This window comes from Molothrus aeneus, chromosome 3, assembly GCF_037042795.1.
Source record: "Molothrus aeneus isolate 106 chromosome 3, BPBGC_Maene_1.0, whole genome shotgun sequence".
In the NCBI taxonomy this organism is placed as follows: domain Eukaryota; kingdom Metazoa; phylum Chordata; class Aves; order Passeriformes; family Icteridae; genus Molothrus; species Molothrus aeneus.
In genome coordinates this window covers 38,519,213-38,591,301 of record NC_089648.1, presented here as the reverse complement: position 1 = coordinate 38,591,301, position 72,089 = coordinate 38,519,213, and positions in this window count along the sequence as shown.

Sequence of the window (72,089 nt, the reverse complement as noted above, 5' to 3'; positions counted from 1 at the left end):
TTGTGAAGATCGAGCTTGGCCTACCGTACCTGCAAAAGCACAAGGAGGACCCTGCTACTTTGGTAAGCTAACATTATTTGCCCCTACTATCCATCAAGTGCTCAACATAAGTCACAAATTCAAATGCATTAGATCAGTGTAGATCAATTGGGTGCTGAATGTAAAGATGATGTTCAGTTTTGGGAACGGCCATCTGCCATCTTAGCTTCACTTTTTACACCACAAGTTGCTTCTGCCAAAGCCCTCACTCAGTTGAAACGATTGGCTTGTTGGACAGGAAAATGAATCAACATTACCTCCAGAGTGTTAGACGAGCTCACCACCGATGTTGACAGTGTACAACATGCTGTGTTACAAAATTGAGCAGCCATTGATTTTTGTTACTAGCACAAGGACATGGCTGCAAAGATTTTGAAGAAATGTGCAGTATGAATCTTTCTGATCATTCTGAATCCATTCACAAAAAACTTTCCCAGCTGCAAAATAATATGAAGAAACTCACTGTTGTTGAAAATTCTTTTGACAAATAGTTTAAAGAATGGAGAATCACTGGATGGTTGAAAACCTTATTGATAGAAGGAATTAGTTTCCTTGCTGTTATTTTTGTTGTGCTTGTTGTTCTTTGTTGCATTCTTTCTTGTATGAAAAAGAGTTTAGAGTCAATTTTTAAGCAAGCCTGGGTTGTTCAAAAAGAAAATGAAGGAAGTGCAGAAAGATTCTTAGCTGAGCAAGGTCAAGATATTCTCCTGCGGAAATTGGACAACCCTGGCCAACAAATTACAGAGTTACTCTGAAGACCATGCACCATTCTCGAACAAGAACAAGATAGCTCATGTGCCATCCTCAAAGAATGCAACAAGGAAGAAAGAACACTGTATCAAGACAAGGCCTAGATGCCAAGCACACTGTGGGAACTGTTAATTTAGCACACTTTAGCAAAAATGCTTATAGCGGTAAATAAACATAAAAATTAGTAGCGTGAGACAATATTCTGAAAAAAGATAAATAAGCCATATTGATAAGCTATTGCTTGCTAAGATGTGTAAAGAATGGTGTAATTTAACTTCTTACATAAGCTTGAGTTGTGCAAAAAGAAAAAGGGGGAAATGTAGAGAGCATTTTGAGCAGACACTAGGCAGAGGCAAGCTGCACAACCCTGCGTGTGTGCCTGATAGCAGGGACATGCCGCCCTTGGGTAAACAATATAAAGAAGTTTGCCAAGATGTATCCAAGGAAAAGAGATGTGAAGCAGGATGTTCTGAGGATGAGAAGAGAAGATATGGGGCAAGATGTTCTGCTGATACTTTTGCCAAGCTATGCTAGGTGACCAAAGATATGTTAGCTCTTTGTCTTATACATAGTACTTTGTAACCAATCAAATGTGCTGTCATGTCGCTGAACCCTGCATTACCATATAAATGTACCCTCAGATTTGCAATAAACAAGCATTGATCATTAGCTCCATGAGGATTGATCTCTGACTCCAAGGGCTCCTCTCTTTCCCTCTTTCTCCCCCTCATCCCCTCTCCCTCACTCTCTTTATCAAATACCTGAACTTTACTTGAATGTCTTATGCTTTAGGTGGAGTGACAAATACTTACAGTACAACTAACCACATAAGTGCTGGTAATGGGAAGAAACTACCCAGTTAAGCAATCATTAGTGCCAAATCAAGAGGGAGCACGCAACACCGATCAGGAAAATAGTTTATTTAATAGGAGTCAGCAAAACAAGAGATCTCTGATCGTGCCAATATTCACCAAGGATCCGAGACGGTCAAACCAAAATTTAGTCATCATAGAAGAGATTCACTGTTTAGAGCATTCGTCTTAGATGTGGGAAAGCCAAGCTCCAACCTGAGACTGAATCATTTACACAGATGATTTGTGCATGTGCCTCCTGCCTCCCCAATGAGTGCCCCGGCCAGCAGGCTTCTGCCTCATTCCAGGAAGGGAAGATACTTGGAAAGCTTTTCATTTCATCCCAAGCAGAAGCAGGGAAAATTTCTGAACTCTTGCTTTTTTTGACAGAAGAAGGTTGTGCTCCTCTTCTGGTTCTGGTGTGGTGTGAAATGACATTGGGCACAGCCTTGTGCTTGCACACAATCTCACAGAACAGCTTACCACTGCTCTCTTAGCAGACAGGAGAGTGTGACTGCTGCCCACATGCTAAGGTGTCAGCAAGCAGACACAGCAGCAGGGTAGGAGAGAGGCAGAAACACTGCTTTGTTGGAGAAATGTTCACTGACTGCTTAGTGCCCTGAAAGAGGCAGTTGAGCTAACAGTGAGTTGCTAGAGCAGAAGGAGAAAAAGCTTCAGGCAGGAAAAGGTAGTGGAGAAAGACGAAGGAAGAAATATTTAGACCATTCCTGTTACCAATCAGGTAAAGGCAGCAAAACTTACAAGTCATCAAATTAATCTAACCAAGTGCTTTCTCCTTCCCCAACAGTTTGCCACTTGTTCAAGCACGTACTTTTAAACTATAGGCCTTTGTACAAGCTCTGTCCATAGTTTTATGAGATAATCAGAGTTCTCTTCAGGAAAAGATACAGGCAGACTTGGAAGCTGTACAGTGAGGGAGGCTGTAAACACAGTAGTGCAGCCTGCAAGCCTCTTTCTGGTGGCACATGGTGCCAGAAAGGGGATCTGGGATATTCCCATCTTTGTTTCATGGGAATATTACTCACAAAGAGCTTGCAGTGAATGGCACCTTTGCTACCCCCTCTAGAGAAAGGTGAACCCGTGAGTTTCCAGGCCTCCAGGACGTGGGTCCCCAGAGCCCGTGACAGGGCCAGGAACAGACCCAATTCCCATCTTCCTTGCGCGTAACTGTGATGCAGCAGAAAGCTTGCCCATGGATCTGTGCCAGATGAATGAGCAAAGACTCATTTCCCTGCCCTTAGTGTCCTCTGTTTCCTTTCATTTTGCAAGTCAGGAACAAGGCAACATTTGGCCCCAAGTGTGGATGGCAGGAGAACTGCAATAATGACTTCACAAGAAATACTGGACAAACAGCTGAACAACTCCCATTGCCTCACATGCCTCCTGTACATGAAGATGAGTGGCTTTTGGTCAACTGCTTATTTACATAAGCAGTCTCATAAGACTGGTCTGACCTAAAAAAAGATGAAATAAAATGTCACAAACTTACACAGTTGCAGGACTTGTGTTAACTAGGACAAAAGTGCATGACCCTCCTACAATAAATGGTAAGGGTGGAACAGGAAAGCTGATGTTCTGTCAGAAATAGCACAGAGAAACATTTATTTCAAAATAAACAGGTAATTCTTTAGCCTCTAAAGCCAGTATATTGCTTCCCTTCCTGCCAAGGATGACTGAGTAAGGGATTATTCTTAGATGTGTGACTGTGAGTAAAAACAATCATAACCCCTCTTCCAACCTTAAGAAAAAGTGTATCTAATGTTTTATTTATACAGTTCTTTGCAAAATTCATCAAAACTATTCCAAGAATGCATCAACAAATTACTCCACCACCCTTAGCACCAGGGAGAGGCGACATCTGTCATGTTGTCTGTGACCAGTTCTCAAAGTTCAGTAGGTGCTTCTGGCCCTGCCCTGCCTTCCTGTCATCCATGGCAGCTTTGCCTCTAATCTGCACTGCAAGAGCTCAGTTTAATATTTGTACAGCAAAGGAATAATGTTCCTGTGGGAGACCCTTGGGTCTGTGAATATGGTCTGACACAGGCTTTGGTCATATCTCCTGCATGACACCAGGCAAATCCCAGAAGCCCTTCCTAAATTTACCTGCTGCTCAAGGAGGAGCCCTGCGACCATCAGGGAAGGAAAGTTTGGGGCACAGGGACTGGCTCTTGACCTCAGCCACCCCAGCACTTCCACAGTACAATTTGTCATCAGACAGGGAGGTGTCTCTGGATCACTTTGGGGGCACAGGCACTTTAAAAGTACCTATGCAAGGGAAAATATGCTGCAGCAAATGTGAAAGAAATGCTTCTCTCCTAGATTCTTAGGTACTTTAGGTTTGTAAGTTAGGCCTGTAGGTAAGTCACCATTGTGGTATAGTAAATCCTATATAAATCCTTTGCTAAATTGTTTAACTTAAGTTATAAGTGAAGTTAAATGCTGGGAAGTTGAGGTGCTGTTCAGGTTAAGTGCTAAGTGCTGTTGTGCCTTCAGGCCTGTTGCCTTTTATCCTTACCATTTCTGTCATTCGCCCCCCCAGCTCCCCATTTTGATTTTACTTCAGTGTGGTTTGATTGACTCTGGACTTTTGTTTGCTTTTCCTCAGTGTGCCTTAGCCATCTAGTAAGTAGCAGAGTGAACCTTGCCTATGAACTTTGTTGCGCTGTTGCTTTTATATTAAACCTGTTTTTACTGATACCTTTGCCAGTGATTCTTTAAGTGATCTTAAAACACTCATTCATGATACTGGGCATTGAACTCCCCTAATAAAAGACACTGTTTAGGTGCCTGCTTGCTCCTGCACACATGCCCACACAAATTGCCCACAGGGAACACATCTTCTCCATAAGCATCTCAGTTAGAGGTTAGCTTACATTTTTGTTACGCCGGCTCTACATGAGAAAAAGTCTCTTCTCCTGAAAATTGCTGGGTAGATTGCTTGAGCAAGTAGGTTCAGTTGAAGCTCAGATTAGCATCTAGACTAAATTAACAAGCCTTTTTGGTTGGCCTGTTGTTACTTCTTAAGCTGGGAGACCGCATGAATTTCTACACCTGTGACTGAATAAGTAACCTGTAAACATGCACATGTAGGGGTTTGTCAATAAGCATTTACTGGGACTGTCTTGGCCCTGATTTACTGGGAAAACCACTTATTCTTGATTTCTTTTACAGGTCAGATTCTCTGAACATCATTCCAGAGAATGTAATTTACAGACAGTTGTTACCATGTTTACTTTGATCCTAGAGATACTCAGTTGGAAAGAACCACGAGGAATTTAGGGGGCATAATTACTAGAATTCCTTTTACCTGCCAATCTGGCTGCATTGTGAAAACTCCATTAAATGTATTGGAGAAAACCTCAGGAAAGAGACAAAGAATTTAAGTGTTACTTACCTTATTAATTTGTCTAAAAGCATTGCTCCAAAGAGGAGGTTGAGTATAATTTCAATTGTTTTACAGCCACTGCAGTTAAATACCTTCAATTAAATCTCTATGATGTATAGCATCATAATAGTACTTATACCTGAAAGGTCTTTAATCAAAAGGCCTTAATAATTTTATAAATTTCAAAATTAAGAAGCTGGTCTTCAAGCTGTCCGCTGAGACAGGACTTGACTTTAGAATACCTATTTTGCAGAGCACAACCAAAACATTCAACTGCTCCTCCTCCAGCTATGATGTCCAAGTAAAAGCCCTGAAGGACTCCCACTGCAGGAGCTCTTCTCACACAGGTCTGTCTCAGCAGCCTCCACAGCCTGGTGCTTTATATCCTCACTCCTCTTGGCCTGCAGAGAAATACTGGAAATTCTGATGCATACAAAATGGATTTAGGCACTAACTGTCCGGAACAGTGCTATAGTGTAGAAACAAATCTACAGAAACAATATGTTTGCTTGTGATAAATATATTGTAGCTGTATGGCAGCAAACATGTCCTACAAAACACAGAATATGCTAACTGCTTTAATGAGATGTATAATTGTTAAGATTAGTCTTTAAATGCAGCATGTGTCCCATAGCTTACTACCACAAGCCCTGGTGTGTTGTACAAGCCTTGTACAAGATATTTCATTTACAGATAGTTCAACTATAACAGATGAAGGAATGGCTTCTGAGATGACTCAGGCTCCAGCTGGGAGCTGCTGTGCCCTCTCTTCATGGATGCTGAGGATATGCCCCACTCAGCTTGGATAACTGGTCTCTTTGAGGCAGGAGGCAGGTTTCAGAGCTGTCTTTGATCTTTGCCCTTCCCATCATATCGCCTGCTGTCCATCTCCTCACTTCACCTAAGGGTGTATTGGACTACTGATTCAGGTCCCACAGCCAACCAGAGGGAGCTGAAGATCCTATGATCTCAAGGAAACCACCAAAAAATTCTGCTGTGACAGCTGATGCTGCACGCATTTCTGCAGTGGTAAAATGGCAACTCAACCTGCTGCTTCTGTGCAAGCAGTGATGGGATTACCTAGAGGCTGCAAATATAATACCAATGAAGCAGCTTCTGCTCTGTGTCTTCTTTTTAACTACTCTTTGTGTCAGTCTGGAGGACTTTTGCTGGTTTCTCTATCCAGCCCTCGAAGGCAGCAGAGGGCTCAAGAGAGGAAGAAGGGATGTATGAGCCTGACGCTGCAGGCCCAGTTTAACACTATCCCTCTGTTCAGAAAGCTGAGTATCTTCATGCACTGCTCCACTCTGAAATCAGCAGATTACGACTTTGAAAAAATTGTTCAGTTATGTTTCTAAACCTACTCTTCTGGATTTGGTCCTTCCTCTCATGTCCAAACTAAGGCCACTTTGAAGCTTTGTACATCACATAGACTATCCATGTCCTGACCTCTCTACACATGCTACTTTGGTATTTATGACAGAATGGTACAAAACTGCTTCAGCCATGTGATGGTGATTTTCCAAGGGCCCCAAATGCAAGGCTGGCAGCCCTGCCATGTGCTTGTCAGGGTCACAAAAGTCCACCAACAGAGGCCAATTGCACAGTGTATTTGGACCAAACCACGGCTCACCCCTCATGTGGATGCCTGGGGAAAAGGGAGTTTCTGCAGCATCACCCACCCCACGCCCATCCCCCTCACAAATGCCAGGTATGTTATTTTATTTCAATGACTTCAGTATCTACCACTCCCTATCTCCAACACCCCATGAACAAGCAGGATGGCACGTTGTGAGCAGACCTGTTTACTAAGCACACAGGAATTTTCAGGATTTGCTCTCAGACAGGCCAGGAGGTTTCCTCCAGGAGACCCAGAGACTGCTGTTCTGGTGTTATTGTGTGCAGAGTTCTCAGCATTTCATGGGTCACTGTAAATGGCATTTAAGGTTGCTAATCCTTTTAAACTCCTGCACTGGTTCTTTTCATTAGGTTACTATACCCAGCAATTATATATGCAGGGCAATGGAAAGCTCAGCTTTTCTCTCTCCTCTGGCTCAAATTCTCAATATTTTGGGAAAATAGAAGCAACCCACTGTATAGAGGCTGTCACGTTAATTTTGTGGATTTTGTCATTAAAAGGCAGCTTTTTGCATAAAAATGTTAACACAAGGATAGCCAAATGCTCATCCAGCCAGTGTCTTACACAGCAGTTGCAGACACCTAGATAGGAAGAAGACAAGCAGAGATTCTTTCTGCGCACATTCTCTCAAACTCAGCTTGGGGCTCTGCTATTTTCAGAGCCAAAAGTAAATTCTTGGTATTTGGTTTCCCCACATCATCCCTTCCTGCCATGTTTGCCTGTTGGTTTTTTTTTTTTTGGACTCATATCCTAGTTGCTAGAGGTTTACAATGTGTGGTAGTGATATGCAATTTACCAAGGCACCATATGAAACATATCCTCCTCTTGCTTCTTCTGTGCCTCCCAAGACATCTTGTTGGAGGAGACTACCCAGAGACTTTTTTGCCAGCCATGTTTCCACCCCTCTCCAAACACCACAAATACTGCAGTGCAAAGTGTCTGTCACACACCAGCAAGCTAACACAGCAGAGACACTATTTTCTCATGGCTGCAGTGGAAATGACTGTATGACATGTAGGAACAGGTTTTCTGCGTGTGAATGGCAAGAATGAACATGGTTATCAGAGCTGCCAGCCCTTGCATGAGCTGGACTCTGCTTTTTTCCAAATTTTTCCAAGCGGGCAGTGAAGAAAACAGTCTGAAAGAAATAATGCTGCAACAGGCTGGGATCTTGCACACTTGATATGTGCTGGGCCCAGCTGGGCTTTTTGGTCCAGAACTGTCTGGGCTGAGTCAGCAATTTGGAACACCTGAGTTCCTGAGGCCAGGAGTGTGTTTCCCTCTCTGAAAGGACAATATAAATCCCTGTATGTCTGGAAGTTAAGGCCAGAGCTTGGCTGCCATGAAGAAGGTGCATGCTCTCCTGGCAATGCAGCCCTAAGGCATGATGTCTGCAGGAGCCAGAGCCAATACAACTCTTTTACAGAGGCTGCTCAAGTGATTTATGCAAAAGCCACCAGCAGAATATACAGGGTCCTTGGGTTCACCTTCATCTTCTCCTGAATTCTTAGGCAAAGATCACTCATTCAGATCCAATTTCTTCAAATGTAGGTGAGAAAAAAACCCAGTAGAGGCTCAGTCACCACCTATTTTTCTTGTCCTGTGTGAGTTTCCCCCTCTCCAAACTGTTAAGAGGTAGTTTGTGCATCACCAATGCCCTTGTCACAGCATTTGAAGGATTTCCTGGCAGACAGCAAAGAACACACAAGCACTGAAGTAACTGACAGCAAAGGAGATGAACAAAACCCTCTGAGGGTGGTGGAGCAGTGGAACACCTCATTGCAGGGAAAGTATCTTCCCTTTGCCCTTGATAGGCACCCATGGGTAAAGAAAAAAATCCCAAAACCCAGCATTGACTGAAGTGACTCTTCCCTTAAGTACAGCACCCTTTCCATGGATGTCCACTTCAACTCCTTTCTTTCATCTTGGTAGGGCTTGAGTATGGCTTTAAAATTGTCAAGATGGGATAGAGAGAACAAAACATGGTGAGAAGGAGGTGCAGAAGTAAGTAATACTGGGCTGGAAGATCAAGTTTGCTGTGAAAAGCAGCCAAGAATAATCCTGTAGAAGTTTTGCCTCATTTATCCTTTATTAGTAAGAAAAGAAGGTACATTCAAGTGCGCAGCTGCTACTATATTACTTTGAGTTCTCCAGTCGGAGTCAACACCAACACTCAGTATTGCAAGCATCCCAGTGACTTGTTCCCACTACCTGGAATCACCAAGGGACTACTTGGACAAAAAGGCACCCAGCTGCAGCACAGTTACTGCTCTGTCTGCCACATATTGCTAATGCTTCCCTCAGCTGAGCCAGTCAACACTGAGGAGCTGTTGGATTGATGAACAGGCAGAGCCACGTAAATTCTACAAAAACAGTTACCCTAAGATGTCCTACACTTCTTCCCCTCACCTTGCCACCTCCCAGCCTTTCTGCAGCTGCAGGGGCCTGAGCACTGGAGACCAACATTCACATTTGAAGATAACCGACATAGTTTAATATATTGTCTCTATCTGTTGGGAAGCTTCAGCCTAATCACACCCTTAAATTCACTGGGAACTTGTCAGATTGGACAACAGAGCAGAGTTACCATTAACCTGCCCTGTTTGAGATCGTCACCTCCACCCTTCCCACCACCTACACAGATGCTTTTCCTCAGGAAGCAATTACATTGCCATTTGCTTTAACAAAAGTTACTCAGCTCTGAATTGGCCTTCAACGAGGCCAGCATCAGAGAGGCACATTCATTACAGGCTCACCCATGAATACCAACCCCTCCCTCTTCCAGAGGGCTTAGCCCACATGAAAGCCCAGCCTTTGGGGAGCTGGTTGCAGCATTCCCTCCACGGAATTCTCCAAACAATGTGCTCATAGTACAGCTCACATTGATCAAACAGGTTAGCCATTAAGCAACCTCTTCACTGTCAAGCTTCACACAAAGTCCTTTCCTTTAGATGTAAAAGACCTTCCTTTAAGGTATGAAGCCTAAATAAACTCAGCTCCACGTGTTATTAGACACATGATGGGAATTGCTGTCTGACTGAGGGCTGTTCTGGGCCAAGGAATGAAGCAAAAAAGAGTTGGCATGGCTCAGGCCATGGCCAAGATGTCTCAAATCCTATGACCCAACAGGGAAACCAAATAAATACCTTTGTGCTTCATGACTTAAAATTTTCATTTGCACATCCTGAATTTTTTTTAACCTCATTTTCTTTGGAAACAAGGCTTAGTCTGTGCCTTGTTTTATGTGTATGTGTGCATGTCCCTGCAGACTTTTATTGGCCAGTTTCAGCAACACTTAACAGACTAAAATCCAAAATTTTCACAGGTTTTGTGGAAACTGACTTCTGAGAAAAAGACTAGGGACCTGAGTTAGTTGCAGTGTGAGATCACACTGTATTAGTTTTCAGTGACTACACTTTAGAAAGGGCCCTTATAAGTGCTGAAAAATTTCTTTCAAATGTGAAAATACAGTAATTCAGTGACTTGCATATTAGCTACCCAAGGGTATGGCCAGCCTTAAGCTGAACATCTGTAAGAGATCAGTCCTTCATTCTGGCACTCAAAAAGTTCTTGAGTCCTTACAGACCTGGACTCCCATCCCACTCCCTAACTCTGTAGATTCAGCTCTTCCAGTCCTCACTGACTTCCTTCCGTGTTCCAATGCCATTTGTTTTGTCAACTCTCTGATAACTAGGTGCCTGGATGGATCTGAATGTGGCATGAAAATAAACTCCCTAATGAATAATGCATCTCTCTAACTCTTGCCTTTTCTCCCTCAAGAGTGAAAGGTTGTCACATTTGTTTTCACCTCTACATTCAGCCAGCTGAAGAAAACTGCTGGCATCTACACCTTGTGCAGACTCTTGGAGAGGCCAGATTTGCAAATTCATGCTCCTTCTGCCTGCATCATCATTACAAGTTGGTAGTTTTTTCTGTGAACAACACAAACAGTGGATCTCTCTTCTCCTTCTGCTAAAGTCTGGTAAGCAGAGGAATGGTCATTCAATTTTTGCCCTGATTTTCCAGCAAATAAATGTGGATGGATAAGTTAAAAGAAGAGAAGCATTTTTTGCACATCAGCAAAATGAATGAGAGAAGACAAGACACCTTGTCAGTGAAATGTGAAGGCAAATTCCGTTGCAAAGTGTCCAAACTCTTAGGATTTTTGTAAGTCCTTAGCTCTTGCAGAGACACAGTTCCTACTCAGGTCACTGAGAATTTCTACCTGAGCACAGATTGAATGAAATGAATCTGCAGGTTTCAGATACAGCCCCAGGAGGTTCAAACCCTTATTTCAGAATTTGGATTGCTCTAGTATGTGCAGTAGGAGTTGCAAGTGACTCTTTTGGGCACTTTCCTATATTTTTCCTTTTCTATAAATAGGGAGCCTATGGAACAAGATGAAAAGTGACCATCTCTTAATCCAGGACAGGAATAGTCCAAAGGGTTGCCATACAAGTTTTTCCAATCTCCACCCTGCCAGGATAATGTACTGCCCACTGTGAAGCTACCTGTGGGCTAAAAGAGCCGTACAGCCCCCATGCTGATTTGGGAGTTTGGCCTTTCTGCTGTGCTGCCAAAAGTGACATGAGTTAGTGCTAGGTTTGCTTTCTATTAACAGCTGTGCTGAGATCATGAGGTTTCTTAAGCTCTCAGTGTCTGACTGAAAACTTTCAGTCAGCAGTGCTGTTTTCTAATGGAATCACACTGGTGACCTAGAGGTGAAAGATGATTTCATCTGTGTTTCCACTAAAACAACTCCATGGCTCAGAATTCATTCTAATACATAAATACTGTAAAAGCAGTCCTTGAAATGAATATGAACATGTTTGGTTGCATCTATACACAGCAGTGCACCTTTGAGCATCTGCACTTGAATGCAAAGATCTGAACTACTCAGAGTGAGTGATTTAGACATTTGTAATTATGGCACTGCCTGGGTTTATTAAGGCTACTCATTAATGAACTTTGAAGTATACTTAAAATGCATAGAAGTGGAGTTAAGATGAGGTAGGTTCAATTTCAAATTAATGGCTGCCATCCACTAAAAGGGCAGTAAAAGAAATACTGGGGATCCACAAAGTCTGTCATTACACCATATTCTGATGGAAAGCAAAAAATTCTAAAAGTGCACATGGCAGACATACAAGGAGTTCTGACTGAACCTCTGTGCCCACTAAACACAGGTCTCACAGGTCTCCACTAACTCCAGGAAGTAGTTGAGCTGAGCTCAGAACCCAGCTGGTCATACTGAAGGTAACAGGTAACAAGTCTACTAGGCCCACAAATAAGTATAATGGAATCATAGAATATGCTGAATTAGAAGGTATCCATCAGGATCATCAAGTCCAACTCTTGGTCCTGCACAGGATTCACAAGAATCAGGCCATGTGCATGAGAGCATTGCCCAAATGCTTCTTGAAATCTGTCAGGCTGATGCTGTGACAGCTTCTCTGCGGAGCCTGTTCCAGTGCTCACTCACTCCTTGGGTGAAAAGACTTTTTCTTGATATCTAACCTTAACAGACTCTGACACAGTTTCATGCTGTTAGAGTTTTTTGCTAAAATTACTGAAAAAGTTCTGACAATCATTTTTCAGTACATCTCAGAAATTTCATGAGCACTCTAAAAAAACCAGTGTGACAATTTCTGATGCCTTCTTCTTCCTCCTGAATTCTCAACACTAAAATTGGAGATGGGGCCAAGTCTGGGTTTAGATCCAGACCTGGTTTATAGGTTAGCTTTGGCCTAAATCCTTTGGATGAATCCTCCTAAATATTTTAATCCAGGTCAGATATGTGCTTTCGAAGCAAATCTCCTGGTGCTGGCTACTGCCTGTTACTTGGTTTATGTTGCAAAGAGATCTCAGAGTACATGAGACCCCTCTCAGATAGAACTAGGCAGTGGGATGCATTCCCACTGTCAATGACTACAGGACCCTGCCTAATGTGAAGCAGAGGCATCAGGATGTCTAATGTGATCACTGGATCCTCAGCACCAGTGGTTCAGGCCAGCAGATACACTCAGGCCCTGCAATGGAGTCTAATAGAGACATGACATGGATGCCCTAGCATGGAAATGTCTGAGCAGACAGGTACAAAGCATGTTGCTTTGTTTTACACAAAATGTGTAAAACACACACAAAAAAAGTGTGTGTTCATGTTGAAAGAGAAGGAAACAAACATTGCTGCCATGAGTAGAGACCACAGCCATTGCCCAGTGTCATCTCGGTTCAGACTATAAAGGAAGCATTAGAAATGCTGTTTTCATGCGCTGCTACAACAGAGAGCAGGATGTCAGCACAAATGATTCCTGCTGCCTTTCCTGGGCTTGGTTATGACAGCATGTTTGTGTGAAAAATACCACAAGCAGAGGTGGGCTTGGAAGGTGGAAAGTGCTGGGTGTGGTAGCAAATCTCGAAACTGTCAGTACAGGGTGAAAATGTGAGTGTGGTCTGCCAGAGGCCCTTGGGAGCCCAAGAGACCCTTGACAGAGTGCCTGCCTTCAGAGCTAGGCACCCTCAGGCATGTTCCCCTGGGCAGTCAGCCAGCTGCCTACCAGGCCTCCTGTTGTTGGAGGGGCAGAGGGGCAGGGCAGCGGGGCAGGGCAGCTGGAGATTGCCCTCTCTGAGCACAGCCAGCACCTCCCAGCTTGTCTGTACAGTGGTGCTGCTGCCAGGAGCCTGCCTCTGACTCCTCTGCTGCCAGTGGTTTAAACTCCAGCAAGGAAACGTTTTCTGACTCTTTGTAAGAATGTGATTTAATCTTAACAGTTCCAGTAGGCTGTAGTTTGCTAAACACACAAGGCAGATTAAGCTTGTTAAGATACTTGTTTACTAAAGATGATTAACAGTGGCTTTAGAAGTTGTATGTAAACTGTGGTTTAGTAAGACCTGAATAAACACATAGGCAATATTTTCCCACCTTAGATTTAGTTATGATATAGGAAATAAGGGGACCAGAAAAGAGAGTTTACTTAATTTTCCCATTGGAGATGGGAAAACTCTAGGTTTTCTGTGAGCAGTGCTTATCACAAATGGCCAGTAGATTAATTTGTCACCTCATACAGGATAATGCAACCATGTATAGTTCAAAGCTATTTAATATGAACACTAACTCATTACCTTTATATCTGTGGAGTATTTGAAATTAATAGCAGCAGAATTTTCTGGAGACATTAAATGATTTTGTATTAGTATGAGATAAGAAGGAATAAGATTATAGGAGAGATTTTGGCTCACACTGGGGTTTGAGGAATGAGTGTCCATCAATATTGAAACTTATACCTGCACATGCCTTGAGATCCTCTCTGAAACAATCTCTAAAATTCGTTGGGTAGGATTTCTCTCCTAGTAGGCTGCCCACCCACACATACCCTGTATCACAGATCTTCAGTTTTGAAATGGAATGTTTTCCCTCTCTAGCTTGTTTTCCACATAATCACACAATTATTGATTTCTGTGTCATTGTTACCCATGATTTCTGCATGCCACTAGCTCTGTTTCATTGCTCTGTGCTCATTGCATTCCATGTTTACCTGTGTAAGTAAAATTCTTCTCTTCCACTGCCAGTTCCCAGTTTCTTTGCTGCAGGTTTCTCCCAGTGCCACAGTTGCCAGCCCATGGCTAGGGGTCAAGAGGCATCAGAGCTTAACCTTCATCATATGGTAATGAAAGCACCTTCTTTGGCTGAGTGCCCACCTGCTGCAGCTGAGCCTCTGCTGAAACAAATGCAAGACAGTCCTGGTTTAAACAGAGCCCTGGGCACTTCTGCAGTGCACAGCAATACTGTTCTGCTCATGCCCAGGAAGGCAAGGCAGCCCTGCCAGCTCCTTTGAGCCCTTTATACCCTAGTGATCAGTGTAATGAGCAAGCTGAGTCTCCACTTGCTGCACACTACAGAGCAGATGACAAGATGGGCTCATTAGCCCTTTCACATTAAAAATGTCAACAAATATTTGACATGAACCATCCTTTCTCGCAATACATATGAACTTGCAGGAAAAAATAAACCAAAAAAGCCCCACAGCCTGTCTGTATTCCCTAGCCATCTCAATACAGACCTGCTGTCTGATGCCCCATCTGCTCCAGTGTGGCTGCAGTGAATACCAATCAAAGGATTTTTCTTGGGCAAAGATATGGTATCCTCCTCAGCAGTGGAAATGAGGAGAGCAATGACCCCTTTTTCAACTATTCAAGGTGAAAAACAAAAGAGACACAAAAGTGACAGCAGTGACAGAGGTCATAAGGTCCTGAAAATTGCTGCAAACAAAAGGATGAGTGAAAAATTAAGGGCTGATGGATGGTTTGCTGTTTAACATGGGGCACATAATCCTGCAGGAGAGGCATCTTCTATGTTATACTTGGCCAACACACACACATACCAACAAGCCTCAGAGGCACAGCGGGCTTGGCAGATATCTTGGGTGGCTTTGCAGTCCCTGACACTCCTCTCCCTCCCTGCTTGGGATTCCTGCCAGCACCAGACACTATTTGATATGTGCTTGGGGTGGCAGCAAAGGTGTGTGATGGGGGAGGCAGAGTTTGGTCCTTAGTGTGAGGGTGACACTTTGAGAGGTGCATGCTACCCCCCACAAACCATTTCAGGCTCCTCAGGGCAGTGAGGGTGTGCACAGACCAGACGTCCTTGGCTTAACTGGGGCTACTCCTGCACTGCCCTGCAGGGCTGATTTTCCCTGAGATGGAATGTGCCTGCAACCACCTCATGAAAACAGATATCATCTGAATTCTGACCTGCCCCAAAAGGTATTTATGAGACTTGTGTAATTCAACATTCATAACTTCAGCTGAAATATAGAGATGAAAATGCAAGATGTAATTATGAAGCATTGTTATGGTGATACTGTGGCTAATCCAAGAGGGACAGCTCTCCAGCCTTGTACCTTTTTGTCAAGATCTTTGACTCCTTAGGGATTAGGAGCTGAGAAGCTGGGGGCCTAAGCTTGATGTGTGTTGCCTTATTTCTTATGTGGCCAGCAGCACTGCTGTGCATGGCAAGTGGGACCCTCTTCTCTTGTGTTCCAGGACATGAGGACTTTCAGTGACAAGGCATTTACTCAGCAAGAACCATTAAGAGGGAAGGAAATCTCTGGAGAACCTGCCTGCTCACTGCGTGAACCACAGTTTTCATTAGCTTCCTAAGTAACAGCAGAAATACATGATGAAGACCAGAGCAGAACCTTATCAAAGTGTCACCCATGGTTACGAGACATGCAGTGTTCTCATTTGGGCTTCTCTCTCCTCTCTGGCATCCCAAGCTGCTGGCTATAAAAAAGCTTTGAGAGCAAGAGCAGGACTTGCTCAAAGGACCGTTAGCAGTTTGTTGGAGTAGATGGATTAAGACCACTTTTTCTTTGTCTGAGGGTGGATATGCAGCTCAGAGCAGTATGCTCAAAGCACCTCTTGAGTATTTGGGGGTGGAACTGTCTGTACTTCTCCATCACTTCACCTTGGACAGATTTTAAGTTCCAGTTACAAAAGCAAAGAAAAGTGAAGCTGCTCCACAGGAGGAGACACTGCTTCTGCTCCCAGCTCCTTTACATACTCCTCCCTACGGAAGCATCACCACAGCTCCGTGAACACTGAGGATGGTGAAGATGCAGTAGCTGCATCTGCACCAGGAAACAAAGCAGGGTTGGACATGAGCACTGACTCTAAGCTCTGAGTGTCCACAACATCATATTTGGAGCATGCTGACAGATATGATTTTGGCCCATGACAGCTTGTCCCCACCAGGCAGCAGCTGGGGAGAACATAAGATGGGGGGAATCTAATCCTGTTTTGAGGACTGAGAAAATTCAGCAGCACAAGCAATGAACTGTAATACCTCAGTTTGCCTCAGAGTTCAAAACTGGTCTCTGGGGTGGGTAATTTATTTGTATAGAGAGCTGCTGGAAGCCTGAGCACAGAGGCTGTGGCCAGAGCAGGCCTGAAGCACAGACTAGTCTCTTATCTATACAAAATGTCCTGCTAGAGCTGGAACGAGGCTTTAATCTCATTTTTTTTACCCTTCTGTGGGTAAACCCAAGATATGATGCTCAAGGACTGTTACTGTAGCCATTGGTTTCAAATGCCTACCCCATGGCACTGCTCCCATGAGGTCAGCATAAAACACAGGGCTCCTGCAAGAAACTGACCCCCCTTTCTTCACAATAAGTGTCATGGGTGGGCAAAGAGAGTCCTGGCTGAGAGGGCACCAGCCATGGAGCAGGTGGCATGGACAGCTCTCCCCATTCCCTCCCGGCAACCTGCTAGGTGACTCTGAGGTCCTGGGGTATGGCTTTTCTGTCAGGACAAGCTGAAGAGTTAATCTGGCAGGTAGACCCAGCTTGAATTGCATGATCTGAATTCAGATTGAGTAAGTGTAATTAGATGATGAGAACCTCATGGCAGGGCGTGCCCTAGTTTCAGTCAAAGGTGGAACATTATTAAGTACCATTTACATCCAGAGAAACACCCACTTTTGAAATCGCTGATGCCAGTAACACATGCTTTGCATTTAACTCCCTCAGTGAAATGGGAAGTCAGCGGCAGAACACAGAGTTTCTAATTTGATTGCTGCCAGCACAGTGATTAATGAGTTTCAAAACACCCCATCAGCCAATTTTGATGGATACTAACCCTTTAATAGGAATCTCTGGCTGGATCCCTGTTACTCGGATTTAGTGCTCAGACCAGTTAGACCATAAATTATTTTCACTCTGGGAAAAAGAGCAAGCTTCTCCAAGATAAGCAGCTCAGGGTTTTTGTTTCATAGAGACCAGCTGCAGGAGCAGGGACGCAGTACATTTTGTGCTCCTTGCCTATCAACATGCAATTAGGAGTAATCACTCTGCACCATAGGCCACCCTTCTTTGGGTGGGTGGAGGAAAGGCTCGGGGCAAAAAAATCTCAACCTCAATTTTAGAAGCACGCTAAGGCAGCGAGCCCAAAATGTACACCCTCACAAAATGGATGTATTGCAGTATATTATTAATAATAAAAACAATTCTGACCCATCTGCAATATTGCAAGAGTTTGTGGTGATTTAAAATGAGACAGAGATTTGTCTTCCCCTCATGAAATCATTGGGGAAGAGTATGGTGGAGTGGCACTGGCACCTCGCTTGTTAGCTTGCTTATGTTTAATTTAACCCAGACGTTAGATATAAAATGAGCAAAGAGAATTCTGTTCCCCAGAGTGAACAAGAACAGGTAGAAAAAACATTTTGGGTTTTCCTGTATTTGCATATCCTCTGTTTAAAATTTTGGGCATAAATTAACTCCTGTGCACCTTGAAAAAGGAGAGTTTCTCTCCTCTATTACCTGTTGCACAACCACAGCAGTTGCCAGTGCAGGAGCCTCTCCAGTGTCCAGATGAAGAAGAGTGTGAAAAACCAGTCCCAACCACTGCATAGGAAAAAGGTGCAAGAGCTCCTGCAGCTGGCATGCATTGAATAATTATTCTAACAGAAGAATAATGTGCAAAAATATTTGATCAAATTACTTTTTATTACAGTGAAGTGGAGCACAGTGACTGGGGCACAATGAGATTTCCACACAAAATCAGATCATCTGTCCACCCATCCCAGATGTCTGCCTCTGGCCATAACAGGAATAGCTTTAAGCCAAGTGTGCTGCTGCTCACTTAGGGCCCTGTATTGAATTATACTCATTTACATCTCCCCAGAGGAGCTTAGTGTCTGCCTTTGGCAGCAAGAGAGGAAGGAAAGAATGAACCGCTGCTGAGTTTCCACCCCTGGGTAGGAGCAAACCCATCTCCTGCAACAAGGCCCCATTTCCTTAGCCCTCAAATGGTTCCAGCTCCAGGTTTTGCCAGGAGACCCACCACTCCTCAGCAGCAGCACCACCGCAGAAGCAGCAGGACCATTTCTGAAATGTTTCAAACAAATATTCCTGCCCCAGTTTCATGCCCCAGATCCATGTGAGTATGGATCACTTCCAACACCTTCAATGACACATTTATCTAATATAAAATCACTAGCTGCAGAACCATCCTGTGTGACTGTCTTCTTTCCTATAATGTCAGAGCACCCTGAAAACTTGCTCTTGTCCCTTGGATGAGTAGCACAGAAGTGATGGGGACCCTTGCTGCATGTGGCTGGGAAAAACACTTGCCTCAGGCAGTAGAGCTGCTGTCTCCTCCACACCTCACTCATACTGAGGGGTGAACTGCAATAAGTGGGATTCCTCTCTGTCTGTCACAATCTCTTATTCTTCCAGCCTGGCTTAAGGGGGCTGCCTCTCATTAAAGAAATTATGAGAGTGTGGAATGTGAGAATCAAAGCAAGGAAAGAAAAGGTGTACTGTCACAGTGTGGGCCCTGTCCCATCTCTTCCACCCACTTCACTCCATTGCAGGGATTTGGAGGCTTCAGGTTGCCTCCAGGAGCAGGGAGTGGAACAGACAACAAGAGGAGGTGACAGCAGCATAGCTGAGGCCTGCCTAAACTAAAGTGTGGGAAACTTCTGCGTTAGGGAATCATCCTGGTCTCTATTCTAGAGCTTCCAATAAATACTCCCCATCTCTATGTCAGTTTGTGGAGCATGTCTGTGGCTCCTGCTGATTTCATGCACTGCAGAGCTTCTCACAAATCTGTGCTTCCACAGGGCAGCTGGCACCTGGGATTGATGCTGCGCATGGGTCTGTAGCAGCAAACACCTGTGCAGGGACTGTTCATCTGCAGGATCTTTGTCAGAGTTTCTTCAGACCCATTGCAACATGAAGCAATGCAGCAGCTATCATTGCAGCACTATCATTGCAGCAGGTACCACAGACCAGTCCATGGCCTGCACTGAGCTTACCTGCAAGGGCACAAGGTGAAGCCTTTCCCCTCTCAGCTCATCAGTTAAACTTTGCTGCAGTGACTTACAGTGCAACATACTTTTATATTCCAATGGACTTTTTGTCTCTAACAGAAACTGGATATGTTTGTGGTGGGAAAGCACGTGTACAGGTCTTGCTGCTGCAGCCAGGTCCTGCCACTGAGACAGGTGGAGACAGGAACTACAACTGGCAGTAGGGTTCAACCAGCATCTCCCTTATTGGGTACAGGTCCTATTGGCCATTGGTATCTTTTGTCCCCATTGTCCTTGCAAGTTCCCAGGTGTGGGTGGGACTTCATGGAAATTAGAGGGTGGAAGCTTTCCAAGCAATAGACCAAACTGCTGCTTATAGACAAGTAAGGATGAAAAAGGACTCTTCCTTGGTAATGATGTTGTCCAAGCCAATGTACTTCTCTAAACTTCACATAGCAAAGGGAAATGTAATGTGCTCTCCCTAGGAGCTGCTCATCTTTGCTCATCCCTTTTCCAGCTTGGGTGTCATTCTCAAGCAGGTGTTGCAGATACTGAGGAAGGACATAGGCTTTAATTCCTTTATTCCCTGCAGCCATGAGGATACAGGAAAAAGTCACCTGGAGTTGTTTGGTACAATGTTGACTCGCCAGTTCCAGCTTAGGAACTCTGCTGTCCCAGGCAAACAGCACCTTTCAGAGACAGGTGCTGGCAGAGAGCACCTTGCCACAGTGTTGTGACTGGCCTCCCTTTTTCCAAACTCTGTCCCAGCCCACTACTGTCCCAGCCCTGACTCCTGGACATTTTCCTTTGGTAAGCAGGAGGACACTCTCTTAATGGCACACCAATGCTCTTCTTAGCAGGGCAGGCAGTGCTAAGTTAGCTTTTTTCTCAAGCCTCTTCACAGGCCTTCTGCTGTCTCCCAGCTGAAGCTGGATGTCAAAGCCACACAGGTTTGGGCCTGTGCAGTGAATTGGTGTCATACCACATGAGAACAGGCCTTGTCGTGCCTGGCCTCACCCTACAGCTTTCCTCCAGTGCTCCAGCAAGCCAAGCCACTGAGGCAGGTCACCCAAAGCCCAGCGCCTGCAGAGCCTTTGGACATGTCCTGCTGTATGCGTGGAAAAATTCACCCACATACTCCAGCTCAGTAGCACAGCTGCTATGAAATACAGACCATTTAAAAGACCATTTCCTGTAAGGGTCTTCTGCCCATCACCTGTTCACAACTGGACTGCTTCTCACTCCTCTCTTCCTCTCAAGCCTGTAGCACCGTGGTGTGATAAAATTATGAGTGGGTTGAATGGAAGGGATATTAAAACGAATGGAAATGAAGCTAATTTTTCCTGGCAGTATTCAATTCTCAGCTTTGGCAGAGAGCAAGGAACAATAATAATTTCAGCTACTGAAATTCAGATAGGCAGTGCAGAGCCTTGTGAAAATTAGGAATTCAGTAGCATCTACAATAACAGATAAGCAAGAGGAAGATGCATTGGGCTCCACCTGCATAAAAAGCTGTCCAGGAAAGATGGCAAAGTTCACCTTTTCTCAGGATATGCTGGAATGCATGTCACTGCTGATGTACTGGGCTACCTTTTAGTGTCCTCTTTTTGTAATCAACATTTCTCCCTGGGTCAAGAGTTCTTTGTTACTAATGGATCCAAGTTGATCACATGCCATGTCAGCTTTATTTAGGGCTGTTGTCAGAAGTCATAAATCACAGCCCAAATTTAGTTAATTCTCACAGTTAACATCATTTTTCTGTCCTTCAATGGACATAGCAACATCTGTGCTGTCTGCACAAAGTGTGTCAAAATACCTTTTCTCCTCTATCCAAAAAGATCTGTGTTCTCTTTTTAGCAAGAGTCTGTAAAGATTAAACTCTCAAATAATTTGCTAGTCAAGGTGATTTTCAAGAATGTCTCTGTCAGTAACCCCAACCCAAATACAGAGATTGCTCTTCTCAGTATACCCCTTACAACAAGAAAACCCATGTAAAAAAACATTTTTTGGTCCTTATCCAAGAGTAATAAGGCACATTTCCCTTCCAACACAGGTAGCAAAAACTCCTTTTGGCTCAGTGATTTGATCTGAGTTGGCATTTTACACTTCCGCTTATCAGTTTGTATAGATTTCTCAATTTGTTACATTTGTAAAGCAATTATATTTAGTAGATAATCACTACAATGAACTTGAAAATTTGCTGTTTGTGACCACAACAATTGCTTTCTGGTGGCTACTTGGGCTCACCTTTAAAGTCTATCCTGGTTAAGCAGGCTAAAAAGAGTATTCAGCTGAAAACAGTACTCTTCTGCTTGCTCCCATTTGTCCTATAAGGGACACATATCCCCCGATCTAGTTACATCTAACCCCTTTTTAAAGACAAAACTGCTGCAGGACACTTTGAAAGTACTGAGGCTGTCAACCAGAGTCTGGATGTTCCTGATACATGGACACCTAATATGGGAGGATATGTTTCAACAAAAATAGTAGCTTTTGCAACACAGTACATTTCCCAAAGTTTCACCTTCTGTGTCAAGTAGCTGAAACATCCAGCTCTCTGTATACCATAGGTACTGTCTGGTTTTTCACTGCTTTTTTTGCAGTCCTCAAAATCCTGGCCCACAATTGTGATAACAAAAATGAAATAATGGACCTAGGTTTAAATAAGAGGTACATTTTATACAGGGAGGTAAATACTCATGGACAAAGCTAGTCTGGAGAAGTGAGTACATGGCACAGGGGTGCCCAGTGGGGCAGTGGCACAGCTGGGCTGGGGGTAGGAGAGTCACTGGTGACACACTGTGAAGGACACAGTAAGTAAGAACTGAAGTCCCTCCCAGCCAGAGATTAGACTGAAAGAGAAACCCTAACCTAATTATTTCCTCACAGAATATTATTCAAGAATCATTCCAAATATCATTTTACCTTACAGCTTAGAGCTTCTCCCACAGGTATTACAACTAAGGCTTATTTTGAATATTGCAACAGTAAAACACTTTTATAGAACCTTTCTGTCCCATAGCTGGATAACTCCAGACAACTTTTTCCTGTCAAAAGTCTTGTGAAAATCTGGCTCTAAGTTAGATTTGAGTACAATCATTTTCCCAAAACACTTCTTTTAAACTTGAGGTAATAAGCAACATGTCACAAATGGGAAAAAATATCTTGCTTATAAAAGCATAATATATCTTTAATATGTCCTCTAAAATGCAGTAAAGAGACTCTTCCTTACACACAAAACAGTGGTAACTCAATGCTATTCCTATGATTAGGGTGCAATAACCCCAAGATAAGTGTATTCCTAAACATGGTACTTGCCATTCACCTTAAACCCCATTGATTGTTGCTTTCAGACATACTGTTGTTTTCTATCTGGCGTACATCAAAGCAAGTGACACCCACATGAACTCGAAAAGCCATTAAAATCCCACACAGTTTCCCTTCAAAGAGCACTTATGGAAATAGCAGGATCTATAAGCCATTAGAGAAAGACAAGAATAGACTCTCTTAGAATTGTTTTTCATCCTTTTCCCTTGTCAACCTCAGAGACTTGCAAGATGCTTAAAAAGCTACAGAAACTGTGCTTAATGAAACATCTGAAAAAAGGTATAAATGTTGTTTGCTATGAACCTTTGAGAGAGTTTTACCTGATTCTTCTGAACATCAGTATTGTTTTTTGTACATAAATACATTTGTTATTTTCATTGTTGGCATATAATTGTCGGCAAAATCCAAAACCAAAGCCAAATACATGTTGCTTTGCAGCAGCTGCTCACTTCAATACAATGGGGTAAAGCTGAAGATCCTCACTAATGTGTCTGAGAGAGAGGATGTTTCTACATTGTGTGGCTTTGCTGGGAACTTGCTCACCAGCCATGGACTGGCTCCCAGTCAGCTGCCTCCAGTCATCCTGCCCCAAGGAGAGGTATGGTCCACAACAGCTTGTCTTCAGTCTCCACCAAAATCCAGCTCCTTGAGCTGAAATGGTTTCAAAAGCCCCTTCAACTTGAAAGGAGGGCAGATTTCTGTTTTCTTCTGCAGTTCTTCCACATCAGAGGTACTTTGTGAAATGAATCTGCTAGAAAGGTAGCTGTTTAAATAAAATCCATGAAATGCCACTAATACTTTCTAAACTTGACAGAGAACTCTCACGTGGTTGTGTACTTCTGACCTTGACATAGTGAGCTCCTTGAGGCTAACTTTTTAGTCTGAAATAAAGCTTAGTTGGCCATGAGCTGGGTATAAGGAAGCCCCAAGAAAGCTTGCTCTTCTTTCCTCACACCACCAGTCTTTTAGACTTGATCATTCATTTTGACCCAAAAATCAGGGAAAGAGCTTTAATCAGGCAATTAGAAGTCCTCTGGCACATCTGCCCCATCGATAGCCCAGGTTAACCCCAGGGCAACCAGTCACAGGACTTCACTGCAGTTGGCAGGGTGAGGAATGCTTACACAGCATATTGACTCCAAATAGAGCTGACTGAAACAGTTTGGTAGAATGTTTATTCACCTAAAAATTAAACAGTTTCAGATGAAAGGAAACTGTTTACAAATGAAGTCAAATTTGTTAAAGTTTCACACACACCTCCCAATTTTCCCTCCTGTGGAAAGCTTTGGGAAACTAAGGGAAATTGTTCTGTTATCTTATGAAACAAGATTTGCTAAATACCACTGACCCACATTCATTTTACAAGAATAAAAACTGCCCTGCATGAAAGAAAACATTTTGGGCTGGACAAAGCGTTTCATTGAATCTTAAACACATTTTACACAAGGCTCTTTTCTGTGACAAAACTAAAACATTTTCATGCTGACTTGGCACAAAATTGATAATTTTTTGCACTGTTCCAAGGATATGGGATTCTATCTAGCAACCAGGAAACGTTGAAATAATTACTGCTTTTGAGATGGCTTGGAGCTACTTCTCATACTTCAAGAAATCCCCTTGTAATAAAAACTGCTGCCAGGCAAAATTCATCAGGCAGCATTAGGAGAACTTGGGATGAATTTTGAGTATGCTTGGGTCAGATTTCAAGTTCAATCTGACAAGCCTGTGGCTGTAAACTAGCAGGAACTGTCAGCTTTGAGTATATTTCCATTTGGGCTGTACAGAGTGTTGGGTCCTGTTATTCAGACACAGATTGGCAGAACTGAAGTCACAAGGACTGAAATTTGATTTAAAACCTGAAGTTAGTTTTCACATTTCCCCAAGCTTAACTCCCTGTAGTATGACCTTACAGAAATAAATACATTAAATCTTTCTCCCTAAAGAGAGAAAATTCCATTGATATAAGGCCTCTCAGCATGACACTTCTAGCATTTAGTTCCTCTTTTATATGTAGGTCATATTAAAATACACATCTACATCATTTTGAAAACATCTCAACCTCCCCCTGGGTAGCATCACTGATTCGAGTGGCACATCTAGGTATAAACCACAAAAAGCTCTTTGTGAGATGGTGGCTACACAGACACATTGTGAAAGAAGCTCTGAAAATGGTCCAGAACACTGTCAACAGTTCCAGTTTCAGAAGCTTCCTTCAGCCATTGGTCTTGCTCCTACTTTCCTAATGCATACTAACATCCTATTGAAACAAAGAAGATTGTGTATGAGTACAGATTGTGTAAAATTAGACAAAAAAACCTAGGTACACGAGTGGGGAAAAAAACAAAGTATCTGTTGCCTTGTTCAGCACAGCTCAGCAAATAGCTGATTTTTCAGATTCATAACTGAAAAAAACAAAAAGAAGAGGAGAAAATCAATTCAACTGATAGCATATGGAAAATGTTCAGGGATTTTACTCAAGTAAATTAAAAAAAAAATTTATTTACACTGAAAATCTGTTTACTTTTGTTATGGGCAGAAGTTAGATTATGGGCCTAAATAAACCTTGTTTGATTTAATACTTTTAAAATATAATCATTAAAACAGAATTAGTTTTTGAATTAAAACTGTACTCCAGAATGAGCATCAGAATCTTTAATTAAAAAATACCAGAAGGAAATTAATCAATTTCCCCCCTCTAATTCTCCATTTTAAATAAACTGACTGCTGTTTTGTTCTTGTTGTTGTTGTTTTTTGTTGGCTTTTTGCCCCCTCCCCAGTTTCATAATAATTGAAAAATGTTTTTGGTGAATGTATGTCAAAAGAAACATCCCATACACTAAATTTTCTTTGACTGTTTAAATACATTTCATCAAATTGTTGTGGCTGATTTTAAGTGCCCTCACCAGGCATTCAGATATGTTTGATTTTTTTTTACTATAAAGGTTTCAGACGTCCTGAGGGCCCAGCTGAACTGTCTATGGTCTGTCATAAATTATGTCTCAGATGGAAAATGGCAAGATAACAAATACCTTTTATTTTACCAAGAAGAGAAATGCAGAATACATCCCATAGAGGAGCAAAGCTCAGATCCCAGACAGGGAGCTCCTGCTGAGCAGGACCTCCACATGTGAGGTGACAGCAGCCTGGACCTGAAGGACCTGGGGCAGCAGAAGCTGGCAAGGCCACCCAAAAGTGCTCAGAGAAGTGTGCACCGCACCTGCACCTGCACAGCATTTTCCCCACCTGCAAGGAGCAGCACAGGCAGACAGGGTGGTGCTGGGGTTGGCAGAGGAGCTTGGCACCACCTGGTGCTGCACCTGCAGTAGGACAGAAGCCACCTCGTGCTCTCTTGTCACAGCCCAGCCCTGAAGAGTTCTCTCTCTGCCCACGCTCCCTGGGTGCAGGAGTTTCCCAGGATGGCACAAGTTTTCTCCTGTGTTGGCCTTGTACTTACCCACCCAATAGTGTGGGATGATGGGTGGCGTTACCAGCCAGGATGAAGGAAGGGATCAGTGCCCCATGGCTGGGTGCTGGGACTGCTGCCAGAGGTGGAGCTCCACCAGCCAGCTGGCTGAAGCTCCCTCCCAGCCCAAAGGGGCTTCCTGTGTGTGGGGATGTGTTGGTTTTTGGTTTTTATACATACACAGGATCCCAGAGGGGCCACCATTCCAGCTGATGTTAAAGCTGTGGTGCAGGAGAGCTGGTTCCTCCCCTCGGACCTTAGGCTGGCTCTCTGCTCTGCAGCTGAGACCTGCTGTTTCTGGAGGCTACAGACACCCCATGGCTTCCTTGGGTGGGATGGTCACACTGTCCCAGGCACTGGCCTCTTGTGCAGACACAGGGACACACAGCTTGTGGGCATGAAGCTGGGCTGACACGTGTGAGCCGGGGCTCAGTTCCCAAGGTTAAAAACAAAATTCACAGTGCATGGTGTTTGCAAAGTGACATTGTGACTGTCTGCCCAGAGCAATCTGACAATTTTCAGATATTTTCAGAGGTTGAACAAATCCCGAAAGCAAAAAAAAAAAAAAAAAAAAGAAAAAAGAAATTCCACCAAACAAAAAAACCTCACTTTAAAAAATAGCCAAAAATCCACTTAGATTATACTGTTTTGCAAAATAAGATGAGATGTCCCATGTTACAGCAGCTGATATGGCATCACCTATGGGAACTTATAAATTCAGTTCATGGCCTCAAGGAACAATTTTCACAATGAGGTGAAAAATGGGGTTTTCCAAGTTTTTTTCCTAGCACAGCGCAGTAATTCATGTGCAGTCAAGATGTGCAGCACATGTTTCTAATTCACTTAGGTGTCAATCAGAAATAATTGCAGCAGTCAATGAAGCTATGCCTTTTAAAGAGATAAAGAAGAGCACAGCTCTCCAAGTCTCTCCAGCTTACTATTACTGACAATACTGCAGATCAATGCATTTTTAGAAACACAGGTTTTGTGACATATTTGCAATAGTTGGAATAATTTTGCATTTTTTAATTTCTTTTTAAGAAACAAAATCTTGCATTCTAAAAATTAAATTTTTCGTTGACTTCTTTCCACTGATAGTGCTCCCATGCCAGAGAAAGCAGCTCTCTGAGTGTAGTAGCACTGTTGTCTAGCCTGATTCCATATTTACTAATTTAATTTGGGAGGGTCTGGAAAAAACACTCTTGGATGTGATCATTAGTTCTCAGGGAAAAGCCCTGTCCTGACAAAGCAAACGTGTCTATTTTCAAGCAGTTCATGGCCTCTGTGATTTCTGGTTCTCTGTGGGCTTAACTTGATAGTTGCAGAATATGCAACTACACACTCTTTTTAGGGGTCCAGAGGGACTTGTTTAAACATGAACCATTATTAATATGTCAGGATACATGCACTGTAGTAAGTCACACTGACAAAACAGAGGAGTTATTGCAGGCACTACTGCCCTGCAAAAAAACCCAACTTATTCATTAGCACACCCTGGTGAGCCCTTTTAAATTTGACTTAGCATGATGAGATGGATATGTAATTAAACTGACAGGTTCAATGTGAAGGAACAGTTGATTCTGAAACTTGAGGAAAACTATGTACACAACACAGACCACTCTCAACCGAGGAAACAATATTGCTGTAAAACAGCTTTTCCTCCCACACTCACAAAATGTTGATGGCTTTTAATTTTTTTTTTTTTTTTTGTCCTGATGACCAGCATGGATTAACATTCCTTGCATAGTCCTGGGGTATTTTCAGAGCAGGTCTACTAGCACTTCAAAAATATTTCTTTCAAGTGTTGGACAGTAGCCCATTTTCACAGAGCATATTTCATTTGTCCACACCACAGTTATATATTGTCAAGAGCGCCATTATCAGCCAATAACTGCACCTCATTTCATTTCCTCGCTGCATCTTATCGCAAAGCAAGTGCTGACATCCTTGCATGAATATAACTCTTCCTGCAATGACTGATGAATGAAGCTGCCAAAGCTCTGCAGATGAAGATATCCATAGGATCAAATTCAGGCTGGATTCGGGGAGATTTTAGATTATGTGAATTAAACTCAGTGACACCCATGAGAGAAATCTCTTCAGAAAAAGTGTGGCTATTTTCCAGAATATTACACGTCTTCCTAATTACAGGGCCATTGATTGCACAAAGCCACCGTGCTGCACCCATCACAGGAAGCCTGGTCTAGAAATTAGAGCAAGGGACTGCAGAATACAAATTTCTGTACACGTGGTCTTCCATTTCCCAGGAGTCACTCATCCATCCATAAAGCACAGGCTTTAATAAATTGTTAATAATAATTAGGTCATATAGGTTTGCAAACCACTTTTCATTGTCAATCTAGAAAATATTATGAATTTTGTTGACATTTTGCATTTGGAATCTATGCAGCATTCTGATCCACTACTGAGCTGTAACCTGTGCAATGCTTTCAATGCCAGGGCACTAAACTTTTTTTTGTGCCACAGAAATCAGTGCTAGAGGCTGTAGCATATGATACCCTGAGTCTTTGTAAACATGCAAAACTGATGACAGGTTTTCCTACGCCTTTCTGAAGCATTCCAGAGATTAGAAGGGGAAAGGTTAAAATTCTAGCCTGCATGTTTTCTAATGATGTGCTTTCACATTTCTTTGTCCAAGACCCTCGCTCACACTAGACCAATTCTAAACTCATTGATCCTGCTCCTAGGTAATCTGTGAGACAGCCTTGCTAGGCTGGGTTCCTGTTTTAGAAATAGTAGGCACTTTATTTTTTTATATTTGTATATTTGTGCATTGCTGTATGATGCTTCCATTGTGAAAAAACACCCTTCAATATAAAATGACAAAATACCATTACAAACCAAAAAAATTCTCATGCTTCCTTTGGCTAACTAGCTGCCTATTTTTTCCACCCTGAAGAGTATTTAATATGATTCACCCTCTGCCTTTCCTTATCAGGTTTCCCCTTTCATTCAGCTGAATACTTCTTGGTTTGCATTCTGTGCCTGTTCTTGTGCCTTATCTGTTTCCAACTTAATTGACTAGAAAAGCTCTTAGAAACATCAATATCAGACTCTGTCTCCTCTTCTTCTTCTAAAATGCAAATAAGATGGTGTAGTATTCTCCTAACTTTGATATGGTTGTTGTAAAATCACGGCCTATGGATTGTGCAGGCTGCTGACAGCACTGCCCAGAGAGAAGCTGATGCTGTCCCCACCCACCTCATGAGCAGGACTATGACCAGCAGTCAGAGCCTGTATATGTCTGGGGCATAAAACCCCCACATTTCATAATGGTTCATGGTAAGCATATAATGCTCCTACTCAATACAGGTGTTTGCTGAAGATGAAGAAATGTTTAAAGGCTGGAGTTCATTTGTGCCCTCTTGCCTCACCAAGGAGGAGGAAATGCTTTTACTGCCAGGTTTGCTTAGCACTAGGAGTAGATATGCTCTTTGTACTGAACCAGACTGGGTTGCACCCAAACCCGAATCTTTAAGACCTGGTTCCAGCAAGCTAGGAACACCCAGAAATGCATTGCCATCATCAAGGCTTTGATGAGGAAGGCTGAGGTTTCAGAGGGTGTAAGGTGAACTGTGGCATTGGGCTATCCCCAGCCAGCTCCCTGCTGCATTTTGCACAGCTCAAAGCACAGCTGTGACTTTATTTCTCCTTAAATGAACATTTCCTTTCCCAGTACCTAGTACACTAGGTGCTACTGAAAGAAAAATGCACCTTTTGAACAATTATTCATGCATACCTCCAGCTTTGAGCTCCTGGTTTTCTCAGGGGAAAGCTGTTTTTTCTCTTTGTTCTTACAGACCTTCTAATTTCAGGATCTCTGCTTGTGGTCACAAGGATACGCTTTAGTCAGTCCACACAACCAAAATCCACAAACCACTCCCCTTCTGCTTCTGGGGAAATCTATTTCCTCCCTGGTACTTTGATGGAACCCAGCAGTCTTTCTTTGCTCACCAGCCCCTCATGAGTATTGACCAGGTGCTGAAGAGCAAACACGCCTGGGCCCAAAACCTGTTTTCCAGAGGGTCACTGATTTTCTCTAGTTCTCTCAATGGTTAATTACACTCACTGTTAAAAAGATACACTTTGTACTCAGTTTCCAGCCATTGGTTCATGTTTTTCTGCCAAATAAATATCATTTTATGCCTGCAAAAGAAGAAAACGTTTTGTAATAAAATAGCCCTTGTAGCTAAGCCTTCAAATTGTTTCTGTGGCTTCTCTCATATTCTGTGAAGTTTTAATATTAACTCTACCAAAAAAAATGTTATGTTGACACAACACCTGACAACTCTGTTAAATGACTCAGCTTCATGTAATACGTATCCATTTTCTGCTTTTTTCCCTGCAGACTGTTTATTCCCCTTTTTGCCTCTTCCACATTATTGCTAACAATTTTATCATCCCTATCTAGCAAGTGGCCTTATTCTTGTCTACATGTGTTTGTTTTATTATATTTCTAGTTCTTCCCTTTGTCCCTTGCCTTGTGATTTAAATAGCTATTTATTTGTACCCCTTGCTATCTAGTTTCTGTGTGTGATATATTGGTTTGTTATTTCTAATTGCATTCTCTTTGCAGATGAGCCAAGGAGGTCTGTTAGTCACAGCTCTCCTACTCTGGAGTGTGAAAGTGTGGCTTTTTGGTCAGCTAATTAGTTCTCTTAAAGGATTCCCATTTCTCTCTCTACACCTTTCATTCCAATTAATTTCACTGGTAATTTTCTTTAACTTTGGGAAATCAGCCCTTTTGAAGAACCAAACAGCAACCATCTTTTGTCTGCCCACAGTGAATGCAATCAGGTCATGATCACTGATCCCTAGGCAACCAGCGCTTCCAGACAAGTGATTAATTCATCTTCACCCATCCTAATGAGATCCACAAGAAGGTTATCTCATGGTGATTGCAATACATTTCCTGAGATATGTGGAAATTTTCTCCTGTGATTTTGAGAACTCCTAATAGTGTCTAACTCCTGGCTGCATGGAAAGTGTCAGCAGCCTCGTCACACTAAAGCGTGTGCCCTCATTAATCAATGCCTCCCTGCTGGAGTGCATGGGCAAATCCTGCAGAGAAGTTGGTTTTTATCACAAGCATGATACACTGCATTTTCAGCCAAAAGCAGCACCTAGCCCTACGGCTGGTGACCAGACTTGTGTTTGCAGCTGACGGCTGGGTAGGTGAGTGCAGCAGTGGGGAGCTGGTGCAGGGCATGCTTCACTGGCTGCCTAGGTCACTCTGAAGCTCGGGCACTTCTCCAGATGTCACACTTCACTTCCAGTAATTAGATCACTGTGACAGTTTGGTACAAGAGGTTGAGCTTGTGCATCCTGTCTCTACTCCAGGAATTCAGCTTCCCGTGTCCCCCTGTGACATCCTTCCCATTCCACGGAGCAGCCACCACTGTCCTCAGCTTGTCCCTGAGAAGTTGTGGTCCAAGCAGGACTCTGGAAATCAGTTTCACTGGAAGAATGGAGTTCCTGCAAGAATTTTAGCCCTTCATCGGTACAAGGCAATGCATTTTCATCCAACTATTGATGAAATAATCTTGGCATGTGAAGCTGTGAGGATTTCTATTGACACATTTTTTACACTTTGCATCATCATCTGGTTGCTATTTTTCTTTAAGATGTGCACTGCTAGCAACTAACTTTCCTCCCTCCCCCCCTTTAGCAGTATGCTTTCAGAGCATGTCCCAGCATTGAATTACTTGTGCTCAGCAGAAAGGTGGCTCAGTCCTTCTGAAAAACAGAGTTCTTTTCAACCTGTTCAGCAGGAAGCCTATTTCCACTCCTTAGCCCATTCCAGGGGGGAGAGAAGTTGTGAATAATTTATTAAAATATTCCTTCTCCTTCCACCAACACACTGATTCACAAAAGATAAAAATCTCCTTCTACTTGACTCTGAGCTTTTCTTCACCTCCAAGAGTTAAATAAGCACTGACCACAAAAGGTTCATATCATGCCTCTTCCAGCTGCAGAGGTGATTTGGGTGTCCTGCTGACAGCAGGAAGGTGAGGTTTTAATGCCAGCAGCTGCAGGTACTCTGGTATGGGCTTTCTGTCCCACGCTGGTGAGGGTGCCCTGGGCACAGTGGCAGCAGCAGCTGCTCCTGGCTCTGGGGTGCAGGGGATGCACGGAGGGAGCATCACACAAATACCTCCTGTGCAGCAGCACAGACCCACTGAGGCACTGACAGTCTGAACATTTGGTAACAAAACAAATGTCTGTCTATTCCAACCAGAGGGATGGAAGATAAGTGGATTGCATGTGGTGGTGGTGAAGAGGCAGTGGTGATGTTAGTAAAGACTGTTAGGATTTCTGGAGTTCCCTCTTTTGTTACAGAGCGTGCATAAGCTTGGGCAAGTACTTGACTCTTCCTGTCTCCCTATCCTAAACCTCTGTCCCTCAGGGGCATCTCGTTCAGGTAAACTTTTGTGGGATCATTTTTACATATTTAATTGTTGCAAGCAAGAAGAAAGAAAATCATGTGGCATTTTTGTATGTAGAAGTGTTTTCTGAAATATCTACCTTAGAAAACAATGCACAAGGCCAACACATTCAAGCAAAGGTGAACATATCTGGAGAATAACCTCTTTATGTAGGAAGAGATGCAAGTAGCTGTCTCAACTGATATTCTTCTCCCCTTTGAAGCCTTTTCAAGAAAGGCAAAAGAGAATTGGAGGCTTATTATAAATTGGGTTCAGCTCTGTGTCCGCTGTTGTTAGTGTCACGTCTCCTAGCAAGGAATGCTTAGAGAAAGAATGAAGGAACAGGACAGATGTGCAGAGCTAGAGCCTTGATTTTTCATTCTCATCCCCAGTGACCTGCACCTTCAATACTTCAGGAGTGACAAATGGTATCCCTGTATTTCATAACCCACAATAGACTCACCTTCTGTGAGTTGGTCTAATTTTTTTATTATCAAAGACATTATGAAGTGATTGAAGTGATGAGTTGCACAAATGTCCCATTTGAGTGATCTGATGATTTTACAGACTCCTGTAATGTTCTCCTGAGGCCACCCTTTTTCTAGGCTAAGAGTCCCCTTATACTTAACGTGTCTTCACACATCCTTTTCATACACCGATTTATGCAGCTTCTCTTACTGCAATATTCCCTTTTCTGCCAGGCTGATGGAGCTATAAGATGTACACTCAGTTCAAAAAATGCAAGTACACCCTGTATTTATTCAGGAGAATAAAAATGGATCATGATTTCTTATCTCTTTCCTTTTTTCCTAGTTCCTTATGCTCTATTTACTTTCTTGACCTCTCCAAATATTGAGCTGCCATTTCAGGAGTGCTCTCTCCCTGTCCTCAAGATCTCCTGAAAGGTAGAAATAGTCTGTAGTCAATGGAATTAAGTTTTGGAACTAGTCAGGCACATGGAATGAAGTTTGTGCACTCTCCCTTGAGCACTAATTCACATTTATCAGCACTGAATATGGTGTCTGTATATATTTTAGCACTGTAAAGGAAGAAGTAGCTGTGTAAAAAAGGCACATCTGCCAAATCAAGCAAAAGTCAGGTGAGAATCCCTAAACATCCAGCCTGTCTTAAACATCACAGCCACTTGTCTGGGCTTACCCTTCTGCATGGTGACAGATTTTATAAGAACACAAACAGAGCCTGGGATTGCCAAGCTCGGGCTCCTGCCCTGCATGAACTTCTTGGCTGACAGGAATTAGGACCACGTGCAGAGCCAGCAGTCCCTGAGGCACATCCCAGCAGCCTGCACTGTGACCAGGAGGTGTCTGGGCTAGCCATTGGGACACACTGAGGAAAAGGCTGCTTCTTAAATCATAGCCCTCTTAGGAGTTCAGACATCTATTTCCAGACTGCAGGGAAGTCAATCTGTCAGACCAGGATTCACAGTCTGTAATTCTCCTTTGCATTAGATAGCTAAGCAACCCTTCCAACAGGACAGCTGGGGGAGAGATGGAGGAGGAGTGCTAGTCTTTTCTGCAAAAATATGGCTGGGGCAGAGCGCCCACACCTTACTTCAAACAGGGGAAGAGCAATACATCACCCATGCAGTCAGCAGGAGCCATGGATTCAGTCCATCTCCAGCCTGGGAGGGTGAACCCAGCCCCACAATCCCCAATGTCGAGTGCAGTCCAAGAAAGGATCATCCCTTACTCTTCCAGGTGGGGGCTGACATCACCATCTGTCTTTCACAGTGACTGGCATTTTTTCTTCCCCAGGCTTCTTCTTCAGGAGTTTTATGAGTCAAATTAGACTCATAAAAGTCTTTTCTTGCCTTATAATGAGTTTGTACATTTTCAGGTCAGAAACTTTCTCTCTTGCATAATGTGCAGCACAAATGATGAGCAGTCTGTTCATAGTTACTGTTAAAATTATATCATTGGAACTTCTATTATATCTTGGCAAAGTCTTTTCCCCTTTTGAGTACAAAGAGATGTGATTAACTGCTGCCTTTCCACACTTGGCTTGAAAGGCTTTGTGGGCTTTGTCAGTAGTTAACATAATTCACGGAAAACCAGAATACAACCTTGAGGCTAAATGTGGCCCATTGAATTCCACAATAGGGCAATGGTTTGATCAGGGTACAGCAAAGCATGCCAGAAGCAGAAGCTTTTGTGGGCCATAGCTCCATTGGAAAGATTAAATCAGCCACAATCTGCTCCATTTTATGTAAAATAGGTGCAGCCCTCAAGCTCCAGCTCTGAAGCCTTTGGCTGGACAATCTTTAGGCATCTTTGTGTAAGTGCTAATTGCCAGCTGTGGGTGACTGGAAACTTGCCAGGGACAGAGTAGCTGTAGCAGTGTTTCTGGCTAAAATACAGCTTTTACAAAATAAGAATCTCAAATCTATTTAGCTCCTCGCAACAGACACATCTGTACTTTTAAATTCCTCTGTCTAGATCATCTGTACACAGAGATGACCTTAAAACAGCATTATAAATACAGTATATGTGACATTCAGACTGCTTATTCCATTCTCACAGTGGGAGGCAATGATAAATAGCTATCTCCACAGCAGCAATTCATGATGGCTTAACACACATTCATAGCCCTTCATATCTGATTTGCAACAAATCTGGATGCAGAACACCGAGGCTTCTGAACAAGACTGTAGGATCATCACATGCAGTCCTATATGCTTCAGTGTTTAAATAACAATGTAACCCTCTCAGCTCTTTGACGTCTGGGATATTTGCAATATTGTGAACTGCAGATTTTCTAATATTGAGGATGTTTGCAGATGTTCAGCCCCACAAATTTATGACAGATTAAATAGTATTTTACTCTTAGAGAGAGCACAAAGCCCAAAGGCCAACATTTTCAACTGTGAGCTTCTACAGATAGTACAAAGTCAGTGATTGAATTCTTTAAATTGGTTGCCTTCAGAAACATTCCACGGAAAGCTAAGGAGGCACTGTCAGACAGTAGGAAGAAAGCCACCATTCTGGAGAGCAGCACACATTCCACAGAAAAATTCAGCCTGAGAAGGATGTCCTGATGTCTGGAACACAAGACTGAGGGAAAGGGCCCTAACTCTCTCACACCAAGAAATTACCATTTGGCTTTGAAGATAGTGATTTATTTGTGGAACTTCCTCACCATCCTTGCAAGTGAACAAAACCCATCATCATGCCTCTAGGCTGCTGCTCATTCTGACGTTTCAGCTCTCACCATACATCTTTATGTCTCATATTGCTTTTCTCTGTCAAGGTTTCTCAGACACCTTACCCCTCTAGCTCTTATATATTATCAACCCAAGAGTGTGCCCACAGATGTGTCCCTGCCTGGTCCTGGCTTTGGAAGGACCACAATGTTTTTGCTGCTAGCAGAGAAATGAGGTCTGCTCTATCAGTTGACCTGATATATGCAATGTCTCATCTTCCACTCAGCTCCAAGTCCAGACTTGAAAGCTTGATGCCTCTTTTTCCTCTGCTGCCATGTATGTCTGGGTCTGCTGTTATCAAATACAGTTGCACAACACCAGGTCAAAAGGGAGCCCCATCATCCAGGAGGATGCCTAGGCTAAGCCTTTGCTCTCTGAAAGACACATTTCTGCTCAGTTTGAATTTATTTTTTTCATTTCAAGCCACTGCCTGTCACTGAAGGATGAGGAACTTCCTTCAGTCTGAGCCTCTCCTAAAGGCACCAAGGTGCAGTATTTCACATTCCCATAAGCAGCAAATGCACTCTAGAAACTGTAAAACTCTGATCACTTTACAGAGTGGTCACTGTATGCTCTCAGTACTGCAAATTGTCATGGCCAGAGCTATGGTGACCAGCTATAGTGGTAAACACTCACATTGTCATGGGGCATAAAAATAATGGAGGGGAGATTCACTGTGCTGGACTCTGCTTAAATAACAAGGTACAAATTCTGTTCTGCTCCTTTTATATCCTGAGATTCTTTTCTCATGAAATCCTGGCAGGTAATGATCATTCCCCTCAGCATCCAGTGTTGCCTGTGCAGTGCAGCTCCTGCTTCTGTCTGGGGAGGTGAGCCAAACCAGTGGCTTCTCTCCTCTCCTCTCCTTTGTAAGGAGTTATGCACTCTGCCTCCTCTGCTGTCTGTTTGTTTTAACCAGCCCCATGGCAGAATACCTGTCTGATTGTACAGGTGAGCACATAGCATACAGACTGGTTGCAGCTAGGGCTTTGATGTAGGGCTTCAGCATGAAAATAGAATAAAAATGAAACACTAATAAAGCATAGGTGTGCAGGCACACAATTCTGCCACACAAGTACTCAAGCTGTCATTAGAGCTGCATGTCAGGCTGCACAGATTTTCCATTACAACCTGCTCTTTTGCCACTGCCTCTCAACTTGTGAAATTTCCAGTTCTATTGCATGTCTTACCATGAGTATTAGTTTTGAAAGTGGAATAAAAAATTCTCACCCATATAAAAAAACCCACAAAACACCAAAGAATGCCAGGAGGTTGTTTGGGTTTTTTCCCCCAGCAATATCTCTATTATGCTGATTCTTATCACTTGTCACAGAGAAGAAACTCCTTCTAGCTTGCAGGTCTAGTTTAACAAATGTGTGATGGCTATTAGGCAACAAAATAGCTGTTCTCAATTGGAGTGGTTGTTCATAAAATCCATTATCCATAGCTTCTTTTAACCAGGCATGTTTCCATGAGTGGTGTGAGGATTTTGATGCTAGCAATTTAGACACAGTGGAGCAAACTCCTACTGCCATAAAGATTTTTAGCAACTCCCTTAGCACCTTCATTGGCTCTGCTAAGCAGTTAAATGCAATTTAATCCAAATGGCCCAGCAATTCAGATGTGAACCTTCCATAAGCAAAGACTGTTCTGAGACTTATGCTGCTTCTGATGGGAACATATGATGCAATACCTCAAAATGATTCAGAAACCATTTAAAAGAGAGAGTTGTATTTTTTGCCTTTAATCCCTGAGGATGACAGTGGTGCTCCATGGCTACATGACATATTAGTCTTGAATTTACTTTTCATTTAGAGCCAGTGCAAGCTTTAAGCAGAGCAGAGATTTAACCAAACTCTTTTCAGACAGCTTTCCTTAGGAGCAAAGATGAATATTTAATACTTGCCAACATTGTATTGTAGGCACATGCAGAACATGTAATATGGATGAATAAAGGTTGAGCATTGGCCAACAACATAGTTTTCAACAAAAGGAACCATTTCAGAAACATTCCTTTGGAAAAATAAATATTTTTTTTTGCTTCTTCTTTTTTTTTTAACCACCAGAAATCCCTTTCCAAAAATCAGTCTATGGAGGTTTCCTGATTCAAATTGGGCAGATCTGACCTTTAGAGCTAAGCTGATCAGTGAGCTCATTAGCATTAGATGTAGGTATCACTGTCCCCTGAGACCCAGCATGTACGTGCCAGATTTCTAGCCAAATAAACTCTACAATTTCAGCTGGTTTGTCTCTTCAGAAAGTGGGAAACAATGGAAACAAGGCAGAGATTTTAGGGAATCTTAACCACTGTCCTGGTCCAGCAGCAGAAGGAATGCAAAAAAGGGCATTTAATAGCTGTACCTTCTGTTCTGTATTTAGAAAAAGACAGCACAGTGATTTTTTAAGCTGTGTAGAATACCTTTTATTCCAAAAGTAACCAAGGAAAATGTTAAACAGCAGTTATTCTCTCGGGGCTTCTAAAATCTAGAAAACTTGTAATCAACAGCTTCAGAAGAGCTGAGGAATGGCTCTCTGCATTAGTAATGTCAATTTTCAATGCAACTCGAAACACTGGGGAAGATCTGGGGCACTGGAGGCAAGCCAAAAATATGGAAATATTAAAAAAGTCAAATGAGATGATCCCATGGTACCAGTCCTGTGAAACTGAACTGATCTTTTGCAGAATAATCAAATAGGTGATAGTGAATTAATTTAGGAAGGAAGGAAGGAAGGAAGGAAGGAAGGAAGGAAGGAAGGAAGGAAGGAAGGAAGGAAGGAAGGAAGGAAGGAAGGAAGGAAGGAAAGCATACGCTTCCAAAAATTTTTAAAATGTGATTTTATTCTTTAAAAATCAGTTAAATTCCAACTGATAGAGAATAAGGTTGCGATAACAGTGTTCTGAAAGATGTTTGGGTGGTACCTCTTAGCATTTTGAGTAAGGAACTAGGAAGGCACAAAATCCTTGTGATAGATGAAAGATGTGAGAAACTAGTTAATTTGGAGAGCTGAAAATGCAGTTGTAGATGAGAAGACGTTTACATAGAGGCCTGGATTTGCAGATGTTCCATGAAACTTAGGTTTTGTATATACGCTATTCAAAACAATTGCCACTGATCTGGAACAAAATGTAGAATAATCTCCCACAATGTTAATGAAACAGTAAGAACTTCAAAATGTGCTAACTACAGACTGATTTGTGTCACCTGTAAGCTGGATGCAAGGAAAAAGTACCTGCCAAAATATTACCAGCCATAAAGTCCTACATATACAGGCAAAGAGCACAAGCTGTATTTATATAATAACAGTGTATTTAAAAATGAGCTGGGACTCATGATGTATTGAATGAATGTAGAAAATAAAATTGAAAGCCCTTTCAGCTGTAGTTTAGGTGACAGTGTGGGAACCAGAAGCAGGACGCCTCACTGATAAGTATCTGAATTCTTCAAGGTGATTTACATCTTGCAAGGGCAAAGATAAAAGGTTTTCTTTCTCTATGGTTGCTGGATCACTCTTAAATATTGTAGCATATACTCCCTGAAGAGGGGGGAGGGACATCTTTCCCAAGCTGTAGCTGACACAAAGAATAGTAAACATTCTCTTTCAATATACAGAATATCAATTAGGACTAGATACGTTATTGTACCCTTCTGTGGTGCACTCAGTGCAAGAACAATATGAACTGAAGGTACTGGAGAGAAACCAGAGGTGGGAAAATACAGCAGAAGTACAGAGGAGTTCAGACAGTTAATTTTAACAACACAAAGTTTAAGAGATGAGTTAATCATAGCATCTATTTGAGGAACAGAAATTGGAAAGAGGACTCTTCAGATAAAGATGTAACTGGATCTAACAGCTGGAAGTTGAAGCTGACAAATTCAGTCTAGAAATAAAGCATGTATTTTTAATAGTAAGCAGCAAGCAGAGTAACAAACAGCTAACGCTTTTGGTGGCTCCTCCATCATCAGAAAGCACGAGCTAAGAGTTGGCATTTTTGAATGTCTATTTATAAAAAAGACAGCAGGAAATAATTCAGAGAAGACCTGTGGCTTAAATTATACTGGAGATCAGAGCAGATGGTCACAGCAATCACATCCAACAACATAATCTATGAGCAATCAAGAAATGTAGCTGCTGTGGTCAAAGGCTAGCGAGGTGGTAATGGAGAAATAGATTACAGAGGAGGCCCAGGTGGGAGTGTCCCCTTTGGCAGAAGGCAGATATGCAGAGGAGGCAAATGGGCAGCTGTGGTGAAAACCAGGAGGAGCTTAGGAAGGTAGAGAGTGATTGCCTAAGTGAAGATCTGGGTTAGTTGTCTCTGGGGGTCAGGAGACACCAAGGTGGGGGAAACCCAGAGATTGGGCTGTGAGGTGAGGGAGCACCAGAGTCATGGTCAGGGAGGGAAGAAGGCGGCATACAGAGGAAGTCCATGTCCAGGCAACCCAAAGAGGTATCCTCAGTCCATGGGGCAGAGACTAGCTATGATGGGGTAGCTGTTTGCCTGCTCCTTGAAGAGGCTAAAGCCTGCCAGAAAAGGCAAAGCTGGGAATTGGCGATGCCATGAAAGGGTTCAAGCAGCAGAGGGTGAAGGCCAAGCAAAGTGCCTGGGGAGAAGTCTAGGTCATGCATGGTGGATTAGACCTAACAGCTCAGAGGAAGGCCAAGGATGAGGCAAAAGACACAAATCATTGCAGTCAGCTCCCTCTGAAACAGCCTTAATGAGCTGAAATGCAACATATGAATAGTCAAATCTGAAAGGATGACAGTGTAAAATTGCTTCGGCTCTTAAAATGTTCAAGTGCTTTTATTTATTCAAAATTACCATGACATCATCTTCTCCCTCAGAGAGAGAGCTCATGTAATTGCTGTTTACTGATTCAAGGCCTTTCAGGGTAATTTCTGAGGCTGTCTACATCTAGGATGAAAGGCAATTATCATTTCTTTTGTCTTATGCAGTCACAGATTTTATTAATATAGAGAGAAGCACTTCATGAAGTTACTTCTTCTCTACAGCAACAGGGCATGAGGCAAAGCTGGACGGTCATATGGAAGCCATCCAGCTCCGAATCTTACCTCCCAGAGAAGAGGGGTCAGCCAGTCTTTAGGGCTAGGAAAGGGGTGGAGCAGGGAACCCACGACAGGGTGTGAGAGGAAGAGAGTTGAGGAACAGAGATAGAAAATGGAAAATCTTATTTTCTCCTAGAGAGCAAGTCTTAAATTGGTCCCAAAGCATAAAGCAATATTAAATTGTGAACTGTATAGCATCCTCTTCCCAATATAGGCAAACCTTCAATACCTAAAGGCCAGTCATTAAAATATCTCTCATTTGAGTGTGAGGTGAAAATTTTACCTATTTTGAGATTTGATGTGGTGCTACATCTTATAATGTCTAGTTTCCTCAAGCCTGGTAATAATGTGTAATGTCTCGAAGGACTGACACATCGTGACTTATGAGGTGAGTGCCTCAGTGTAATTTTTATTAGGAAATAAAATATATATTCTGACTAAATATTAGGCTAATGATATTAAAATCCTAACTACTCCAAAAGGGAAACATACAAGACCAATATAAAATCCACACAATATAAAACAAAGACTGATTGGTAAATCTTGTCTTAGAAGTTAACAGTTTTATGCTAAGCTGATTGTAATTTCAATGTTATAAAAATTATTATTAGAAAAAAAGAACCTCATAACTATTACATTAAAAAAACCTGAACAAATGGACCTTAATGTGCTGTTATTCTGTCCTGCTGTTAATATAATCTGCCTGTGGCTTGTGGATGTGACCTAGCCTGTCTTGACTGCTCCATCAAATCATACAAGCAAAAAAAAGTAACAGATAGTTAAACAACTTATGGCTAATTTCTGGCTCCTTTTGCTGCAGCCATCACTGAAGCTGATGCCTTAGCAAAGAATGCTTCCCAGTTCTGGGCAGCTCTGCTGGGGTCACACAGGTACCAGCAAGTTCCTCCAGTAAAGCAAGGTCCTGCTGGTCACGACTCAGAGCAGCACTTTGAAGGCCTAGGTTAGTTCCCCAACTTTTTGTATTTCTCAGATTTTAAGGAGGTCAGGTAGGGACAGACAGCACAGCAGTCTTGACTTTTGTAATGTCACTGCTTATTCTGCTCACAATTTGGGCAATCATTTGTAACATGCTCACCGAAAGACTCTGGCTGACGTAGAAATTTCTCCCTAATTTTAGAAACAGAATTTCACAACTCCTTTCTTACATAGAGGAAGGAATTTGCTCTGATGGCTGCAATGCCATTGCTATGCATCATTCAAGGTACTGCATGTCTCTGGCTCCAGGGGGAAAACCTCCCCCAGGATAAATCAGCACTGCCAACTGCACCTTCCCCTCTCCCTGAGTGCTCTGGGTTTGGATGCTGGCTGTGTGTATCTGGGGCCACTGGGGTGCCTCCAGACTCTGTGGGGTGGGAATATCCCTGGTCTCTGCCAGCCCTCCCTGGCCTGCAGAGCATGCAGAGCTGTCACAGGGACAAAGCAAAGGAAAGGTTGGGTTGAGGGACTGGTTTATCACAGTATCAAGAGCTGAAGAGCCAGCTGGGGTAATGAGCATCTCCCATTCTCTCTAGCCAAATACCTGGTTTCAGGTTTCTACTGAAATACTTTTTTGTTCATTAGAAGACTTGCTTTTGGCACAAATCCTTGCTGTAGATCTGCTCAGATAAATGGAATATAGACTTGCTCTAGATGTAGCAGACCCAGGTCTGCACCAGGCAGGTGAGGAGCTGGAAGATGCAGGTCTTCCACCCCAGCTGAGCACTCCCACTCAGGTGAATGCCTAAGCCAGCCACAGGATGCTCCCATGTTGCCAGCAGGGCCCTTCAAACACCACAACTCACTGCTTAAGGAGTTACGAACCTCATGCAATGGGAGCTGGGCTGGCTCCCTCCAGGCATGGGACCCTGTTTCTCTTCTGCCAGGCTGAGCAAAGAGCTGCCTCTTCCTCTGCTCCTGAAAGTATCTCCACAAAAAACTGTGTTACTTGCTAATCTCAAGACATTCACAGTGGAGAGCCACGAGCCTTTGTATGCATCTGAGCAGTACAGCCTGGGCCCATCTTTATTCAGCCCTGCTGCAGTATGACTCAGAATGAGGCAAGGCAGAGAACTGATACAGACATACTCATCCACACAATCATTTCATAAAATAACAGTTCATATCTTGTCCTCTGAGGACTAAGCCTTGGAGCAAAAGCAAACATGATTTTCAGCCTCTTGCTCATTGTCAGCTCTTTTCTTTCCTGTGTAGAGCAGCCAGGTATGAGCCCCCACGGCTGGCAGTGAAACAGTAGAGGTCTTTCCAGTCCCCTTTCTTCCAAGATGGGATGCTGCTGGGATATGAGCTTTCACCATATGAGGGATTGCCTTCATGTGCCTCCAAGCCAAATCCTCCTGGCCAGGCATTGCCTCAGCACACACTGCAGCCCAGCACGCTCAATCCTTTGCAGATCAGCGGCATTAACAATTCCAGAAATGTTATGGGGCTCTTCCTTTCATCCCTGCTGGGACAAGCAGGACGGAGGTCATGGCAAGTCACTCCATTTCCCCAAGCTGTCGGCATTTCCAAAATGTCATAGGCATTTTTGACTTGATGCACGACACTGAATCAACTGAAGACCTTTTCTTCCCCACTTCTAAGCAATTTTTTGGAGGGGGGCATGGCTTTTCAGATGAATCTGTTATCTCTTGCCAGTATTTTTCCACTGGCTTCCTTCATTACCTTACTGGTGGTCTGTTTTGAAACTGCACAGACATTATCAGCTTCAGGGGAGCCGAGTCCTTTTGAAGGCTGTTGCAATGAGCACTGAAGGCATCTTCTCAGATGCCTGAGCACAGGGCCCAGAATGTGACTCAAGCCTTCATTTCTGCTCTAGCCAAGCTCTTAAATATTGTAGAGTTCCTCTGGTTGCCAGAAGGGAAGAAAATAATTCACTAGCTCATCTGAGTCTTGAGGACCCTGTCCTTGATGCTGCCTCCTCCCAGGAGCTCACATTCAATGTCCACTACTGCCACTCCCCAGCCCTGCCTCTCGTCTAAAGAGCTCTTTTAAGATAGAGCCTCTTTTCTTCGCCAGCAATCCCCTAACCTAAAACACATTTTCCCCTACGAAATTAAATGTGCTGGGAAAGACATTTTTCTCCATGCTAACACCACTTCTCAGAAGTAAATTGCCAATAGAATTGATGCTCTGAGATGCCCTTTGTAGGGGCTGAACCCCTGGTCTATGAGGGCAAGAGCCAGAGTCTTCCCAAATTTCCATAACCAGGGTCCACTGAAGCACAGTCAAAGGGCCTCACCACTCCAGAGCCTGTAGCTCCACTTTTGCTGAGGTATGCAACAATACAAACCAAACAATATCACCAGCTGCCCCAGCAGAAGTCGTGGATTTGCCAAAGAGCCATGCCAGGGAGTGATGGATGTTTCCTGGCGCTTCTGGCACTGTTTTCCATAGCATTTGCTCTGGGATGCTGTCAGAAGCAGAGTAAGAAGGCAAACTTTTGCTCTAACCCAAATAGCCTTTTTTACCTTCTGATATTAACGGACATCTTTCCACAAACTGGGATGCCCAAAACCAGCAGGCATTGCCACTCTCCAGGCAGCAATTACTGCATTTTTTAATTCCCTCTATTGCACTGTTCCTCCTCAGGTAAAGGATAAATTTTTGCAATTCTGTTTTGTTGTAGTTGGTGGTTGTGTTTTAAACTGCATATGAACTCTGTTTAAAAAACAATGCAAAAAATAATACTGAATTTTTGAAGTAATGCTGCCATTTCAGGTAGCAAAAAACCTTGGCATAGAAACCAATGTCATTTCTGCATCTTTGCCATTTGTTTGTTCAGTTACACCTAACATCAGGGACTGAGAGCTTTGTCCCTGGCATCAGCTAACCCACCTGAGAAAGGGTGTTTTCCTCTCTTTGGAAGAGCTCATCTTTTCATCTTCTGTTTCCTTTAGGAATTGTCTTTGATTCCCTTCATCTTTCTTCTCTTGCCCTTTGCTGCAGGTTGCTTCCAATCTGCTTATATTCCAACTCTTTTTCTGCTACTTAATCCTTTGCATAGTCCTCACTCCCCTCTGCTTCTGACTGCCAGACACCCGCTTCTGCCCCAAAGTGTGGGCACAGGGGCAGGTCCCATATCTCCTGTTGGAAGGGGACTTTGGTAGCCAGTGTACCCATGATCACAGCAGAGGAGCCAGTCATGGGCACCTGAAAGGCATGGAGAATTGTATACCATGGTGCAGGAACTCCAGATGTGGTCTAGGGGTCAGTTTCACATGGCCTGCCTGGAGACGCCTCACAAAATCTGCAGGAGGTTTTGACCAGTACTGCTGATAACTCTATTTTTTTTTCTTTTGTTCACTTTTCCCCAGGCCCTTCATCTGTAGAATATCACAGCAGGTGGAAGAAGGTGAGTTTTGTGGAGATCTTTGGTGTGGCAGCTTATCCCAGAGTCACCAGTGGACTCACATGGGAAAGAGACAGTAAGAGCACTTGGACCCCAGAGAAAGAATAATGGGCAGCTTTTGTCTTGTTAGGTATCAGTTAATAGTTTCAGACACGAGACTGAAGGAATAGGGAAACAGGCTTTGCTTCCTTAATGCTTTTGGAACAATCTGCTAAATATTTCTAAATTAGAGATATGTTGAAAGCAGCTGGAGAAAGGGCAGGAAGGTTTGACATCCCCTCCTATTGCTAGAGCAAGACCATGACCACAACAGTGGCTAAAAGGCAGAACATTACTTAGCTACTTCAGTAAAGAGCCAAAACACAGCTAATGAAACCCAGAGCTGCTCTGTGAGAAGGACACATGTCTGAGGGTACAAGCACCCCATGCAGGGGGTACTCCTCTCCTTGCATTAGCAGCTGGGGCTGCTGCCTGAGAAGGTGACTGCAGAGCTCCGATGGGGCCTTTTCTGCTGCGTGCTTCTCTCTGCCTCTTGGGTCTTCCTGGGACAGGTCTGATCAAGGCAGGCATGTGTATTTTCCATTGGAAACAGCTGTGTCATGGTGGAGAGATGGCCAGGCAAGCACATGTTGCATGCTCCTAAGTTGTCACAGCTAGATGGGGCCTCGTGAGCACTCAGGACATCGTCAGCTGTCACCTAGGAGTGATAACTGCTCCACTCATCTGGAACCAGGAGATGCCAGCAGAAGGACGTGACCATGCTGCCCAGGCTGCTGGCATGAACAGATCCAGGATCTGTGACCCACAGCTGACTGGGACAATCCAGCCCTGTCTCTCCTGTTGGGGCAGAGGCCCACAGCCAGTGCTGGGTGCCCTGGGGCAGCTGGAGGCCTTGCCTGCTGCCAGGCTGCCCCGGCAGGCACCCCTGCCCCGGGCCAGGCCCGGACCCGGCCCGCCTGGGCACGCAGCACCCAGAACGTCTGGGTTATTTTAAGCAGGTTATGTCAGTCCTGCCCTCCCTCTCTCTCCCCATTCTCCCTGAAGCACTGATCACTGTGGCAGGATGGATTTGCCTGACTAAAAGGGCCAATGGTTTAATTGATATGATATGGCAGCTCATATGTAATCTCATTATTCTGTCTAGCAGGACACATTATCCTCTATTTATCACACTTCTGTCACCTCAGATCTGTTGTTCTCATGCTTTGAGGACAACAGAACACACCTTTCCATAAGAGAAATCTCAGTGGGAGCAGGAGCATGGGAGCTTTTTTCTGCAGTGGCAGACAAAGCTCCTGGGTGCAGGTTGTAGGCACCTCTGCCTCTAATCTTCACACAGCAGGGCTGGGAAATGCAAAAGGACTGGCAGAGGAAGAGCCAGGGTGTCTTCTGTGAGCAGCAAATTTGCTGGAAAATGAGGCCTTAGCAACTCTGTGTGTGTGTATGAAGGGTGTTATTTATTAGTGGGAAATCAGCTTGCATCTGACAAACATAGCTTGCCCCCCAAATCTCCTGTGGGAAGGGCAACCTCTACCAGCAAATAGAGGTTGTTGTCTTGTGTTTTCTGTGTGAAATTATCTTCTTTTTTTATTTTCTTTTTTTTTTCTCCTTTCAATCAACTTGTGTTTTCTGTGTGAAATTATCTTCTTTTTTGATTTTCTTTTTTTTTTCTCCTTTCAATCAACTGAAAGGAGAAAGAAAGGAAATAGATATTCTGAATACGGCACAAAACCCTAAAGAGTTTCAGGTCAAAAAATACTTGGTTGATTGAAATGTTCTGACACAAACTTTGAAATGTTCCTACACATCCTGTCCCCCTTGATTTTCTCACTGAGCCTTAAAACAAAATAAAATCACTGGGCCAGTTCCAGATGTGTTTGTGCTCCTGCACCATAGTGGTGCTGCTGCTGACTGCTACGGAATCCCCTGACACTTTAGTGTGGCAAACAAAACCACGGCTTGTTAGAGGCATGTGCCTACAAGGGCTCCACAAAGGAGCGCAGTGAGGATGTGCGTGTGGCAGTCAGGAGGAGAGGGGCTGTGGGAGGGAAGGGCCAGGCAGAGAAAAAAGTGTCACAGGCAGAGCAGCCACTGGCATGGCACTTTCTGCGCTCGGGACTGAAAATGCCTTGCAGAGGATGGGAAGCATAATTAGCGCAGTATGCCGTAGGATAGATGCTAAAGCAGTCTGTCTAGCAGACAGATACTACAGTACTGAATAATATAGACATTAAACCAATGACCCAGAATCTAGCCAGCTAGAATCTTAATCCCCCTTAAATAGATTCACAGACATCCTTTCACTGCAAACATTTGATCTGAGCAGACACTGGATGCTGTTGTGTTGTATTTATAGAGCACCATGACAAAAGTTTGAGGTGTTTGTGCTTAAACAATGCTGTTTTCCCATGTTAATTTGTCAGCACAGTGCTGTCTTTGCACAACATGCTTTTGAGACGGAAAGAAAAAGAACACCAGCTCTGAATCCACAGGCAGATAACAAAAAAAAAAAAAAAAAAAAAAAAAAAAAAAAAAAAAAAAGGCTCTGTGCAAGCAAAGGATGCCCATCTAACACAGAACAGGGGAAATAGGGAACAGGGGAGAAGAGGATCCAAGCTTGGAGCCAGGGCAGGCTTGACTGGGAAGAGACTTTTCATCCAAATAAGCCCCAGGCTGGAGCTTGGCAAATGTTTATAGTTAAGTGCATTAATTGACCAAAACAAAATCCTTCAAACCAGCAAATGGAACAGTTAAAAGTATCTGTGAATTCGGTTAGAATTCATTAGTATGGATCAAAATAAGGAGGAGGATGACCTGCAAACTTTCATACTTTGGAACCTTTGGAAGGAACTGCTTTGATTTTGAAGCTAGATTCAAGGGCAGATTTGCAAAACTGAGGAAGGCAAGGGTGGCTGTCCTCTGGCTTCTTGGGTGTCAGCAGACCCAGGAAGGATAGAGTGGGACATGGTTCAAATGCATTTTCTGCTGAGAGGTAGACAAAGGCTGAACTTAGGCTTCCAAACTCATACTTATCAAGAAAATGCTCTACCAACTGAGCCATAGAGAGGTCTAACAAAAAGCTCTTTTCAGCACCTCCTTGTAAAAATATTTGACTTGTGTATGTGGATAAGCACAAATTGGAGTGAAGACTAGTGTCCAGCTATTCCCACTACTTGAACCATCAGGCTACGAAATTGCTCAAGCTTTTATTTTTTTCTAATTTGTGTTTATCAGTTTTGCAGGGAATATCTAGTTCTAAATGAGGAACACTCATTTAGCACTCCTGTGCCTGTGTCCACAGCTCAGAGAGCTTGGATGGGATACTGAAAGTTTGTGTCCAGGATTACAGACCAAGAATTCAGTTCAAATAATCATTCTGCCTTATTTTACCCTGATGCTTCACTCACTCACTCACTCACTCACTCACTCACTCACTCACTCACTCACTCACTCACTCATGTCCCCTGGAAAGGCAATGGTTTATTTTCCTGTTTTCTTCATTGTAGAAAATACTCAAGGATTTCCTAAATGAAATCTGTAATTTGAACCATACAGCTTTTGTCTCTTCAATTTAGTGACAAATAAAAAGCAGACAATTTGGTATTATTTCAGTGACCTGGTTTATATTGCCTATCTGGCACTGCAATGCTGGTGTGTTGGAGCAAGACTGTCCACTGTCCCCTTGAACCTATGGTAAAGATTGCTCACAGCAAATGAAATGGAACAAGAAATAAATGCATTGAAGTGAGTCAGTAATTTTCTTTGCAGGCAAGTAATGCTCAGCACAGGTAAACATACTTGACTTTTAGTTTTTCCCTCAGCACTACTTCATATTTGGTTCCTTATCTATAATAATGTTTTTAAAATTTTTCAAGAGTTCCTCTGCTCCTCTGCTCTCTTCTATGTGAGCACAAGTCAGAATATGGGCAATGGACTTCATTCTGCTGATGGGATGACCAGCATTACTTTCCCATTCATGGAAGCCATTGAGATTCTTTATTCTAATTATTTCTGCCAGAAGACAGATGCAGAACCTCACTCTTATGATGAATAGAAATCTTCTGATTTTTCCTCTTCAATTTATTAATAGATAATTTATACATATTGATTCTTGTGCCAGTATTGTTCAGCTTCCAGATCTTTTCTGTTTACTGGCTTATGGAAGGCAATCCTATCACTCTCAGGCTTAATTTAGCAAAGCAAACAAGCAAAGTTCTTTTACTTCTCTTTCTGTAAGATGGGACTTTTATTTTTCTGTGCATCCTAGTAATCCTTGTTGCGATGTGTTTCAGCTTGAATCTGTGATCTCTCAAGCCTGACTTCAAGAACTACTGCAGTTATTTCAGGTGAGGTGGTATCAGCATCTCAGGGTCCAGGATTCAGATTTTCATAAGTCTATTGGAAATATCTTACTTGGAAACACATAAAATAAAAGTCAACATTTTTTTCTTCATTATGCAGGCTTCTCCATTTACCATTCTCAAGTGGTGAACTTCTGTGTCAGGATGAAAATTCATGTTACTAATCTACAGTACTTTGAACAAATGAAATTCACCCCCTTTGCTATAATTATTCTGAAAGGCATCTACAGCTCTCTGTTTGATGTCTGGATCCTGCATTAATCTTGCAGTGCCCTTAGTTTTGGGTCACCTGAAAATTTTATCAGTACATGCTCTGTTTTGTACTACTTAATTTTGAACCAATATCATCCATAAATATATTAAATCAGACCAGTTCACTTCCATAGAATTGTAAAGTGGGAAATGAACTAGTTACATCTGTTCTTCTACTCCATGCACAATCAAGTCTAACACTTTCCTAACACTTTCTTTTAAGGAGTTGTTAGTCCAGTTAAGTTCAGACCTCTTTCCAAGTATTTGGTTTATTCTGCTGAGGCTGCAAATTTTTAAGGGTTTTGGAGTCCTGACTTAAGGACACGACAAACTTACATTTAAACCATTGGGCTGTCCAGGCCACTTGGCTTTGTTAGCTCATTCCTACACACTTCTCACGGATTGCACTGCAAAAAACCCCACTTCAATGTGTTTTAATTTCTTTTTCATTTAATAAGTATCTCATTATTAGTTCACTAACTCCACAATTACTTTGTAAGAGAGGCCTGTCTGTAGTATCTTCACTAGTTATTAGAACTACATATAAAATGTTATAATTTTCTCATGATTACATTTTTAGTGATGAAAGATTTTGGCTGTCATTCTAGGAATAACTGGACATAGAATGATTAGCTCTGCAGTCTGTAGCTGGAAAGATAACATTTCTATAATGGTGCTGTGCATGGTTAATAGCTCTTTCTCTAATAGTGCAGAGATGTCTATTCATATTCCAGCCTAGAGCTTAGAGATCTGATGTGGATGTGGAAGACTAATAATGCAAAGCCTCTACTGCTATTCTTTCTCCAAAAGACTTTACCAAAGCAAGTTCACTTTACCCTTTACTTCTCATGTTCCTCTGGTTTATGACACCATCAACACTCATTACTTGCTAGCTTCCCATACACATTTTTACCTCTGTGTTTTCTGGACAATGCAGTCTTATATTCAAGTTATAATTGCTGGGTTTTGACGTTAATTTATTTCAGGAAAAATAAAGCACTCAATGCTTGGGAGAAATATGAACAGCAATAAAGATAAAGCAACCTATATAGGAAAGACTGAATTATATTCTGCTGTTCACAAGCTTGCAAGAAAAAATCTTCAGAAAAGGCTGTTGTGATTACAATTATGTTAGTGAAAATATCAGGTCCTAAGCAAGGGAGGCTGCCTTTACTGTGTGTCTCCCCTTGGAATTCCCTTTATTTGGTTCCTGGACAAAAGAAAAGCACAATGCTGAACGGAAAAAGATCTGGCAATCCCAAGACACAAAGATTTGAGACTGAAAGTGGCTATTGATGCATTGAGAAGTAGAGTACTTAAACTCAGGATACCAATTGGTTTTGAATAAAATAGTGGCCTGACTAATGTTAGGCAGGTGCTCTGTTATCTCACAAAACCAGAGCCCTCATGGGAATAAAATAATAAGAATAAATGTATATGGCTCAGCTATCTGTTTCCTAAATGAAATATAAATAGAAAAATAAGAAAAAGTACTTCTAGCTCTGCTACATGCTTCCTAAATGAAGTGTATAACAGCCTAAATATCTTTTAGAGGCAATGACTCTTGATTTAGAAGTATTTATTGTGATGCTTGAGGCCTCAATTAGGAGTACAGGAGGTAAAGGAAAATATAGGCTGAGGATCAAGAATTTGCTGATGTTCTATTTTTGTAAGCCAAGAGCAAGCAGAGGCTTTGGAATCACTGTGAGTATGACCCAGGCAGAATACTTTCAGGAGGTCTAATCTTTCAGAGGGCAGTTTGGGGGGAAATCTGTAGGTCGAGCTTTCTTTGAAGTACTTCCAGTTAGCACTCTGGGCAGCTTAGCTGTTTTGCAAAAGCCACATTATAGCCCCATGTCTCTTCTGCAAAGAAGAAAAACTTCTGCATTTCACTTCTAGGCTCTTAGAAGTTTTTTGCTTTTCTTTTTAAAGAAAGAAAGAAAAGAAGTATCCCAAGAGAATATACTCTTGCTTTTCTGGACGATATTTTTGCTCACATCAATGAGCTAGTAAAGGTCAAATGGCACCTGCGTTTCTCATGAGTTACTAGACACTTAGAAGCTTGCCTGTAAGTAATGGGTTCAGCCCTGTATTTCAAATGCAGACTGAGTACTGAGTGAAATTTGTCTGTGAAAGCCCTGTGGGATTTGACCAGCAAGGAACAGCTGCAATAATGAAGAGAGAACTTGTTAAATGTTTAACCAAATTAACCAGCTGCACAATGTGGGGCTTTCCAGCTCCATCAGAGTGTCTCTGGGAGAAAGCAGAGGTACAGAATTTGCAGATGTTTGTCTGGGTGACTGAGATAACCTTGCAACATCTGGAAATGAGAAAGACAGCTGACAAGGGAGTCCGATGGTGTCAGGGGTTGTCACTAGTTGCAGGGACATGTTTCTCAGTTTTTAAACACTGCAGCAAAACATCTCATTCTTCAAAGAGCAGCGAGCATGCTGGTGTTGGGTTGCAAATCCCCTGCCACCCCTGTTCCAGCATATGTTATCTCACTGGGATTACCAAGAAACTTTAAAGATGTGCTTCTGTCAACCTAAAACTGACAAGTGGGCTGAAGGAAAACATTTGTTCAGAGTGTAGGCTTAATGAGGTCTGATGTTATCTTTGAGACCAAATGCCCAGTGAGCATTCTAAAAGAGCATATGGGCTGCTCTTGTGCCTGCCGCCTTTCCCTGATGGTGAGCAGGTCCAGGCAAACCAGAGAGGACACAAAGAGCAGAGCTGCAGGGCTCTGTGGGCCCCATGGGAGGGTTAGCAAGCAGAGTCCATGGGAGAAAAGCAGTTTTGGGGGCTCCTTCAGATTCAGGTGACACCAGAACAGTGCCCATGTCCTACTCTACAAAACTGCCCCTTCCTGGCTGATTGTGGATCGAGATGCCTTTTGCTCACTGAAAGCATAGCCCTAACAGTTCAACAGAAGTGAGCCCCTCATCACCTCTCTATTTCTACTCCAGTCCATGTTAACACGGCCAACCAAGCCCACGTGTTTCTTGGGGGATGTTGTGATGTGCCCCTGAGCAGAGCTGAGCTGACAAGGGAAGGCATCTTCCCCTGACATTCTTGTTCTGGGAGCAGGATAAGGAGTGAGACAAACATGCCACTGTCAATTAGCTAATGTTTGTGAAAGGGATGGTTGAATCCCGTGGAGTTTTGTTAACCTCCTGGCCTCTTTATAAAACCTGCTTGAGTTCATGAACCCATCCCCATTTGTAAATTAAAGCCATACATTCTCCCTTGAGGTGGGGTTAATAAAAATACGCTTTTAGTTAAGAAGAGCATAATGCTATGCATAGAGGTAAAACATTAGCTCTCAATTTAGGCAGGCAGGTGCTCTTGGCAGTACAAGGGCTGTACATACACTTTTATTTGTTTTTCCCTTCCTTCTTTGCTTCCATTTCACAGCTACTTGGAAGCTATTTTTCCACTAACTCTATTTTCTCACTTGATTTCTTTGCAGTAGTTTGTTTTTCTGGCAGTCTCTTGAAGGTGACAAGGCCCTCATGACTTATCAAATCTAACCACAAGAGCATGTTCAAGTAGGTTTTGAAAACATGCCAAATGGATTCCCTGCTCTTTTGAAAGCAGCTTCTATCAGTACAAAATATCAAATGCCACCAGTATCTCCCGCCTCCAGCAGAAGAGACTGTGAGGATTCCCTTCATCTGGACAGCCAGCCTGACCACGGGTCACTGTCTCTCCATTGCTGCTGCTGGTGCCCAGTGCCCACAACCTGTGAGTACTGTGGACCTCAGCCCTCTGACCTACTCCAGACTTGATTCCTCTGTTGGGTTAGATTATTAAAAGTACCCAAAAATGGACTGGTATTAACTACTTTTAAAGGCAAGACTGATTTTGGTCCAAGCCCAAGTAATTTCCTTCACATTAATAATGTCAAGACAGTATTTCAGAGTATAACAGTTAAAATAATGTTATCATCTAAACATCTCCCTGCAAATTCAGTGCTCATAGGCAGGCTAAAAGCTTTGGGATTGGCATCAATCCAGAATTAAAATTTGGTTTCCAGAATACAGTGCGGTTTTTTATGTAACATATTTGAGTGGGATTTTTTAGGGTGGGGAGGAGGGGTTGGTATTTTTGGTGCCTTATAGCTTCAGGAATTCAACTTATGAGCATGTTCATGTTTTATTGGGAATCAGTCTGAAGTTTTGAATATAATTATAGGTAGTATTTGAAATTATAATGTTTGAATGTTTTAGTATAAATACATAATTTTGGATCCATGCTGTAAGTCATGTTAGAGCAATCACCAGAGCAATTCAGACTTGACCCTTCCCATTTTCTAATGCAGGAAGAGTATAGAAGGAGCAATTTTTAAAAGCAGGGTATAAGAGAAGAAATTCTAAAATTAACTATTCAGCACTATGTTTTTCTTAGAAGATTTACTCCTCACTCATTTAATCTTATCAGACAAGGTAAATTTATATACACAGACAAACTCTGGTAAGTTTTTTTTGATTTATTAATGTGCTAGCTGGCTTGTATGCCAATGCTGATTTGCCACACACACAAAAAAAAGAAAAGAAAAAAAAAGACTTTTGAGAAAATGCATTTAATCACATGAAAAACCACTTTGTTTTACTGGTTTGCCTCACTGGATTTGGAAGCCTGGTGACATTTTATTTAGTTCCCAGGTCACAGAGCATTTCTCTGACAATACCAGTGTGCAAAAAGAGATGTGCTTTATACTTTCCAATGTCTACATAACTCCTCTAGCATAACTCCTTCCTCTTTTTCATGCAGATTTCCTGTTACAGTCATATGGCTCCATTTTTTTTTCCTACAGAAGGCTCCTTTCTATAGCAAAATGATGGCACATATTGATGTCCAAAGTAGTTTCTTCTTCCAAATCTGTTCCCTGTGGCTGTGAATGTGTCATCAATGTAACCATGAGCAGGACTGGACTGGGTTTATCAGCCATTTCCACCAGGGTCAGTCTTTGGTTTTTTTGGTACCCATGACATGTGACAGAGATGTCAGCAAAACAAAGTCAGTGGGCAAGTTTCTCTTGAACAGATTATGGTACAGAAACCTTGCCACTACCATTTGGCATTATTTTGGCAGGGGGCAGGTATAAAGTTCTTGAAATGGGTCTCTGGCCCATTTAGAACAGCTCTGCAGAAGGAAATGCTTCTTTGGTGGGTTTGAAAAATCAGGGTGAACGTTCCCTTTTTCTGCCAAACTCCATCAGGCTTTTCACGGATTTGCTGTGTGATCTGTATGGAATCTGATCTGTCCTCTGATGCCTTCAGGTGATTAAATCACAGAGCTGCCCCTATTGTGCTTGTTCTGGGGTAAAAGAAAGATTGCACTCTCATCTTGTTTCCTGAGGGTTTCCTACGGATACTAGCAGGTAAAGTGCTTGTCCACCAGGGACTACTGTGGGATTCGCATTCTCTGAACCTGAGAGAAGCAGTGAGAGAAGCAGAGAAAATAATGATCAAACCAATTCTTATCTCATCTGCTGCTCCTGTGTTGTGCCAAAGTAGAATGCAATATGGAGATTATTTACCCAAAGTGATGGTGTTTTGTTTCCTTGGCCTGTCAGAGCCCAGCATGTGTCCAGACTGTCAGCAGACAGTCACGAGATTTTGTTGAGTTGAGTGCTTGTGCAGTTTCAATTTAAATGTAGTGTAATATAGTATAGAATAATATAGTATAATAAAGTAATTAATTGGCCTTCTGATATCAATGGGGTCCTCCTCATCATTTCTCCCTGCCATGGGGGTCGCCGTGCTTTTACAATAGACTATCACACAGGAACAAAAGCTGAGGGGCCCCTTGCACCAAGGAGAGCAGCAGCAGTTGTGCAGGAGCACACCCAGGAGCACCAGAGCCTCCTAAGATGGAGGTGAGGCAGACAAAAGTGTGGCCTCCATGGCCTGTGAATCCACCACCACCAGTCATGTGCATGGTGTGTTTGCTTATGGAGCAACCTCCTTCCCTCTTCCTCCCAGTCTTCTTTCATAAATGTCAGTACAGACCCTATATTTACTCAACCCCCACCGTGCTCTACAGTTTGGAGATCCAGGCAGGAGGTCCCATCGTTAGGTGCATGCAGACTTTATGCATGGAAATACCATACACTGAGGCTTTTAGAGAGTTATCCTACTGGAGTCAGCAAGTCACAAAGTCCAACTACTGCTGCTTTTACCATTGTGGCACTGACACTCCTCATAAAGATATGAGTAGCTACTTCAAGATTTGTAAAAGCCCTTAAAAATAAAAATTGGGTTCCTAAATGTCTCAGCTATAGTGCTCCAGTTTGCAATTCTGCTTGGTGAATATATAACAGAAGAAAGATAATTTCTGGAAGTATAATACAACTAGTGGTAATAAGTAATAGAACTGTACACTGTTCTTGCTCCTGTAATTCCTCAGCTGTTGGCTTGCAATGCAGAGGTGGAAAAATGAAAGATAATCAACAAAGTATAGTGTGGAATGATCTAATCAGTAAGTTAGAGTCTCAGCCTAAGCTGAGTGCTAAGTTGGGTCACAGTCTGTAATGTCATTGGTTTCATGACCAGCTTTTAGAGGCAAGAGCATCAACTAGATTGTAACAGGATATAATACTTCATGGAGTGAAAAAACTTTACAGAGTGAAAAAGCATCCTTTTACCTATCCTTGTAGGAACATACGGGTAACAATTGTGTTTTTAATCTTCTCCTACAATTCATTGGATTTAAAATCGTGCACAAATGTCCTGATTACCAGGGACACACAAAAAGACAGCTCCATCCTGCATAGAGCCTATTTATCTCCAAATACATATTCTTGGCTTCTGACACTGCTAACAGTACACTGAAGGGAAATTTTGCCCTGACACCTCACCTATCTCTCTGCATAAAACTTTATCTTGAAGCCCCCTAGGGCTAGATATTTTTGATAAACAAAATATAACAAAGCCATAAACTCTCCAAAGGAAGCCATTTGATGCAGTTTTACACTCTTGAAGACTCCAACATAATGACAAAGTGCAGCAAATTACCAAATGTCAACATCAACTGAGCTATGGTAATTGTAGAGAGACATTCCAGTTAAATTGTTCTGACATGAATTTGGAGTAGGCAAAGAACTTAAAGGCCAGTGTACAGAAATTTTTGGAACTACCACAACTCCATTGTGAGTCTGTGTATGAAGTGAAAACCCCTTTAAATACCAGTCCTGGGGGAGACACATTGCTATTGCAGTGTGTGCTGTGTAAGGGATGATATTCTCCTGGAACAGGACAAGAACGACCTCCATGGTCTCTGACCAACACCCAGGTGCCTGGATTTTTTTCTTACACCTGACAATGACTGTTGAATCTTAATTAAAGGTAGCATGAGCAGGTTCATCCAATGACCATGCCTGTGCAGCAGATAGGAATGTGTCCTGCTTTTTGTTCCAGTTCATTGTTATCTGGTTTCTTCGGGGAGGGCCATTCTCCACGCAGGAGCAGATCTGCAGGATGACCGTGAACCACCTGTATCTTAGTCCTTCATGGAAATAAGCTAAAGGAAAACTGGGCCCTCATCTCAGCACTCCACAAATAACATCTCAATGAGATTATTGACATGATTACAAGAATCACGAAGATTAATTCAGTCGTCTTCCATTTACCGACAATACAGCTCCAACATTGAAAGTGCATGAGAAGGACTTTGGCACTGTATCAGTATCCGTCCACCAGGATCCAGTGGAGTCAGTTTGGTCTTCACATTCATCCATGCTGAACTTTCTGCTGAATTTATTGACAAAGGGTGGAAATTACAGCAGCAGTTTTTTTAAAAAAAGGTTATCTGTTTCTTGACATCAGGATGAGATCCTGTGAGCTCACAGGAGTCTACAAATGTTAGTAATTTTTACTCACGCTCTCTATGCTCCAAATTAAAGTCATTTTTCTAAAAGAAAAGTATCAGATTAGAGTCCAAACTCTGACTTTGACTGAAAGTTGTAATGGGCTGCCTTTGCAGTAGGAGTGTCCCCAGAGTTCCTCTCACCAGTCACTTGGGTTTTCTTGGTGTTAGGTGATGTGGCCAACTCGGAAGCTGCTGGGTCAACATTAACTGTAAGTTACACAGAAACAAGACAATTGCCAAGGTCTCAAAAACACTTTGCCACAGTCAGGAAAAAGGATTTAAGGTTTGGTTTTGTTTTTTTTTTTAACAAAGCAAACAGTCAAATGCTTGGCTGCCTGACCTCCTGCTGAGAAAGTTCTCTGACTTGAGTGAAGGGCCATTCACAGCATTTCAGTCATCCTGAAAAACAGCTGTACCTGCTGAACAAAATAGGAAAAAACTCAACAATGTGTTGCAGGATGGACTTCCTCCTCATCAGGAGCTAATTATTCCTTCACAGAAGGAAAGGCTTAGCTCAAGGTTTTTGTAAAGAACTGGAAAAGCAGGGATGGGATCAGAACTGAACTAGCAGTGTACAGGGGGCAGGCTGGCTTAGAGGAGTATGTGGACCCACTTTTTGCATAGAAAACGTGTAGAATGGGCACTATTTTAACCTTTCAGATTTGATGAAGAAAATGGGGCTTCCTGTCTCCAGTGTCCGCTGGTACAATAGAATATTTTACTTTAATTGTATCACTGTAAGAGCAGATCCAAACTCATCTAGCCAAATGGAGCTTTTTGAATGGATAATAAGAACTTGCAATACTGGCTTTTAGAATCTTTTTATATGCAACTTTAAAGAATGTGGTGCTTTTATTTTATTTTTCAAGAAATTTTTGGATGAAATGTTCTTATTAGTCAGTCAGCTCACTGACCCCCACACTCATTGATGCAGAAATTCACTGATTCTAGCATTTTCTTCAAGAAAGGAACTCAGGGCATTCTCAGCCAGGGTAGTAAATAATATAGTGCCTATTTTAGGGTAGAACCAAAGTCAGCTTTAGTTGTAACCAGCACAACCTCTATGAACACATGGGGACTTTAAACCTGAAGCCTCACCATCTGAGATGAATGCCTCAGACTTGGGAATGTCATGGAAGGAGACTGTCTCTTATCAGAAGTGAAAAATTTTGATCTGACACACAGCAGGAGAAAAATGCAGACTTTTAAGATTTGTTGTGTGAGAGGTAAAATATTTCTTGCCCAGGTGTGCTGAGACCATGGTATAACCCAGTCTCTTGCCAGGAGACAGAGCTGATTCCAGCAGGGCCTCAAATGATGGGCGATCACCATCATGGTTTAAAAATCCTGGCATTGCAAATGGAGTCCTGGAGTTACACACCTGCATGGGCCTTGAATGTAGAGCTGATCCACACTGCAAACAAGCAGGGAGTAATGAATTGCATCTACATGTTTTTGCAGCAAGAAGGTCAAGAAAAGGAACAGAAAGATCATTAGCAGGAACTGAGAGAAAAGAAAAGATTGGAGATTAGAAGAAATTGTGTTCTTTGTCTTGCACTGTCAGATCAAGCTGTAGCACAACCTTTTCCTCCTATTCCTCCTCCCAGTCCTATCAATGGACTTTCTCCATGAACTTGATCCTTATGAATGAGCCTGCTGCTTTGGTATTTTTGGTAGCTCTGCACACAGAGAGCATAAATTCCCACCCATCATGATTCTTTGTCAGAAGACCATCACAACTATGCCTGGTCACTCAAAAACACACTTCAGTTACAATAGTGACTGAATATTCAGCCACAGAATATGCCCAATGTATCAAAGAGAGGCATAGAAGCAAAAAAAACCAAACCAAAAAACCAAAAAAACCCCAAACAAACAAGCAAAAAAACAAACTAAGTGCAACAATCTTTCCAATTTTTTTTCACCTTGTTTGTTCTACTTCCACCAGTGTGTCTTTAAACTCTTTGAAAAACAGCTGTCCTTTGCCATGTGTGATAGGGCACTATGTAGTGATGATGGTTAATGAAGAAATGTAACACTTGAAGGGGCTATACATTATGTTACTACATTAAAAAGCACCATGAGAGATTTGACATGGTGTTTTTTCACAGAGGAGATAAGGGAAATCAGACAGTGAGGTGTTTTGGTTATTTGAGTATGCACTGTTCCTCATAGGCTGTACAATTATTGCAGTTCAGACTGCTTATTTCCATTCAAGGTCTGTGAGTCAACCGAATGGGGAGGTTTTCTGACCATGACACGGAGGCTTCATGCTTAAGGTCAGTTGCTGGCCTAGAATCTAAGATGGCACTTAGGGACACAGTTTAGTGTTGGACTTGGCAGTGCTGGGTTAATGGTTGGACTCAATGATTTTAGAGGTTTTTCCCAACCAAAATGACTCCATGAATTTATGTGCCCATATCCACAGAGTTCATGTGTTGAAATAAAATTCTCTGATTCTATAATGGAAGATCAAAGGCATCCATTTACACACCTGCTTATGGTGGCAGAGAGAGGAGAGGGGAGGGCGTTGCTTTTAAACCATCCTCACCTTCCTCTGCTGATCCTATAGAAATGAACTGATATTTAATTCACATGTGGACAAGGTATATGTCAGGTGAGTGAAGGCTGCTCACAATACTTGTCCTTTGCACTTGCAAATTCATGGACCTTTTGTAACCATTTCACATCAGTCTGGATGAGATTAGCATTGTCAGCACTTGCAGAGAAAATGCTGAAATCAATAAACAAGGTGGGCAGGTGGCCAAAGGGGGTAGAGCTGTGGAAATCTTAGCGCACATTGCCATGTATCTTCACATTTCTCATAAGCATCAGGCACTCCATGTCTGAAGTGGAATACCTCACAGCAGCTCACAAGCACTCTACCTATTTGTCATCCAGAAATATTCCAAGGAAATGCTGAATCCAGGTTGTTTTTTTTTCCTGCTCCACACTGTGACAAACAGAACATGAAAGCCAAACTCTAATTCCTGCTGAAGATCACAGTAAGCAATACTGCAGATTCCATGGGCAACACAGGACTAACAAAGCAGCCTACTCAGTTCAAATGCATTTCAGCTCAGCACCCTTGCTTTCTTCTGAGCTGAGAAAATGATGCCATTGGTGTCAGCGCTGCTTTTTCATACCAGTTGTGTGTGGTACCTACAATGACTGTTTGGGCTTTTTTATCCCAGTTTGCAAGACACAAACTAAGAATAAGAACAACAAAACTCTGACAGCTTATGTGGCAAGGAGAACTGTTTTGCTGAAACATGAACATTACCAGTGAGCTTTGTAATAGACCTTGAAAGATACAGCTTACAAAGCATTTTAATCCAGTTTTTGCAAACAGTTATCCAAACCACCAAAAAGGGATTTGAACTGGTAATGCTGAGAGTTGTTTAACTTCAGCTGTGGTAGGAGGGAAGTGATATGGTTGGACAGAGACAGGGAGAAATGGATGAATGGGATATTCCTTGGCTATGCTGGCCAAGAGGCTGCATGACTGCAGCAGCTAATGTTCACATCCAAGTAGGATAATTTCCATATTTGCAGGATGAAGCCAGAAACTGTGGACTTTATTACCCATAAATCTTTCAAGACAGACATTAAACATTCTGCTCTTGTTTGGATTGTATGAACACTGATCCTCCCTCAGCACTTGCCCTATAAGGAAAACCTTTATTCATCTGTCTTGAGCTGAAGTCTCTTCACTGTTGGATTTCATAGTGAATATTTAGCACTTGCACTCTACTTTGTGACTATGTCATACAATGAGATGTGATTACAGAGTCTTTGAGATGAAAACTATCATATCAATACACTCATGAAATATGAATTGAAAATACATTATCATTTTGGATATAAAGGTTTGAGAGCAAGAATGGTAATTTACTACACATTTCCATATTTCCCATGACAGTGGGACCCTGACCCAGCCTTTGGCTCTCTAGGAGCATCATAACACAAACAATAGTAACAAATCCAAAGGAAAAGTTTTTGTGTTTTTAGCATAGCTCCCAGAGATATAGTGTGACACTATGTTGCTGCACAAAACCATAGAGCCCTGGATGATAAGACTAACTTCTACAATCAGGGCACTGCATTATAAAGAACTAAAATCCACTTTCAACTCTCTATAACATTTCCCATAAGACCTGTCATGAATTCTCCTATATGTCAGCTGAGGTTTCAGTAGGATGCAAAAATCTGTGCTCTGCTATAAAATGACTGTTGTACATTAGGCAACTGACATTTTCATATCTGTTGTACATCATCACATCCATTGCACTTTAGATTTCTGTCTCAGACATGCTCTGAATCTGTTTCCAGGATGATGTGACCCTCAGTGTTGAGCTATTTTAGCCTGTTTCCCTTTATTCACAGAACTCAATTACTTTCTGTGAAGTAATTTTGGATTTGCACAGCCTGAGCATGAGAGAAAAGCACTAGTCCTGCTCCTTTGAGGAAAGAGGTGATAAGGGCAATTCTTTTTGGCCCAGTGAAAAGACCTCATGAAATTGATTTCTGCACAACCCAATTCACGGGATAGAGAAAGCATGAAGGAACATGTGGGTGGATGGCTGGATCTATCCCTCCTCCCTTCTGATAAAAAACATTGTCCCTGTGTAACTCATTAAACCTTTTAATCTGCTCTCAACAAATTTGCTCTGTGTTTTTCCAGGGACCATTTAGTATAGCTCTGCTGCTAGGATTAGACACCTGCTTTTTCCCCCAAGAAGTTCCTTGCCATGGAGCAACGGACAGAAAGCTTTGACTTGGCTCAGCTAAGCCTTGCTACCCTTCCTGTTTCAGCATTGCTTTAGAGACATGAAACAGGGGGGCAGGGTTAAAATTAAGCTTTGTCATGGCAAATGAATATGTATAATTTTTACTGTACCCTGAAATGAAGAGAGAAAAGAGAGGGCAACAGGGTGAAGGTTGTTATTAAAGCCAACTGCCAGCCTAATCAAGCAAGCTTCAGAATAGAATGAAGTGATGGCTCAAGCCAAAGAAGCCACCACAAATGAGCCAGCCAAGGCAGAGTGGTCAGTTTTTCTGCATGTGCAGGATGTATTGGCAGCCTCTGCTTAGCTTAGGCAGGATGGCAGAACAGGAGAACATCAGCAACAGCTGTTCTGTCTGCTGCTTCAGTATTGCCTGGCTGCGATCAATATTGCCAATTTGCCATTAATTCCCTTCAGATGTACTGGGCTTGCCTCACTGCTTTTCAAAAGCTGCATCCTCCATGGCACAAGCCTATCACTCTTCCCATCAGACATTTGGTAACTGCACTGAGCTGGAGATCAGCAGGGACAGGCATTAATGGGGGCATTACCAGCATTATTAATGCGTGTTCACTTTTCTGTTCCCCCTGCCTGCTCAGCTTGCAGCTCTGTTCAATTGCTAGCACTGACGTGACCTGATGCAAAAAAGTACAAGAAAGAGAAAACATGGTTACAGCACTCCCTAAGTGTAAATCATCTTGCATGACACCAAGCTCTATTGCCATGTGTTACATCCTCTGTACATACATCAAGGAAGGCAATATTCAGCACCTTGCATATGGGAACAAACCTACTTTATGTATGCTACTCTCCTCTTTCAGGTGCAGTATTTGACAGTTGCACATGACAGGATTGTGTTCTGATATGGTGGTTTATAGGATAGCATTGTGCTCAGTCTGGGGATACCTCTACATCCGTTCCTATTCTCAGTCACAGTCAGGAGTCTGTTTAAATTCAGTAGGTCAAGTTCATCCCAGGAGTGCTGCCTTGTCAGACCACAGAGTGACACCAGGGGTGGATGTGCCGTGTTTCCCTCGCTGGTACACTGCCACACAGCTCACTGTCCAGCTAGAGTTCTTCACACCTCCATGGCACTGCAGAGCTTCCCAACTCAGAAAACTCCTCTCTGTGAAGGCACATCACACCTTTGAAGCAAAAGGATGAGGTTTTGGTTTGATTTGTTTTATTAACTATGGAGCGTTACATTCATATAATGAATCGGAGCTCATCCTGAAAAAGACTAAACTATTTAGGAATAGCCTGTGCAGGCAGTGTTGCTAATGCTGCCACAGTGAGCACCTGCTGTTTTTTTAGTTCCTGTTTGTGATGGATGAACAGCTTTCACATTCTTACAGTAACAACAGCTACTGGGAACAGGGTTTGTTTTGCAGCTGCCATGAATGAGCATGCATGGTGCCAACAGCACTGATTCTTGGGAATTCTGCCTGGCTTTGTTTCCAAATATTAACCTCCCACAGTAAGTGCCAACATATTTTACCTATTCTAACACATATGAGACCTCTGGAGAGGGACCTGGGGAGAAGGGTCTGGAGAGGAGGAGGGTTTGTCAAAGGAAGAGTAACTGTCCTCCCGAATTTTTTCTTGTCTGCGAACAAAGGGACAGAAACACTCTGAAATATGTAAACCCTGCCTTCACTGTCTCAAGGAAATGCCTCATCTTGGCAACCTTCCCTTTCTCTCCAATATTTATTTCCTAGTCTCATCATTTACTGTGTGAAATACTGGTACTGAGTCAGAGTTGCAAACAAGCATGTCCTCTGCTGTAGGGAGTAGTACAGCTTTGCCCAACTTCTCTGAGTGGATTTGAAAGTTTAAAAGCCCAGTTTTAGGCTAGTAGAGTCTCTGCTTAGGCAAATGCCATAATCAGAATATTGGCAGAGGAGTGGGGAACAGAGAGCTCTCCTCACACCTGCACTGAGCCCACACAACTTATGGCAGGGGAATAAATTAGGGGAACAGATGCTCACCTGAATGGAGGGATATGGGTGTGCATCCAGGATATGCCTCAGCCATAGTGCAGGATCTCCATGAGATGCTGCTCTGCACCTTTTCCTATTACTCATCTGCTTTGGCTACCAGGGGACCAAAACCTAGTGTGAGGGCCAGCAAGGAGACTGCACTGAGTTTCAGGGGGATTCATCCTCCCTGTTCTGCATGAGAAGGATCCTGGGTGAGCCAGCAGCATGTTTGTTACCCTGCCTGGATGTCCTTGCTGCCTGGGAAAGGTGGAAAAACTGTTTCCAGTGAGGTAGGGGACTGGAAAAAACTGAAATACAAGCTGAAGGCAACTGATGACTGCTGTGGAGAAATTTCAGCTCTCCCCAAGTCTGGGACCATGGTGCAGTGCTAAGCTAGTCCCTTCAACCAGACTTCTCACACATGATTATCAACTGGCATAGTGGCTAATATTTTTTATTATTATTATTTAAGTTTAACCACTGCTTAATGGTTTTACAAATAATTTTAAAGAAAGATTTCAGGTTTAAATAAAAAATTGCCTTTTAAGATAATAGAATAGCAACAAAGTGATTTTTGCATCCAAAAACAACAGCACAATACAAACATATGCAAAAAAAATTGCTGTTTCAAATCCACATTTTTCACAGAGAAAAATGGAGTAGACACCCTCCTGCATGCCCCCAAGCCCCTATTCTGACAGGGTCAGGGATTGTTTGCTTTCCATTTTCTGATTCCTGCCTAAAAAACCTTCAGGCTGACTGGCAGAAGTGCTGGACATTTAAGGCTGCAACTGTAGTACCTGGGAAACCTGCTTTCACCTCCATCTCTTTTTGCCTTATATTCCTTACATGTAGAAAGGTGCTGAATTTCTTTTCATTTATAGGAGTTATTGCAAGAGGCTATTCCTTACACCTGTGAAGAAGCTCATTGCCAACTGTAAATTTTGCAGTAGGTCTCAAGAAGATATGAGCGATTCTTCCTCCAGTGGTGGGTGGTAAATAAGGTAAGGGACTGCACAGGACAAGCATGGAGGCAGGAATGTGCTGCACATTTTCTCCCTAAGGGAACATCATCCACTGAGTTCAGGGGCTGAAGCAGGGTGAGAACAACATAGATTGTTTGGCACTGGGAAGCTATGGACCACCATGGAATCTAGACTCTGAATGGGATGAACTGAAGGTGGGTGGATGATTTTAATCGGAGCATTTCCTAATACAAGTGCATGAATGTGCAGCCTTGAAAAAATATTTTAATAGAAGGGGTCTGTGTGCACTAAACACGGTGCTGAATAAGTGAAAATCCACCCCTTTAACCAGCTTTGTTAGTAGCTTGTCTATTCTAAAGAACAATCTCCTTGCTAGGCCTTTTCCCAATATGGAATCCAAACATTTTTTCCCTTTTTGACCAACTAAAACAAAAAGCTAGGACAAGTCAACTTAGAAAGCTCATTCTTACCAAGCTCACGGTTTTTAGGCAGCAGTCATCTGGATAAATTTCAGATAAGCAGCCAGCCTTGTGCATTCTCAGCCAAACTCAAACCTCTTACAGTGTTTTCTCCCTACTATTGATCTTATATCCTATTAGTAGAATTTCTTGTGACTTTTGTGGTGGCTGGTGCTGTATTTTGGTTGGATGTATGTGACCAGGTCTGGATGACCAAGGGATCAAAAAGTTAATGGAGAATTCCAAACATGTAATTCATCTCAAACTTTATCTCCCCTAACAGAGCTTTATAATATCTTTGATAGTAGCTCTAGATTTATATTAAATGAGTTAGATAATAAGAAAACTCCTCGCAAGACATGGGGGACCCTTTCTTCCTCTGGAGCTAAGAATTTGCTCAGTGGAAAAGAGCATTTTTCTAGGGCCTATTTGAACCAAAGGTTCCAGCTGTTATTTAAAGGTGTGTGATACACAGATAAGATAAATCAGGGTATTTCTGTTCACTCCAGCTGTGAGGAAAAAAGAAAGGTAAGAAGCCACAGTCTGTGTGGATGCATAATAATGTATATAGTTAACTGGTGCCCAGAGCATGAGACAGGGTGGAAATGCACACATTCTTATAGCCCAGAAGGGAGATGGCACAGTCCAATTCTCCCCACTTTGCAGGATGAGAAGCTGGGATGCAGGGCAAGCCCAGGAAACAGATTCTTCAGGTGGTTTATGTTTATCTGTGCTATATTCCCCACCCTTCCTTGTTGTACCACACTGCCAAGGCAAGCAAGTGGCTCAGTGGGAGAGGCAGCTCCTCTCTGGAGCTGTTTTGCCTGTTCTCCTTGAGCAGGGCGAAGCAGTTTTTATTTCAGTGGGGAATCACAGCACGTGCCTGTGTGAGGGAACAACCTGCAACTCATTCATTCCAGGAACAGTTCCTTTTTAGAAGTACACTTGGGATGAGATGGTGAAAGACAGCCAGTAGCATTCAAAGAAACAAAATTCCCCTTCAAAATAGAAGTGGGACTGCTTCCTGCTTAGTTCAATGACACCACCATGGCCACTCTGTGAATACAAGAAAGTACAAGTTACTTCAAGTGCCTGTGGAGTGAAGGAGCCCCTTTCCCTTTCTCCCTGCTCCTGCCTTCTGTCACTCCTGCTTTAGTGAGTGCAGCAGTGAGGGACTGGTGGTAACATATCCTAGGTTTGGAATGTTCATCTCCTCTCCTCCTCCCACCTTGTGTTCCCTCAGGCAACACTTGTGCGCTGAGATTTGTCTCACACCAAGTGAAGTCAGGTCAGCCTGCTGCAGCAGAACCTTCAGGTGATACTGAAGAGAGGAGAGTGGGTGGTTAGGAGTGATAGGCAATCAGCCCTGTACAGAAGGTGTTTCCTTTTTTTGGTTCTTCAAAGTAGAGGTAGGGGGAGAAAGAGGAAGATGCTCCAAGTGGTGGGTATTTTAAAAAAATTCATTCTGGAATGTTCCAAAGTGAATGATGACATGGAGAGCTGGATGCTGAGCACAGTCATAAAAGGACTGAGGGGACTGGGAGCCACTCTTTGCCCCCGCTATGGCTCCCTCCAGATATGGTTCTGATCCACACTTATAAGGCAGGAAACAGGGGAAGTCATAAAGACTGTCATTCATATTGCAACACATATTGCTTCCTTGAGGTGGTGGGTTATTTTGGGTTTTTTAAAATCAACTTCGAGACATCAAAAAAATTAACATTTCAAAAGTATGTGTTGGCATGCACAGTTATGTCCATAATTCATGAGTGCTTTTAAAGCGTTCAAGAGGATCCAACAGTGCTGAAGTCATGGGACAAATCCCTAATCACTCTGACTTTATCCTCTTACACTTGGACCCAATCTGCTCAGTGTTAAAGCACCCAAGACATGGTAAGAGAAGAGAGAGCCCAAGGTCACTGTGCCATGCAGTCTGGTCTTTATCACTCTCTGACTTTTGAGAGAGATTAAACCTCCAAGTGTTGCAAATCAGCAAAACTTGAACAAATAATACCAGCTTCCAGAATTTCACTAAATTTTCAGTAAGTTGGCTGCTTCCATGAACTAAATTTTGCCCAGGTACCTCTGTGAGAGGAGTCCAGTGAATTGACCCCAGGTACAGGATTTGGGCCATAGGTGTGCTGAAATGTCCTGCCTTAGAAGTGCTGAGGGACTTTAATCTTCACCATGTGGCACAATATGTACATCAGTTCCTCTGAGTTATTTTTGGAGGGGAAATGCCCATATTTAAAAAAACAAAAACTATACTAGATGAAAGCTAATTTAATCAAGTGCATTTATATAATTACTTTCATATGAACAACAATTGCTGAGATGAATTATAGAGACGGGGAGAAAATGATTACTGTAAGATGACATAACACCAGTGCTCAGAAATTTGTAGTCAAGGGGGAAATATGCCAGATGTTCTGTAGTACTTAAAGCTAATGGGATGCCACATTAATCACTCTTTAAGGCATCCTTCCATGCTTACGTGGTGGAAATTGCTTCCTTCCTTTTAAATTTCACATTTTTGTTTTCATCACACTAAATCTCAATTCAAGGTCATCACATCAGTGCCATAGCTTTGAGAGTGTCAATAGCCCTTGACCAGACTGAGATTTTTATGCTCTATGTGTCCAAGGGGTTTCCCTGAACATTTATTGCTAAGTCCTGCCAGAGGTACAGCATATATTATAGCTTCTAAATTGGCACAGTTCAAAGACCAGGTATAGGAATTAGCTGCTAAGAGTCGTGTGTTTAATTACACCCATTACACACTCCAATTACCTGAAACAGCTATAGCTGGTCCCAGGGAAACACTTAAATGGTCCAACTAGGAGTTCACAATATCTACATTAATTGCTCTTTGTACCAAAATAAATTATCAACTTGCCACACCCACCCAGAAAAGAGAAACTGGGAATGACAACACACAATAATCTAAGTCCTACCCAGCCTGGAGTTTGTCCTGTAATATAATGCAAAACAAGGAACAGAAACTGAACCAGAGCCAGCAGACAATGTGTTTGGCTGAACAATGTGGAAACACTGAGGAATCTAACAGCCAGTCCTATTATCGCAAGGTGTTAATCAGGAATTGTCCATTCTCAAAGAAACACTCCCATATGTGCAACACTCGGTCTTGAATTAACTACTTGTCCACCTATTAATTTTCAGGACAATTCCCTGAAAACTGCCAAAACTTTTAGGGAAAATGAAGGTTAAGATCCAAACTCTAAAGGAGGCACATACATCCAGAGAATGGAACTGTATGTGAAAAGCTATTGGGATTGGAAAGTGAGACATATGAGATCTGTCCGGCTGAGAATAATCCAGGAAAGTCCTGAGAACTGCTGAAGAATTTATCTCTACAGACCAAGCTGGAAAAAAAGGCTGTAAATCTAATGCTTGCTAAGCTGTATCTGTTGAAGTGATGCCATGGTGTGTGCAGTGATTGAATTTCAGCACATTAGTATTACAGTCTAAGTTCTCTTCCACATTGACCAATTATTTTACAAGTTTTAGAAGCTTAGTAAATTGTTGAAAGGGGAAGAAGCTGTACTAAGAAGATTTTAAAGCTCAAAAGCATTTCCTAGGTCTTCCCATTACCACTAGAAGTGCCAGCTATGCATCCTGACAGCAATTAGATCAGACCCAGCAGAAAAAGCAATTGAAGAACTAAATTGAAATCTTCACATAGCTGTATCCACTGCACAGCACACACAAGGCAGAGTAGCCTGTACCAGCTACACACAGTCAAAAAAGGGAGATAACAGGATGCTCTTGCCAGCTATTTGATGTGAGGGGTTCTGAGAGGCTGATTGTTGTCATGAATGAGGGCACAGTATCCCCCAGAATGATTGCACCAGTCACAACACTGACCCACTTGTATGGAAACATCATCTGGCAAGGATACCAGCAAGCATCCTCTGCTGCTTCCGCTGCTTGCCAGAATTAGCTGTTTGTCAACCGGGGAGAAGAAAAGGAATGAAGTGTGTGAAGGGAAGCACAACAAAGTGGCAACAGGAGCCCAGGAGTGCAGGGAGATGTTAGAGCAAAGGAGGAACATCTGGGCAGAGATCTGGCTCCTGCTGAATTCAGCAACAAAGTGCTTAACTGGCTCCTACGGGGCCAGAATTTATGCTCTGATGAAGGAGAGTTTTGAGAGTTTTCATGAGTGGGATGAAAAGCACATCTGTGTGGAAGAAGTGTCTGGACTGTTTGAAGCTCTTGGATAGTTTCAGCTGAGGATCTTTTATCCTGCATATGTTTGCAGAAGTAGAGTGGACATGACCAAAGACCTTTGCATTGTTTTAAGAGCTGTCCTAGTATGGGCGTCTACAGAAAGAATAGCTAGAGCCATTAAAACTCATCAGGGTGGACATGTCTCTTAACAGCACATAAATGAAAACTGTGGGTTACTCCTGCAAGGGGTCTCCTTCTTCTTTCCCCAGAGTCAGATACCTGGGGAGATCCAAGAACAATAATTAATGAAGGGAAAAGCTCTTCACAAGGGGTGGTAACACAGACCAGAGGATGCCTCAGAGGCTCTTAAGTCAAAGAGCAATGAGGGTTTGCCTGTGCTAAACTGATAGAATAGCAATAAGAAGATGAAAGGCAGATTTTTAAAGCTGCTGTATAACATATCTTGGACTTGAAGCACACATTAGATCCAAACTTCTGGCAAAACATTAGTAGAACTACTGATGCTGTCAGACTACCATGTGCTGGAGGCAGGAAACTTTCATGGGTGTGCATCCAACAGCCACATTTCTTTCCCAATGCAAAGGCTAAGTGGGATGTAGAAACTCAGTGGGAGATGCTGCCTGTAAGGTACAAAAGGAGGTACCAGAGGACAGGGGACACCTCGTTTCTGGGCAACACAGTTCACCATCCTGCTCCTCTGTCCTGGAGTACTTGGTTCTGCTTCATCCCAGGGAAAAAGCCTGCTTTGTGTGCTCCCTATGTGTGACCAGCCCATGCCCTACTGTTTTTTACCTGGAGTTTTAGCAGTGGATTCTTTTTCCTCCTGACTTTCATGGGTCCCACTTGCTTTCCAAGCCACATCTGTCTTCTGTTTAGGGCTTCCAAAATCTGTTTTCCCACCCAGGAGCAGCAGGGTCATCTAGAGAACCTTCTGTGTGGCAGGGTGACACTGCTGCAGATAGGTATCCTGGGGCTGTGACACTCAGGACAGTCCTCCCCCACCACTTCCCTCCTTGGGGCTCAGCACAGCTGGGGAATAACCTCCATTAAATGGGGACTCCAAATGTGATGAGATGGGGAGAAGGAACATTTTAAAGGAAGCAGCCAGGGTATCTTGTAGATGATTCCATCTTTAAGATGCACAGGAGTTGCTCACAGGAATGGGAAAAGGCTGTCTGTTGGAGACTTTTAAAATAATATTGGAGTAAGTCCTAGAAAACAGTGTGGGAAACATCTATGTTTTGAAGTTGTGGATTAATTAATTGCTTAGACAGATTTGAAAACCTGCCTCATTATTTGTCATAACAAACTCCCTTTCTGCCTTGAAAAGAGACTTTCCTCTTAGTTACATCAGTATGAATCAGAAATCAATCTATTAAAGGCAAAACATTACACCAGCACAAAAGGTAAATCAGGCATTCGCCTGCTGTTTCTTCTGGATAAGTCAATGATTGCCCAGGTCTTGGACTAAATTTTGCTGTCAGTTTCAGAAATTTACCTCCCATGTATTTCAACTCCTGTGTACAAAAAACTAGACCAGAATTTACCTGGTTTGACTCTATAAATCTAAGTTTTCATTGCATTTCAAGGGTCACTAAAGCTGGTCATTAATCATACTTCCATGTAATTTAGATGGCAATAACTTAGTGGCAACCCATCTCAAAGTCTGTCCTTTCTAGATGACCAATAAGTCAGGCCCAAGAAATTTTCATTACTTAGAGACTGACAAAAGGAAGCTAGGAATAACTTCAAAAGATGAACTTCCACTAGTAATTTAAGTTAATAGCCAACTATCTG